The sequence below is a fragment of the Microtus pennsylvanicus genome, chromosome 2 (genome assembly GCF_037038515.1).
Source record: "Microtus pennsylvanicus isolate mMicPen1 chromosome 2, mMicPen1.hap1, whole genome shotgun sequence".
Taxonomy (NCBI): domain Eukaryota; kingdom Metazoa; phylum Chordata; class Mammalia; order Rodentia; family Cricetidae; genus Microtus; species Microtus pennsylvanicus.
In genome coordinates this window covers 36,020,354-36,092,442 of record NC_134580.1, presented here as the reverse complement: position 1 = coordinate 36,092,442, position 72,089 = coordinate 36,020,354, and the positions used below count along the sequence as shown (strand labels likewise).

Below are 72,089 nucleotides of genomic sequence, written 5' to 3'. Positions count from 1 at the left end.
TATCTCTTCTTTATAGCAAGGTGTCTTCAAGTCATCAATAAACAGTATGCTGAAATTTAAAAAAACTAATAAAAAAGTGTTGTGAATTTTTTAAATATTAAAACTTAATTAGAGAAAAATCTGGGACAGGAAGACAGGCTCCTCAAGTGCTATTGAGAAAATATTCCACTTTGTCAGCTATTATTCCATTCTCTTAGGATTTCTCCCAGTTTCTCAACATTGTCCCTGAACCAGCAGGCTTTATCTTTTTTACTGAAAGGGTGAAAGCTCAATTATCTTCATGCCAAGAAATTGAAATGTAGATAACCTGAAAATATTCGAGTGAATTTGATAATAATTAGGAAAATCATTTAAAGAGGAGATTTTATTTTTTACGATAGCAAGTCAAGGCAATCCATCGTCTCAGATGCAAATGACAATTCTGAAAGTTTGTAAGCTAAAACTCTATGCAGGGCAATAATCACTTAATAAACTGAAATTATGCTGTCTGTGAATTAATGCCAAATACTATTATGAAATTAATTCATTGCTTGCTACATTAATCTTTCATATGTTACTGATAAAGCCTCACGTGAAGCTTAGTGGCATACAATGAAGAACATTAAATTAGCTAGTTAGAGCTGTAAGAGGTTTGATAGCCATTTTTCCCAGATGAGAGTGAACTTGAGGCACACTGTTTACTTTATAAAGTCTATGAAGTATTTGTGACATATGTCATAAGTCTTCAAGTGTCTGTGAAGTCTATGTCATAAACAGAAGTAATGGAAGTTGTCAAATGTCACTAACCCTTACAGAGACTCCATCCTTCCCACATTCCACCAGTTAAACTGAGCCCCAGACCAAGGCCAAAGCCAAGAACAGGGATTAAAATAAATGTTTAATGGGAAGATTTGTTGCTCAGTGTGCTCATGGTCAACATCTTATTTCACAACAAAGACTGGGATAGGAATCTGGAACAATTTCTTCATCTGTCAGTATTTTCTTTTGTCTATGCATGCTTTTGAGGATGTGGTAGTTAGAAAGAAGACATTGTATGCTTGACTATGGAATTTATAATTTATCCAAGACTAAGTGAATTGTTCAGATAGTTAAATAAACAATTTCCAAATATGAAATATGCTTTTGATGTCTATGGCAGTGTTAGTATCTTACCAAATTATGAAACAGAAGCTCTATTGTGTTGGTGTGCTGAAGTGCGGGGGATGAGCAAGAAGTACTAAGATTAAGAAGGGAAAGTAGTACAATTTTCAAAAGACAAAAGAAGAAATATTTTGCAGAGAAACATTAATCAGAGGGAATTTAGCTGACCAATTAACTAATCAAATTTAAAAAAGCAATCCAGATATATCTTAAGGATTTCCTCGGACGGCAACCAAGCATATGTAATCCTTGGCTAAAATCAACTGATGAAAAGGGGGCGAGGACGTTGGGTGGAGGATGTCACAAATAACTGTATTGTTCAGTCGTCAGGCTACCATGGACACAGTCACCATAATCAATGTTCAGTGGATGTTTCCAAACTATGTAGGGAGTACAGACTGCATACTGTTCACTTAATTGCATAGCAGACTCAGGGAGCAGTCATGTGCCTTAGCATTCACTTTCACAATGCCCATGCCTGCCAGTCACTGTGGTATCCTTCAATTTATAATGGAGTGTTTCCCAGCAGCTCCGAGTAGCCCACTGTTGCTGAGGAATGACAAGCATCCCGAAGGAGGGCTGTATTATGCAATCTTTTATTTTTAGACATCAAAAAGCATGTTAAATTAACTGGCAACAAAGAAAATTGGTCAAAGAAGATAGACAAATTTTGTCTTATAGGAATGAGAAACCAGGGGCTCCACAATCACTCAGCATCCACCTGATGTTGCATCTATGGTTAGAAATGCACATGATCTGGACTTCAGGGATCTCCTGGATTCTCTCCTTTAAACCATGGTAAGCTGTGGCCACAATGTAACACTGGTGTTGAATTACACTCTGTATCAAGTTGCCATCAGCACTGGTTCCTCTGTGTGCACAGAGCAATCAAATTGTGGATCCTGGGTGATCTTACTGTTCTTGATACTTCTGTCCCAATTTGTTAGTTTCAGCCATTATGAAATCAGTTATGCAAGGGATGCACTTGGCATACAGACAGTCCAACACTGATTGCACCAAGTTCAGTCTGGCTTAAATGGGAAAGTTGATGAAGTTGATTATCAACAAGAATATGGTAAGATTCATCAGTTATATATTATAATAAAAGAATAAGTAGAGAGGATGTTGCCACACTGGTGATAGAGTACTGACTGGAATATTCCATGACACTTGATCATCTCAGCCAGCAGCCCTGACGCTTTTCTGGATGTAGAATTTAGAGAAAGCTCCAACAGAGGTCCTCTGTAATGTTGGATCATCTGGGCCCTCCACTCTTATTAGAGATTTTTCAGGGAGTCTTCCTTAATCAAACCTGCTTTTCTTAACTCAGAATGAAGTAACAGCCTCTCATTTCCTGTGGGAACAAAAGCAAAACCTCTTCCAAAGTAACATATCTTTTGACTTAAATTTGGAAGCCAAAGCATTTTCAAAATATATATGTTTCATTAATATAGCAGCATTTATAATCAAATGTCTTTTAGCAGCTGTTGCTCCTTCCTCAGCTGTCAAATAATTCAAAGACAAAACAATAATATAGAGTATCCAGATTTTCTGTGTATTTTCCTCTTTACTTGGCTCTATTTTAAACTCTATTTTGTTTCTTTTTTTTAATTTTTGGTTTTTAAGACAGGGTTCCTCTGTCTATCTTTGGATGTCCTGGAACTCACTCTGTAGACCAGGCTGTCCATCAACTCACAGAGATCTGCCTGCCTCTGCCTCCCAAGCCCTGGGATTAAAGGTTTGTGCCACTACACCCAACTACTCAATTACTGTCTTTTCTTTTTTTAAGGACTTTATCTTTTTTCTTTTATCTCCCAAGCCTACATAGATTTTTAAACACACTGTAAGCCATTTTTGGTCTGAATCTGTCTTCACTGTATATCTCTCTTTTTCTGAACACATGAGTCTTTAATGTGCTAAGCAATATGGCTAAGATTAAAGTCATGGCTTTGATAACTGGAATCATACAGTTCCTTGACTTTCCAAGAGTCTAGCTTCATGGTAGGTGCCTTGTTTATTGCCACAACTCAATGAAGTTTCAAGGTCCCTGCCACCACCAAACAGCATGCTGTTGACAATTCAGAAACACCAAATAAGTGTTTGGTGGTGGGGTCCCTTAAAAGAACTACCAGGTTTTTGCCATTAAAGGTGTAACTCCAGCTCAAGCACCACACTCAATTGCACACACTCCCACATAGATTCATTGATGTATACATAATTAAAAGAGTTGTCTGTTAAAATGCTCCACATAGCATGATATATAACTCTCTTAATAATTTAAACATCCAGGTCAGGCGGTGGTGGTACATGCCTTTAATCCCAACACTCTGGAGGCAGAGGCAGGCTGATCTCTGTGAGTTTGAGACCAGCCTTGTCTACAAGAGCTAGTTCCAGGACAGGCTCCAAAACCACAGAGAAACCCTGTCTCAAAAAACAAAAAATAATAATAATAATAATTTAAACATCCAGTAAAGAAAAAGAACCAATCAGCATGTGCTCCATCTTACGGCAGGTCTGTAGGTCCTTCTCAACATGTATGATTGGAAATGTCCACCCATTGCAAAATACTCTCCAAGCACCTTCTGCTCAGCCCTTGACAACCATTGCTATCTTTCCCTCTCTGTGAGTTTGAATACTTATGACACCTTGATTCAGCAGATCTGTGGGTTCTAATCTTCTGTTATTGACTTATTTCAGTTGACACAATGCCTTCAAAGGTTATCAACTTTGTGACATAAAGCAAAAGTCAATCCTGTATGAGTCTGAAAAACATCCCTTGTTGGAACATTGGCCGAGTGGCAATATCTTCTGCAGATATTCTCAGGCAGTTTGGAGAAAAACGGTCTTAACTATTGCTTTGTCTTTTTCCTCTGAAATAATGTAAGCTTTTTGAGGACCATGCATGTGGGCCTGTCTTTCTTTTTGCTTTGTCTCTGGGCAGATTATTCTTAATAAGTAACTGGCAGTGTGGACAGGACTTATTGGCTGAGTAGATGAATGCTATCTTAGTTCATTCATATTAACATTTAGGAAATCCATGTTTCTGGAACTTTTGTCTCTGCTTTTGTTGTTCTTTGTTTGTCTGTCTCACTCTTTTGTTGTTGTTGTTTGTTTGTGTGTGTTTCATTAGGATCTCACTATGTAGCCTAGGCTGGCCTTGAACTCACTGCCCTATCCTACTTTAGCTTTTTGAGTGCTGGGATTGTAGGCATTACCACTATACCCAGATCACAGCTGTTCCAAACTAACTGCCTTCCTTACCTGGCCTATTAGCTTACAAACCCTCAAATAACAATCCCTTTAGTGGGTACCAAACTCTGGTATTTATGTTCAGAAGATCTTCTTCCAATCTGAATATGAAGCTGCTACTCTGAAAATTGACAGTTCTTTAAGATTCAATTGCCCTCTACCTGCATACACACACATCCTCTAGTATAGTCAAGCTCTTTGGTCCTTTAGAGCATTACTTGTTTCTATGGAGATAGATGGTTTCAGCTATTACTGTGTAGGGCTAATAAGGATAATAGAAACAGAAGAAGTGGGAATTCACTTGGACACTCGTTGCACAATTAGCATCTAATGAATCCTTCCTCAAAATAGATCAGCTGTAACCCCATTAGTCCAGAGTCATAGCTGCTCAAACTTCAGGTAATAAGATGCAGAAAGACAACTCACAGCAGGGACTCTGAGAAAGACTTCTGATGGGAGAAATGTTTACTGAATAAACAGTCTGGTCCCCAGAGAGAAAAGGGCTCATTTGTGCTTCCAATTTTAATGTGTGAAAGTGAATTTTTCCCTCTTCAGAGGGACTGAATTAAGGAGCTGGAAGACAGATTGCCAGATTCATTTGTGGAGGTGATTAGGACCTAAGACTCTAGAAATCTTTACAGCATGCAGAGGAGACCAGACGGTGTGCACTGCTCCGCTTCAGACCCATAACTCTGTTGTAGACTTAATTCTTACAGTGGCAGAACATTTAAAGTCTTTCTATTTACAATGTAAAGAAAAATGACACTCAGAGAGGACAAGGAGTTAACAAGGTTACCGATCGAATAGTTACAGAGCAAGCAAACGTCTTGGGAGTTTAGATTCCTGGCTCTTCCTGAGTGTTAGTGCAACTGGCCTTGTATACACTGTGTGTCTCTAGCTGGATATGTAACTCCCTGATGCTTGTCTAATATTCTCAGAGTCTTGGGTTTGATCCCCAGAACTGCAAATAAACAAGTAAAAATGCATTGCTTTCTCTTGTGTATCTTACATATGTAGGAAGACTTCAGATATATATAATGGTAGAATGTGGCCAATTCTTGGTAGATACTGAAATGATTTGTATGTGTCCTATGGATGAAAAGTAGAATTAAAATGACCCCATGGAAAAAAAATGACTCCATGAGCAGCAAGCAATACAAATCCCACCACCTCTTACCCTCACTTGAAAAGATACTCCCATTGGCTGTTATTTCTCTACAGTTTCTCTAAATAGAGCTTCAAATTGAAACCACATATTAAAAGGCACTGGTGTTATATTGCATCACACGTCTTTGCACAGAACCTGCAAGTTCTTAATGGAATGTGGTAGGAAAACATCATATCCTGCCTCCATGGGCTCTCTTTCTGAAGGAGTTGTTTTGGTGACAACCCTCTGTGCATGCGCAAAGGCTGATGGCTCCTGGTCTCATCTGTGTCATGCCCACTTTGTTCTAACCATCAAGTACTTACTGTAACACACGAGAGACAGTGAGGAGGATGGGAAACCTGGAGAAGAGGTTAGTAAAAATGGTACAGAATTTCATGGACCAATGCCACCCACCCATGTTGCTCATTCTGAGACAGAATCTCAAGTGTCTTATATAGTCCCAATTCAATTACTGGTGCTCATGCTTTCCTTCTAGCATGCTTTCTAGTTCTCTCAATGTTTTTCACTGTGGCATCATGAATGTATTTGTAAGAACTCTTCATAGAGAACCCAAGTTCAACATAGGAATATAGAAATCCTTCTATATTATATACATATATGTATGCGCATATATGTATATGTGTATATATAATTTAAGTTTCTAGAGAAACAGAACTGACATGATCTATCAATCATCTGCCATCTATCTGTCTTTCTCTCATCTATATTCTATCTATTGATTAATTATAAGAAATTAGTTTATGCTATTGAAGTAGCTGAGCACTCCTTGAATCTAAAGCTGTCAAGCTAGAGGTGCATGAGAACAGATGGCATTAATCTTGAGTGAATTTAAAGTCTCAGAAAGAGGAGAGCAAGTGATTTAGGTTTCCTTCAAAGTCTTAGTTCAAAGATAGAAAGAGAACAACATCTAAAATAGCCAAGTGGAGTCTTCTTTCTCAGCCTGCTTGGTTTAATTAGACTTTCAGGTGATTACAAGGAGATCCAACTTTTCTACTAAGCCTAGGGGTTACCACATCCAAACTACCCTCACATACATGCATTCTGGGTTAATTTTTATTATTAACTTGACACAACTTAGAGTCTTCAGGAAAGAGGGAATGTCTGTTAAAGAATTACCTAGATCAAGTGAGCCTATGGGTGTGTCTATGGGGGCACAGACCGGATTGCTGACTGATGCAGGAGGACCCATCCCACTGTGAGTGGTAACATTATTAGGCAATCAATGTACGAATTATATAAGAAAGCTAGCTGTGCGTTATAAGCCAGTGTGCTAACTAGTAAGCAGCAGTCCTCCGCTGGTTCTAATTCAAGTTCCTGCTTAAGTTTCTGACTTGGCTTCACTCAGTGAGGTATTATGATCTGAAGATATAAGCCAAATAAAACCATCTCCTCCCAGTTGCTCTTGGTTAGAGTGCTTTAGTATAGTAACAAAAACAACACTACAACAGATAACTGGAATTATATTGAACAAAATGTTTGTGTTTCTATGGCCCAGTCATGATAGTCCATAAGATTAAGCATCATAGTGAGGTAGAATGTTATCAAAATACATTGTTAAAGTTAATAAAAATAAATTATTTATGAATACTTATATACATTGCAAAATCTAAATTCTAAAATTCTTTGATTTATTGTCATTTAACATCTAAATATCTTAAAATGTTTTAAAAATCTGTTAGGACCGACACTGATATCTCTCCACCATATGCCTTGGTCTTCAGACACACAACACCCTCACACACGGGCCAACACAGTCACAGATGCCAGAATTAACATTGTATCATTGAAGACTCTTACAGCTGATGAACATATTCTTCTCTTCACACAAAAGGACATGACCTTCGAATTAAGGGATTCTGGCTGAGTGGTGTGTCTCACACACTCACCCTTCTCTCTCCAGAGTTTCACCTGAACAGAATCTGTTGTTCCTTCCCATATGGCTCAATCTTCTCTGTTCTCTTGACATCTGCTAGATATGTTCCCGCTTGGCAGACATCACACCATGCAATTCAACTCATTATTTCCTTATTTCCCACAGACCATATACTTCTCAATAAAAGATGCACTCAGCTCTAATAATTAGGGGCTTCAGAGGTAAAGAAGTAAATAAATCATATCTACTGGAGTTTGGGTTCCAACACCTGTGGTAAATGCTATTTGGCTGTGGGAGCTCAGCTGTGATCCCTGTGTTCCAGATGAAGAGATAGGTGATCTCCAGGGCAAGCAGGCTAGATAAAATATCCACACTATCCACATTGGCCCATTTCTGGTTCAGTGAGAGACCCTGACTCAGTCAATAAAAAGAAACTATAGTTAAACGAATGAGATCTATGTTTTTAATATACTTTGTATAATTCCATCAGAACTCTCCAGTTTGGTCATTTTAAGATATACTGTATTCATGGGGCCTAGTTCGGTCTTATACCAGGTCCCCAGGTGTCAGTCTAAAGTCAGTGATCTCCCACTAGCTTGGGTCAGCTGATTCTGTAGTTTCCCCATCAGTGGTGTGGCTTGGGCAGTATATGGACCCATGGGCAGTGGGACCAGGATCTAATTCTAAAGCATGAACTGACTTTGTAGAACTCACAAAGATACCTTGCTCAACCTAGGCACAGGAGGGGGTGGGGAGACTGGGTCCTGTCTCACTGAGGTGATGGAACAGACTTTGTTGACTTCCCAGAGGACATCTTACCTTTTCTGAGTGGGTGGAAGGGAGATTGGGGAGAGAGGAAGGAAAGAAGGGATGGAAAACTGGGGTGATAGTAAAAAACAAACAAACAAACAAAGGATATTTATAACTACAAAAAGGATATACTAAGGTGCCTTCAAATGTATACCTTCAAAGATTTTAGGACAAGCTTAGGTAATCCTGCTGAAGAGAGAAAAGAAGGATTGTAGGAGGCAAAGAAGTCAAGGAAGTCACAAGAAAACCCACAGAATCAACTAACCTTGGCTCTTAGGAGCACACAGAGACTGAACTGACAGCCAGGGATCATGTATGGGAGTGGTCTAGGCCCTCTGCATATATGTGACAGTTGTGTAGCTTGGTCTTCATGTGAGACTCCTAACAGTGGAAGCAAGAGCTGTCTCTGACTCTTTGTTTTTTTGACTTTGGGGGCCCTGTTCCTCATGCTGGGTTGCCTTGTCCACTCTTAGTACAAGTTGAGGTGCCATCTTGATATGCTGTGCTTCGTCAATATCTAGGGAGGCCTGCCCTTTTTTGAACAGAAACAGGAGGAGTGTATGGGGGGTTCAGAGGGGAGGTGGAGAGAACTGGGAAGAGAGGAGGGAGGAACCTGCATTTGGAATGTAAAATAAATAAAATAAAATAAATATTTTTGGAGGATACCAAATCTGCTTTTGCTTTTAAAGTAATTTGATCTACTAAGCTAAGAATAATAGGTGTTTAATGCAATTTGTGTCTGTGTGAGGGCTGTGTAGTGTTTCTGAATGTCTCCATACATTTGTGTGTCCCCCCCCACACACACACACACAAAGCAGTGTTCTGGTCCACTTGTATAAATTCCTAAGAAAAAAAATGACTATCAATATTTCCTCTCCTATGTTTCTGTTATAGAGATAGCTAATATTTTTCATGGCTGCTTCATCAAGGAAAGCAGACAGTTAAGGAGAACAAGCATATTGAACAGCAAATTCCGCAGGATGAGGGTAGAGGATGGATCATCAAGATAAGGCATAATGCTAAAAAGTGACAATTATACTATGGGTGGGATTTTCAGGATAGGGAGGTTAATAAAAGTGGGCATCAAGACAGGGCTTCACACTACCCCACAATGCAAGCTTAGTCGTCACTTCTGTTCTTGACATTTTTATTTCGGTTAGTGCATCCTTCCATCCTGGTTATAGCCACTTGATCAGGGATAACTGTTTAGTGCTAAATAGTCCAATCAGGCATTGGCTTGGGTTTATGAGAAGGTTTGCCTCTTTGATCTCAGATTAGACTGAGATTAGCATCCTCTCCATCACAGTCTGAAAATGAAGATGAAATCCAGATATACCAGGCTCAAATTTGGAAAAAAGAGGACACATGTACAATCCATGTCTCAGTTACTGTTCAATTGCTGTGAAAAGATCCCATAAAAGGCAGCTTATGGAAGGAGACATGTAATTGGTGTTCTACTTAGAATTTCAGAGGGTTAATCATCATCATGGTGAGGGGTGGGGGTAAGCAGGCAGGCAGGCACGGTGCTGGAGCAGTAGCTGGATGCTTATATACTGATCCACAGTCAAGAGGCAAAGAGAGGGAGCAGAGAAAAGGAGGGAATGAGGGAAGGAAGGAAGAAGAGAGAGAGAAGGAGAAAGAGAAGGGAAAAGGAAAGGGAGAAGGAGAGAAAGACTGGGCCTATTGAGGGCTTTTGAAATTTCAAAATCCACCCCCATTGACATACCTTCTACAACAATAAGGCCATAGGGCCTAATCCTCCATAGACTGTCCAACTGAACCAGACATTCAAGTATATAAGACAATGGGGATCATCCTCATTCAAATTGCCATAGTCTACATGTTTGTAATTATATTTCGGTGAATTACAGTTCTTATGAATTTATAAACCTTTATTTTATTTTTAATCTCTCTTTGTAAAGCAAAACCTATTAGAAGTAGGCTCTGTGTTACCTGTCTCACAAGATGGGATTATCTCACTGATTTGTAAAATTGCTTTTTTCATTATTTTTAATGGATCTTATTTTATGGAGAAAACAAATTAAATAATTTATGGGGCCCACACAATTAATAAGAAACATAAAAGCCAATTTTCACCACTTTTAAGGTCCTTGACTTTAACTGCATTGGAATTCCAACTCTGTAAGCTTAATGCCCACTCAAATTTCAGACTCATGGTGATAAATCTGTATTGAGGTGCAGAGGTGTCATGAGAGTCATACATGTGTGTCAGCACATGTGATTGTGTCTGTGGATGTGTGTTTGTTTATTTGTTGGAATTTTTTTACTTGAAAAATGTGCAATCACATAGGAAGGGGATGTCCTTGAGGAGCTGTCTAGAATACACTAGCCTTTGGAAGATTTTTCTTAATATTGTAAATTTCAGTGAGACTATTCACCCTGAATGTGATCAACATTATCTCACGCACTGGGCCAGGAATGGATAAAGATAGATGATGTGGGATTCCTCTCTGTATGCTGTGAATATGTTTTATTACCATTGGTTAATAAAGAAGCTGTTTTGGCCTATGGCAATGCAGAATAAAGTTAGGGGGGGAATCCAAACAGAGATATAGAGAGAGAGTAGGCAGAGTCAGAGAGATACCATGTAGCTGCTGAAGGAGACAGATGTCTGATGGAACTTACCTGTAGGTTGTGGCCTTGTGGCAATACATAGATTAATAGAAATGGGTTAATTCAAGATGTAAGAGCTATTTAAAATATGCCTAAGTCATTGGCTGAACAGTGTCGTAATTAATATAGTTTCTGTGCAATTATTCTGATCTGAGAAGTTGGGAAACAAAGGAACAGTCTCAGTCTACAAAGAGCAAGCTAAGCATAAACACACATGCTTTCTTTGCTCTGGGTTCTCCACTGGATGTGATATAAAGAGCACCTGCCTCTGTGGCTTCCCCTACTGGGATGGATTGTAGGGGAATCACAATCACTTTGGAATCACATTCACTTGGAATAGTGAGCTAAAATCAAACTTCCTTTAAATTGTTCTTGTTAGAGTATTTCTTTTATTTAAAGGGGAAAAACTTACAGATCATCGTTCCAGACAACAGCCCTCTGCATGATCAGGAAAGGAGTCTAGGAGCCAAGGAGTAAAGCAGAGCTGAAGCAAGAGAGCGAGCAGAGGGCAGTCTCTGCTTTTTTAAAGAGAGAGAGAGAGAGAGAGAGAGAGAGAGAGAGAGAGAGAGAGACCACGCCCCAATGAGCTGGTATCTCAGCAGCTATTGGCTGAAGGAGTGGAAGGAGCTCACGCAACAGTTACATGCATACAATGAGTTACTATATAGTAGTTTAGTTATGGTTCCAGTGGTTCTTTGTATCTATTGACTTTCAGTTCTTATTTGTGTGTGTGATTTGGCGAAACAATGCTAGGCCATTGGGAGAAAGAAACAGGTGGTGTAAGGAAGAGAGCGGCTGGGAGGAGTAGAGGGAGAGGAAACTGTTGTCAGGATATATTGTATGAGAGAAGAAACTATTTTCAATTAAAATATGCTCAGTCATAAGTTCCTAATATACATGTACCAAAAATACTACACAAAATGGAAAGGTGTGTAGCGAGGGGCTATTTCAGGATAATTGCTTGTTACTTTAAAAGCTACAGTATTTTATATTCCCCTAAGGCTGTTATCAACAATGAGAGGAACTTAGGCTAAAACATGATAAATAATTTGACTTCAACTTTTATCTCTGCATTTCCAGCTCCTCCACTGATGTGAGGTGTAAGGTGAAGGGATGGTGTAAAAAAAATTCTAAGCTAACGTTTATTCATGAATCCTTATGATCTCTGTGTTGTATTTGTTTTCTCAGTGGGAGTTACACCATTTCCATGAAAAGCTCATGGGCCAGAAATTGAGAGGTAAACAGAGTCAACTGATGCAGAATCATCCCATTCCAAACTAAATATGTCTTCTGGAAGCATGGAGTCTCATTAAAGGGGATTGAAGATTGCCACACACCATTGACTGAAATAAAACATGTGGCAATTGAAGCTATAAATGCAAGTTCTGTTCACTGAAGAGAAACAGTTTTCGATGAAGTGAACCAGGGAATTTGTGAGAATCATCAAGTCATTGGTTGGGCCAGAAATATTTCATGAAGATAGATATAAAATGGTGAGAGAGTACTCAAGACAACATAGCGATAATGGAGAGTAACAGATGATAGAACCATAATGAATGAGTAGGACTTGAAAAAGAAGGACTTGAAGACCATAGTTGGGTTAGTTGAAAAGTGGTGCAGGGCTGTTTGAAATATTTTGTGCATTAATGTTTAGAGATGCAAGAGTCCTCAAATGGGATGATTCAGGGAGTTCACATTAATTCATCATATGTTTCTCAGAGTATCATAGTTCTTTTTGTTAGGCACCCTGTCCAGTGAGTGTCCAAACTCCCTCCATATGCAAGGCTTTAGATGGTGCAATATCAAATGACACCTCTGAGATATTGACACTGCTACCAGAAAGAAAGGTGTTAGACAGAATGCCAGTTAACAGACAACTTGCAAGGACTGTTGTGGTCCCCGTGGACGACACACACACACACACACACACGTATTTTCTGGGCTATTGTACTGCGAGCCCCTGTCTGCACTCTATGCGCTAGAATCCAGTTAGCGAGCTTCAGGCAAGGGGCTGGAAGTTGAGGAAACACATGCAGAGACAGACCAACACACGGTCCTCCAATCGCTGGTACAAAACCCCTTCTTTAATAGCACCATGGAGGCTTAAATACCCTGCAGTCAATGGCCAACAGGTGAAAATCCCATCCTCTGATCCTCTAGGTAGGCACAGCTTTTAGTAAGTTCAATTAGAAGGCTCTGGACGAGGAAGAGCAGCTAAAGGCCAGGACTCAATTGGTCCCAACACAAAAGATGGGTTTTGACAGTCAATGTCTCTCCACACCCTTGGTTTTGTTTTCCTGTAGTGAGCATATGGCATGCTTGCTATAGCCTCACAGGAAAGCTAACAGCAGATTCTGTATAAAGTCAGGTACTCAAGACCTGCTGTATCCCACTCTGCCTCCACATCCTCAATATTTTTGTGCTTAATTGAAACAAAGATGATGTTTAATCATGCTAATTAAATGGACATAGTTCAGGATTTTATCTCCTCCTTTAATAGATTCTCATACTTAAGACTTGAAAACATGGTTTTCTAAAAGAGTTCTCTATCATGTTATTTCTTAATAGTTTCAAATGACCTAAGCCTCAGACTGCCAGAGCACGCTTCCACTCTCTTCCCACACGGTATTGTTTACCTCAGCACGTAAGTAAAAGCTCCTTAGCTTTACCCTCCTTAGCTTTACCCTGTGATTCTACCTTTGAAATATTATTCATACCTTTATTACTTCTGAAGTGAAAGTTGTGGTTTAAGTCACTTCCAACTTTTAGCACAATATAAGGATTAGGGAAGGCACAGACAGACTTTTTGTTTGAATAAACCTTTGATGATGTCCCTTGCTCCTTCAGGATAGGAAAGAGTTGTAGACTGAACACAAAGGAAATAAACTGCAGTAAGTTTATAGCCTCCAAAGAGAGAAAATCTGATAGAGACACATTTGGAGATAAAGGCCAAGGAAGGAAGCCATTTATTTCACTCCAGGGTGATGCTTACAACGGTCATCATAAACTAGGCAATGTTCCTTCACACCCCCAGTGAATGATTTGAGCAGAGGTAACTTCACAGTGAGCTTTGTTTCTCCCCACAGGGCTTACACAGAAACTGTAATGGACCCTTTAATTCTAATAATTCAAACTTAAGGCAGATATAACTACGTTTCCCTTAACAGCACAATTAGTGCACCAGGAAGTATATTTCCTGGAGTCTCACTAAAAGTTTTACAGTACTGAAAATGGAAAAGAGTAATGAGCAATTTGGAAGGCTCTAGAATGCTTATGATCTTCTGGCTGTCTTTTAGGCACATTTGTTTTAAGGATGACTGTTTTCTGGTTTCCATAGTGACACAGAGAACCAATGTGAGACTTAACTGATACTGTGTCCGCCACTGGGATCTGCTAACTCTAGTATAACCATTGCTTTTTGGATTCTGTAATTTAGGAAATGGGTCATAAAAGCAGAAGTACAAAGCAGGGTCCTTCCTCTTAGCTATCACTGTTAGGAAATCTATGAAGTACCAGGCAGTGTGAGAATGTGAAGTAATGAAAAAGGAGTTAAGAATTCCATGGCCACATTTGAATCAATGGGGAACAGAGAAAAGATCTGACAATGGGCTCATGCTATGTGTCATATGAATGTGGTTCAGGTCCACCTTCCCTCAACACTCCACACTCAGCTCTTTACATCCTCTTTCTGCTGGAGTCTCTTCTCTTCCACAATGACTTTGTTCTGTACCATGATGACATACCCTGGCAGAAACAGCTTAAGGGAGAAAGGGGATCTATAATTCACAATTTGGGGGTAGAGTCCACCATTACTGAAAAGTCAAGGCAATAAAAAAGAACTTGAAGTGGCTAGTCGCTGGTGTGGGATTCCCCTCAGTATGCTGTGAATATGTTTTATTATCATTGTTTAATAACGAAGCTACTGTGATCTATGGCAAGGCAGAATAGAGCTAGACAGGAAACTAAACTGAATGCAGGGAGAAAGAAGGCGGAACCAGGGAGACACCATATAACTGCAAAAGGAGAAGGAAATGCTGGAAACTTACCAGTAGGCCTCATCTTCGTGGTGATACATAGATTAATAGAAATGGGTTAATTTAAGGTGTAAGAGCTAGCTAGGAATATGCCTGAACCATTGGCCAAACAGTGTTGTAATTAATAGGTTTCTGTGTCATTATTCGGGTCTGGATGGCTGAGAAACTGAAGCGCAGTCTCCGTTGATAAGTCACATTATATCCACAGCCAAGGACAATGAATTAGTGTGGACATGGCAGTGCTCAACTCACTTTCTCGAGCTTGTTTCCATTCTAAATCCCTTTTGTAAAGAATGGTCCCAACCACAGTGAGTCTTCCCACATTCCCTAGCATTAGCAATTTTGTCCACACAGATAAGGCCACAGGCGAACATAACCTAGACAATGCCTCGGGGAGTCTCTATTCTCGGGCACTTCTAGGTAGTATCAAGTTGATAACTAAAACAAATCTCACTGATACTGTTGTTCTTCTCCATGATTTAAAAGATCTCCCTGTTTGGGGTTTCTTTCTGAACTTCAAGCTTCCTTACCTCAGTCCATCCTTGATTTTTCTGCTAATCTCACATGTGTACTACATCTGAACTTAGCAAATGCAAAATTGATTCTTATTATCAATTAGAATTTTTTTACATATTTTAATGTGTGTGGAACATTGAAATAGCAAAACTCTTTGGATATTATCTTATGGGGGATGTCATCAGAACTGGTGATGAAGCAACAGTATTTTCTGTTTTTTTAACCCTTATTTTTAATGATTTTTAGGCAAGAAATATATCTCTGAACACAACAATAAAAATTGCCATTAAGACATCCGAAAACCCAAAGAAAGACGGCATAAAGAGATAACAAAAAAATGTATGGGCAGAACCTACCTACAAAACTCAGTGTGTGTCTTTAACAAAGAGATATGACTGGCAAAGCAAGTAATATGTAGAATTAATGGAAGAGAATCGAATTAGAACTACGCTGAAACAGAATAGATATGCACATATTCTATTGAGAAAATTAACGCAGTCTTTGAAATACCTTCCAGATCTGTGGCAGATTTTCCAAAGCGGCTAAAGATTCCACGCTCCCAGATCCTGATTCCTGGGTGGGTTCACAAATGAAGGATGCAGCATACTTATACAGAATACTAAGTTTAGCCGTACCAAATACAAAGGCCCAAGGATAATGATGAGGTTGAGTCCTTAAATTATCCCTTCTCGATGTTGTAAAATTTAAGCCTCAATATCAACCTTTTCTTTTTCCTCATAAAGTTCATCCACTAGCCACCGAAATGTCTCTGTGGCCTCACTCAAACCCACAGAAGTCATCAGCAGCACAGTTAGGTATTCAGGTCAAAGGGCCTCTCAATAATGGTCTCTTCCCCTTCCCTAGCCTCGCTCAGTGAGCGCACAGTCCAGAGCACTGCAGGAGTTACTGGTCAGGGCTATAGCCTTTTCCAAACAAAACACTGCCTGGAGTCCCCGAAGAGAGCAACTGAGCAATAAAAAGGAAAGAAGTCCAACACAACAAACCAATTTTATTTGATGTTGTACTGTTTGTTGATTCTTAAAGGGAGTAAAAGTTTTCTTCCAAATAAAAAGTATCACTTCTATAAAACTACCTTGGTAACTAATTACAGTGTTTGTGGCCCACTGGAGCCCTGGGTACACATGTGAGAGGTAATTCTTTAAAACACTGTGGGGTTTCATCAACACCACAGCTTATACCTTGGTACCTTTGGCAAATATAGCCTAATACAGGCCTTTTTTTATGAACTGGAATAGTAATATGTTTTTAACTCAAAAAAAAAAAACCTTTTGTCATAAGAGTTAGACCCAGAGTTTTAAATTATATCCATTTCTTGGTGGATCACTAATATTTCTATTTTTCATGATTTCTTCTTAGAATATAAAAATAGTCTTTTTTGACATTTCATATGAAGTGATTTTAGCCACTTTTCCTGTACGTGGTTCTTTTCCCGTAAAAATCACCCTGTAAAACTCACTTGCAATTTCTTAAATGAAACTCTTGGGTGTCTGAGAAAATTTCTAATAGAAGAGTCAAACAGGAAGAAATGAATGGAGAATGAGGGGAGTTATATACCTGTAGAAAACACAAAGCTGTTATCAGAAGCTGTCTTTATTTTGTAGCTGCTGATATTAATAGCTAACTAACATCCCTCCAACAAATATCCCTTATTTCCTTACAATTTTATATCCCAACCATTCATAACTTTAATATGAGTCACTTTACCCATAGCTTAACACAATATCTGATTTAATCCACTTATAAAGGTTTCACAGCTTAAATACTTTCAAAGACTTTGATCCATAATTTTATTAAATATGTCTTTTGCTTTTGAGCTGTGATGATGTAGAAAGTCACAATGGGGGGCATGACATAGAGGAAACATCTCAGCTGATGTAGAAAAGTGACAGGAAGTGAGGAAGAAGGACTGGGATCCTGTGATCTCCTTTTTCTTTTTTTAAAACTTATACAAAGCAATTTATTAATAGAAAATAATTTGAGAAGTCCTGTTTACAGACGGTGGCCAGGACAACTACCCTTCCTTCAGAAGCTGTCAGAGGGAAGCGGGTAACATCCTCAATCTGTCTAGTCTTCATCCCTGAGCTAGCAAGAGCTCTGAGGGCTGACTGAGCTCCCGGTCCAGGGGTCGTGGTCCTGTTTCCTCCTGTGGTGCAGAGTTTGATATACAGGGCAGTGATGCCCAGATCTTTGCACCCCTGGGCCACATCCTGGGCAGCCAACATGGCTGCATATGGAGAGGACTCAACTCTGTCAGCGTTTACCTTCATTCCACCGGCAGAAAGTTTCGTTGCCAGAAAGATAGGTAACATGGACAAAGGCTTCATTGAAAGATGCAAAGATGTAGCAGACATCAAATACATTCTCTCCTTCAGCCACTTGAGGCCCAAGGCTGATGACTTGTTATTCCTTTGTTTCCTTTCCCTTACAAAGTGCCCTTTCTGAACTTTGTCTGCATTCGTGATCTCCTTTCTGAAAAACACGCAATACCTGAAAACTTCCCACCTCACCCCACATCTTCAACTTTCAAGCATTTCCAATGACACCAAGCATGAGATTAAGTCTTTGATGGGTGGGCCCCAGCAGGCTGTCAGATCCAAATGATAGCAACTTCCTTGCTGTTATCTTCCATTTAATCTAAGCCATATACTCTGGAAGGATGAAGAAATAAGCTTGCAGGTCAGCCATTCCGCAGTCTTAGCCAAGGTCAGTGACTTGGAGGCATTGTCACACTGCTTCTCCAGGTGCCAGAAGAACTGATCCTATACTGTTCACAGCAAGACTGGCTTTCTCCTCCACCCATCCCCACCCCTGTACTACTCCCCTTTCTCAGGCTATGGGAATCATTTCCAAATAAAGCCATTTGCCTCAGAACTTTGTCTCTAATATAGCGTTTTTTAAACCGGACAAAAACGAGTGAAAAAGTTTAATCCAGTGGTTCTCAACCTGTGGGTTGCATATCAGATATTTGCCTTATGATTCGTAAGAGTAGCAAAATTACAGTTATGAAGGAGCAACAAAATAATTTTGTTTGGCAGTCACCACACATGAGGAACTGTATTAAAAACTGTATTAACTGCAGTAGTAGGAAGGTTGAAAACCACTGGTTTGATCAAAATAGCTGCACCATTTAAAAGTCCCAAATGTTTTGCCTATATCTTGTCCAAATATTTTCAAAATCTTGAAGCTTGATTCATTTAGAGTTGAGTTTTACATTTGATTAGACAATTAGCTTATGTTTATGTTTCTGAATATAAGCATACTTTTACCAACAACACTTACTGTGTGTGTATGACTTTTGTGTGGATTGATGTGTATGTGCACATTCATCCATGAACCACATATAGTATGTGTGTGTGTGTATGTATGCAAGTACAAATACACCACATACGCACAGACATATGTATATTGTGTGTTTTATGTTAGGAACACGTGTGTGGAGATGTATTATGTGGGGTGCGTGCACGTGTGTATGTGAGTGTGTGTGTGTGTGTGTAGGTACATGTTTGCACACATGTGCACGATGTTGTCAAAAGTAGCAGTTCTTACCTTTCACCTTGTTTGAAACAGGGTCTCTCTAGTTCACCACTGTTGCATATACCACACTCTGGTCCTGGAGTTCTCTGTCTCTCATGGGCAAGATGAAATTACAGATACTTGTGCTAATGCACCTGCCTTTACATGGATTCTGGGATCTAAACTAGGTCACCTTTCCCAAGACCCCACTGCCACTTGCATATTTATGATATGTCTCAAATGTTACATTTTAATGTGTGTTGGGGTGTATTATTAAAATGTATGTTCACCTGATTCTACCACTCTAACTTTCAATAATTTCATAGATGAGATCTCCAATCATTCCTTCGAGCTTGAAAATTACAAAATGTCATAATGTGTTTACTTCTACTGGGAGAAGTGCTGTCCGATGAAGCAAATAAACTATAGTGTTTCCAACTAAGTTCGAATTTTAGATAAGCAGGTATTTATTCTGGTGATTTATATATTCAATATCAAAAACCAATTGAACTAAAATATTTATTTGAATACGAAACATTGTTAGATATCCTATGATTTATCTGATGACCATAACGTCAGTGGATTTTAGAAACCACAAAATAAACTGCTTCTAGTATAACTTCATATTGTTCAAAGGGGTCCACTAAGGGCTGCTTGGATTTACTAAGCATATCACCAACCACTTTGTCTCCCATTAGAAAAGTGTAAAGCTCTACCATTTTAATTAAGGCCTCTAGATAAGGAACTTGGCATTTGGTATTAGATGATATGCAGTTCGTGCCCAAGGACATTTTTATATCAAGGATAAGCTTACTACACATCAATGTCTATGAGGGTTTTGGCCACAAACCCCACAATCATCTCCATTAGGAGGTGGATACATAACACTCTGTTCTCCTGTAACAATCAACACCACCATTAGGAGGTGGATACATAACACTCTGTCCCTCCTGTAAAAGCTAAACTCTAGGATTGTATTTTCTAAGCCTCCATTTTTTGGACTCTATGTAACTTACTGCTAGTATTATGAGTAATAAAGCAAAGACCGCTGGTATCCAAGACAGAGTTCATGGCCCCTGTTGGTAGATGTCCTACAGAAAGATTCTTATTGTATTCATGGATGAAGATTATTACTGGACAGATATATCATAAAACATCTTATAGATAAATATTTAAAATCGCACACACACACACACACACACACACACACACACACATATATATATATATACATATATATATATATATAAACAGAAAGTGAAATAGTTTCTCTCTGTCACATGGACAAGTTACAGTTAATATTAAGAATCTCCAAAGATACAAGCTTTGGGAGGTATCTGTGAAGGATTGACAATATTAGCTTAATTGTGGTGAGTAGATTGAACCTCATTGTGGTTTGTACCATTTGATGAGCTGGGATCTCAAGATGAAATAAAAAGGACAGAGCAAGCTAAGTTCAAGGATTAATTGCTCCCTGTTTTCTCTCTATAAATGGAGTGTGAGCAGCTGCCTCCTACTTCTGTTGCCATCCTTCTGCAACATTATAGATTCAGTGAACTGTTATCTGAAATGGAGTCTTCATGCTTGAAGCTGCACTGATTGGGTTTTTGGATCAGCAATGAGAAATATAACGTATTCATACAGCTCGAAAACAAAAAAGGGATGGGCAGATGAGTACTTAAGAACTGGAGCTCAGTGAAAACTGATAAACTTTAAAAGGCCATTGGAGTTTGTATTCCACAGAAGATGTTGCCTCCAAAGTAGAAGGACCCTGAAGCATTGCTCAATAATGGGCCTTAGATTGTAAATCAGGAAGATAGGGTATGTAAAAAATAGCTATCCTCAGGTATTTATAGCAATCCTCAAGCATTTAAGATCAGTTAGGTATAAAAAAAAATTAGTATCATATCAAGATCAAGGTAAGCTAAAATTTGAGAAAGTGACTTATTTGCTTAGTAAATATTGACGTGTGTGTATCACACTGACAAACAGGGGTGGAGTTTCAAATGTTAATAGGGCAAGATATTCTCAATCATGGAAGCTTCAACACAAGGAATGATGCAAGATAGAATTAATTCAGCTGCTGAATCTGAGGAGTTAAAAATAAGACTAGAATCTTGAAGGTCCAATTATTCCACTAATGCCAGAAGTTTGTTCACACGATAAAAATGCAAACTCATGTGTCTTACTCATTGGAAGGTTACATTTTTGTATCTTGATATCATCGAATCCTCTTCATGTGCTAAATATCCTATTCCTGATCCTGTGCTGATATTAAAACCCAGCTTTCAGATTCCGGCCTTCAAGAATGAACACAGTTGGGAAGATGATGCTTACAACCAGGAGCAAGAGCAGATGGAAACACTGAGTGGTTTCTGCTGCGATACATGCTGTTCAAGAAACAACAAAGGAGGGTGTTCACTGAGGCTCAGAAATTCAGAGAAGCTTTGTAGGAGAGTCAGACTTAGGCTTGACCTTAAAGGAGTTGTGAGACTTACCAGATAAGGGTAGAAATGAGAAGATGCTGTGTCCATCAGAGTCTTGACATACGCAACAGAACGGAAATTGTTAGAGAAAAAAAGTTTTAGGAGGAAATTAACAAGCTGTCCCCTGAAAATATCCAAATTTCTCTTTGCCTAGCACCAAAAAAGGCATTTCTGCTTCTTAGGAAAATGACAATTTGGTTTTCTTTTTGTTTATTTTTTTATACAATGAAAATAAAGACCAAAAATAAAAGGGAAATGTTTTTGTTAAAACCATTTACAAGTATTATCATACACTTTGCATAATATTTCAGCATATATCCATTTACCTAATGTACATAATATTCTTTTCCTCAAACAGAGATTAAATCCTGGGATTTAATCTACCATGACTGAAGATCTAGTGGGTGCCAAACCTGATGGAGGAACTGCCTTGGCCCATTTTATTGGTTAGAACATGGGTAGGTGGAGTAAACAGAACAAAATGCTGGGAGGAAGAGGAAGTGAGCTCAGACTCGACAGCTCTCCTCTCGGGGGCAGACGCCTCAGAGAGACGCCATGCTCTTGGCTCCTGGGCAGACACACGTGATGAAGCTGCGACCCAGGATGGACGTAGGCTAGAATCTTCCTGTAAGCGCACCTAGCTGTGCTACATAGAATATTAGAAATGGGCTAGTCCAGGTGCGAGAGTTAGCCTAGAAGAGGCTAGAAAGAAATGGGCAAAGCAGTGTTTAAAAGAATACAGTGTCCGTGTAATTATTTCAGGGTATGAGATAGCCAGGCGGCTGGGGTGTTGGGGATGCAGCCCCGCCGCTGCTCATATTACTACAAATGGCACCCAGACGTGTGGACAACTGAATCCACTAAAAGTCTGAGAAAGCTTGGGAAAGAGTAAAGCATGTTTTCTTGGTAGCGACAATTTCTTGGGTCTGCTCTGCTTGCTAGAGGCAAGCAAGCGCTGTCATCTGGGAGAGGCTTCCTGACTCAGCTTTAGCTGCAAAACCCTGCAGCTCATTAAAAGGTCCTGCCACGAAACACTTAAATGGTGTTGACGAAAAGCTGAACACATGCTTTTCGGTTTTCACCCATAGCAGGAAAAAAGCTGCACCATTTAAAAATGCTGGCTTTCTGGGCCATCCTTCCAGGGCAAACTCTGACTGTTTGAGGCAGGAGGGCTGACTACAGAGAGAGGACTTGTGTGTTGTCTGTGGACATAATGCTGCAACTTACTTGCTGGCAGGAACCTTGAAATGCCATAGAGTTGTGGTAGTAAACATGGCTACAGCCAGTACCTCAACCATGAGGCTGGAAAGCTAAGGAATGGACTGGATCTAGCTGGCAAAGCCACGGCTTTAGTCCTACTGATATTGCTTGGGACATTAAAGACTCATGTGGTCAGAAAAACAGAGATACAGTAAAGAGAGCGTCAAAGACAAAGAAAAATTTTAAATGATTTACAGTGTTAAAATATATGCAGACTAAAAGTTAAAATTCTTAAAGTAAAAAACAAAAATAAGGAAGAAAGAGAGTTGTTGTGTGTGGTAGTACACACCTTTAATCCCAACAATTGGAAGGCAGAGGGAGATTGACCTCTGTGACTTCAAGGTGTGGTAGCACATGCCTTTAATCCCAGTGCCTAGAAGGCAGGGACAGACAGATCTCTGTGAGTTCAAGGTGTAGTAGGGTACACCTTTAATCCCAATGCCTAGGAGGTGGAAACAGGCAGATCTCTGAGAGTTCAAGGACAGCCTGGTCTACCGATTTATTCTAGGTCAAAGATACAGAGAACCTGTCTCAAAAAGCAAAAAGTTAAAAGTAAAAATAAACGAAATAGAGGTTAAAACAAAGCTGTACAAAGATGGAAAATAGACAGAGAATTTTGATACTGTATGCTATTATGCTCTCTTTGAATTGTTTGAATGCTGAAGAAGGAGCAACAGATGCCAAAAGATATTTGTTTATAAATGCTGCTGAACTAATCCAACATAGATATTTTGATGCCTTGACTTTGAAATTTGGATCTAAGGACATGATGCTTTGGAAAGGAGTTTCTTATTTTGTTTTCACAGAGGATGAGACCCTGTTCATTTCTTCTATTCCGATTTGGTATGATGGACCACATCCTCCTGAAGGGTTGGTGTGAACACCTTCAGAAAATTGCTTCTCTCAACTGCCAACTGAGATGAAACTAGCACACAGGTTATACCATAAAAGACCTAATTAATGACGCACCCATTCAGCAGGAAGCAGTTTGGAGAGAAAAAACTGTGCCTATGTTCCCAAATATGGTTTATAAACGTTCTTTTGCATTTAAAGGGGGATATGATATAGATATGAATAATTTATATTAGTATAGATTTTGCTTTATTGATAGAGATTTAAGGTCAATTTTGTTATATGTATATGTATTTCTGATATTAAGGTATTGTGATTGTGTAGTTCATTATTAAAATGTAATGTATAATTAGGAAATATAGGTTGTTGATGGATAATTATAAATAATAGTCAAGTTTGTAGTCATGTTAGTTAATATTTTCTAGATGTGCTTAGATATATTTTAGATAGGCATTCTTCATATTTTTCAAAGATTATAGAATATGGCACTTTAAATGTTTTAATAACTTAGGGTTTTTCATGACAATGAGACACTCTGCTCCTGGTAGCACCAATCTACTTCAGGAAGAAGATGGGCATTGAAGAGGATCTTTATGGAGTTTGATAGCCATTTGGGCAAGAAACTGCTCTTGCCTGGACTATTGCATAAACTGGACACAGAGAACCCACAGAGAGAGGACTACTGAACTTGCCTAAAGGTGAGATGATCTTTCCGGGTTCCTGATTCATGAAAGAGTCTGCAAGACATTCTTCAGGACAAGCAGATAGTGACTGCCTTTGAAATTTCCTGCTTTGTGGAAATGTCTGCTGGAAACTATGGGCCTGTAGGCCGAAGATGGATGCCCCAACGGTACAGAGAAACTTTGGGTGACTGTACAGGCAGTGAGATGTCTCTGTCATTTCTAGAGTTTTAAAAGTTACTTTTTTCTTGTTTGCTTAGGTAGTATTGTATCTTTCTGGAGTCTTTGATGGAGTTAAGAATAGTTAGTTATAGTTATAGTTTTCCTTATAAAGATTATTGTAACTTTTACTTGATAACTGTTTTGTTATATGTAATTTTGCTATGTTAAAGTTAAAGCCTTCCTTTTTTTGTTTAAACAGAAAAAGGGGAAATGATGGAGGAAGGTCATTGGCTAATAAAGGAACTGCCTTGGCCCATTTTATTGGTTAGAACATAGGTAGGTGGAGTAAACAGAACAAAACGCTGGGAGGAAGAGAAAGTGAGCTCAGACTCCACAGCTCTCCTCTCCGGAGCGGACGCCTCAGCGAGATGCCATGCTCCCAGCTCCCGGGAAGATGTACGCGATGGACTTAGGCTAGAATCTTCCCGGTAAGACCGGTGCTACATAGAATATTGGAAATGGGGTAGTCCAGGTGCGAGAGTTAGCCTAGAAGAGACTAGATAGAAATGGGCCAAGCAGTGATTAAATGAATACAGTTTGTGCGTAATTATTTTGGGGCAAAAGCTAGCCGTGGGGGTGGCCGGGTGCCGGGGACGCAGCCCCGCCACTTCCCTATTACTACAGAAACCAAAAAGAAAAATAAATAAAAAGCATATCCTCCTTGTAAAATCAGCTAAGACAGGAAGATCCTGGATCTAAGCCAGTCTGGACTCTCTAGGAAAACCCTGACAAAGAAAGGGTGCGGTGCGTACCTGTGTGTGTGTTCATGTGTGTGTGTGTGTGTGTCTTTGTAGGGAGACAGGTAAGAAGGAAAAGATGGGAGAGAAGAATGTGGGATGTATGCCTGTGTGTGTGTGTGTGTGTGTGTGTGTGTGTGTGTGTGTGTGTGTGTTGGCGGGAGCAGTGGGGACAGGTAAGGAGGAGGAGGTGGGAGAAAAGAATGTGGGGTGTGTGTGTGTGTGTGTGTTTGGGGGGCAGGGAGAGACAGGTAAGGAGGAGGAGGTGGGAGAGAAGAATGTGGGAGAGAGAGAGGCAGGTAAAATCCCAGATCCTATAAAGGAGTGTAGTTCCCCTCTGCTGGAATGGGGCTGCTCTAATGAGAGCCAATTCTGGCAGCCAGCCCATCAGAGTGGGGAGGCAGGACTTTCCTATTGGTGACTCCACTATGCCCTTGTGTGGTAATCTGATAACCTTTCTCCAAGTGAAAAGAGCTGCAAGGCACAAAGGATCAGATAGTGGGAATGGATTTTGACAAGGCATTTTCAGGTTTTCAAAAGGCAAGCCTTCACCCCAGCCCAGTGTTTCATCTGGATTTCTAATCTTCCCATTAAAAGGAAATCAAAGAAGGCCATTTGGGGAAGTTTTATCTTCTTCTTCTGTGGAGTCCTTATGAAACATTTATGAGTTTTCTGACACTATCAAGCCAAGTCTCCTTTATTGTCCCTCCTTTTCAGCTTTGCCCTCCAGAGGAGCCTGGCTCCCTTGGGCTAATAATGAACATGACTTCCAGTCTCTCGAGACTCAGTCCTTAACAGTGGGGTCTTGCATTTCAACAAATTTCCTAATATTCTGAAATAGCCAGAGCTGAATTTGCCAAGTGCAATGTTTTGCTTTGTTTTTGGCTTCTTTTTTAAATTTTGGGTGCTATTTTTTCCATAGCAATTATCTATTTTGCAATTGTCTCTAAATAGAAGGGAGCATGCAAGTTCTGGGATGCACACTGGGTTTGTATTAGATCGGACTCTCTGCAGGTTTTGGAAGAGGATCCAATATTTCTAAGCCTTAGTTTCTTCATGTACTTTTTTCAAGGAAAATGCAAAGCTCTCTGGCCTATGATGCAATATAGAAACATAAAGTTTGCAAGTTTCCCACCGCCACGGAGCTACTTAAATATCAAAAGCTCATTATCAACATTTGTAACGTAATTTTCAAACTTGTAGCTCACTCTGTGTCAGGCAATTACATCTTTAGTCCTTTGTTGCAGAGATGATGCTTATGACAAATACTTGGATTCTCAATATGGAAATGCAGGAATAAGATATAGTGAAATTGATCAGAATGAAATATCAATAGAAATTTGAAACTCATAGAACAGGAAAGAAAAATTATTCAGAAATTAATTGTGCCTCTGCTGTGCAGCAGAAAATTTAAACAATCATTTCATATAATCATTCAGTTTAGTACATTGCTGTGCTTGGGTTTTATTGACAAAAATAATCTAATTAAACAACTTGCCAGCCTGCCTGAAGAGTAGGAAAAGAAATTAACTTATATCAACATTCATCTATATTCTTTTGCTACCTCAGTTCCTGTTTATGTGCTCTATTTAATTTTAATATGATACCATAAGGTCTCTCTCTCTCTCTCTTCCATGCACATGCACCCTCAACCTCAGGTAAGCATACTTGTAGGTGGTTTCTGCCTGTGTCAAAATTCATGGTTTTTGTTTGTTCGGTTTTTATTTTGTTTTGTTTCTCTTTAATCCAAAAAGAAAGAATCCCAGCATGCTAGACAGATGTGGACTGACAGCATCTGAAATGTCAAACATCCTCCAGTGAGTTCAGCTTGATGCTGAGGTGGCAGTGCCTATACCATCAAAACAATGAAAAGCAAAGCCAACAAGCAAAGCAGAACAGAGAGGGGTCTGGAACTCTAGCAATAAATGCAGTGAGCCTTGGCCTGGGGGAAACAAACACTGACCTCCATTTAAGTCCTCCCAGGTTACTGGAGCCAGTAGTAGACAAGATGGATATGTTATCAAAAGGCAGATCTTAAAGATACTTAAGACACAATGTCCTTCCTTTGCTAGACTCAACTCTCTTCTCTCCGATATGCTCTGATACCTGTTAATATAGGCAGCAATCAACACGTTTTAGTGTTTGTCAGTCTCAGGAATCCAGAGCCTACATCTACCTGATATATATATACCCACTTGTAAGCATCAGAGGCTGCTTCTCAAATACCTGCCTCAGTCAAGTAAATGAGCTGAGTGCACCAATATCTGACTTTCCCTCAGTCACCATCAGCTATAAAATGCAGTCGATTCAAAGATCAGTTGCACAAGATTCAGGCCCACTGAGTGTGCACCAGGCTTTCAGCTTTAGAGCTTCGTGCATAGCACACCTCCTGTACTTTATCTTCCTGCCAGAGTGTTCTGCATCTTTAACAACAATGGCATGTTTCCTTTTCCTTCATCTTGTGTTACTGCTACAGCAGAAGACACACACTGCTGATATTTGTTGACTGCAAACAAAAGGAAGAACCCAACTGTTATCTTGAATAATCCTATCCAGTTCTTGTCCAAAGGATAGAATAAATATAGCATTTTCGAAAATTTCACACAAATGTTGAGTCTACACAGTCCAAAGAGAGTTTTATTTATACACTCTCAAGTCAAAAGACTTGGTTTATAGCCACTTTTGAAAAAGCTGACTATAGATTATAGGTATTCTGTTTTATGTGTGCAAAGCAAAAGGGATTTTCCTTTCATGCATGCAAGTACTACTGAGGAAACAATATATTTATATAAAAGCAATATCCATAGTTCTATTATAATTAATATCATAAACCATATAGTACAATACACCACACAGTACTTTAAAACAGCCAACCTACAGGGTGACCCTAATATTTTCATACAACTGAAATGAAGCCCAAACATGCATATTCTAGTAATCTCCAGGCAAGATGGCATAAGAGTAGAAGAGAAAAAGTACATTAGGAAAAAATTACTAACTCTGAGGGAAAAAATAAAACTCAGTTAATAATAATACATCGTTCCTGGGTCATTAATTGTGACAAATGTACCATACCAAGAGTTAATGGCAGGGGAAATGGAGTGGGTAGCACCTGGGAGTTCTCCAGCCATCCTTACAACACTTCAATAATTTTGAAACTTCTCTTCAATAATAACTGCATTTAAATTAAAATGAGGGAAAGAACAATGATAAGAATAAGTTACCAAATAAATATAGTGGATATTACATACATATGTGATCGTGTGATTATATATGTGTGTGTTTATATGTACATGTGCAAGTATGTGTAAGATCCATACGTTTATAAACATATACGCTTATGAAATTAAGAATTAACAGTGTGTTACTATTTTATTCTTTAAGAATTTCATACATGTGTACAATAATATATGATCATATATGCTCTCTTCTGTTCTTCCCTTCAGCTTCCCCAGTGTCCTCTCAATACGTGATACTTTAATTTCACATTGATGTTTAGTCAATTCAAGTAAATAACAAATAAATATAGGTAAGTCACACTTAAAATGAGCAGAAAGATAGGGTGACCTGTGATGTGGGAGTGTCATATATTAATCTGTTGATTCCATTGGTTAAGCAATAAAGAAACTGCTAGGCCCATTTGATAGGCCCACCCTTAGGTAGGTGGAGTAAACAGAACAGAATGCCGGGAGGAAAAGGAAGTGAGGTCAGACTCCACAGCTCTCCTCTCCGGAGCAGACGCAAGAGAGACGCCATGCTACCTGCTCCAGGGAAGACGCACGCTATGAAGCTCTGACCCAGGATGGACTTAGGCTAGAATCTTCCCGGTAAGACCGGTGCTATATAGATGATAAGAAATGGGCTAGTCCAGGTGCGAGAGTTAGCCTAGAAGAGGCTGGGTAGAAATGAGCCAAGCGGTGTTTAAATGAATACAGTGTCTGTGTAATTATTTCGGGTAAAGCTAGCCGGGCAGGTGGCTGGGGTTTTGGGGACACAGCCCCGCTGCCGTCCCTATTACTACAGAACTGACTGCTTCAGATGCCGAGGAGAAATCATGGCCCTGCCATCACCCATCACTACTGAGCAGGACAAGGAGAGAGACCCACATGCACGCTCTGGACAGCCTGTCTCGGACACAGAAGAAGCATGGGCCCACTGGTGCTGCAAGATGCCCAGCGGTTGTTAATTATTATGGTGAGCAAATAGATGGTGTGGTATGGGAGAGAGAGAGAGAGAGAGAGAGAGAGAGACCAGCTCATATCCTGTGGGGAGAGGAAGATCTGAAGAGGTAAAGCTATCAGTACTATACCCAACTTCTCAATGGAAACCACGAAAGTCAGAAGGTCCTGGGAAGATCTGTTGCAGATACTAAGAGACCACGGATGCAAGCCCAGACTACTATACTGAGCAAAGCTTTCAATCACCATTTATGGATAAAACAAAATATTCCATGACCAAACCAGATTTAAACTGTGACTATTCATAAACCCAGCCCTACAGAAAGTACTAGAAGGAAAACCCTAACCCAAGGAATCTAACTACACCACAAAACACAGGCAACAGATAACCTCACATCAGCAAAACCTAAAAAATGGAAACACAAGCCAGGCAGTGGTGGCGCACGCCTTTAATCCCAGCACTCGGGAGGCAGAGGCAGGTGGATCTCTGTGAGTTCGAGGCCAGCCTGGTCTACAAGAGCTAGTTCCAGGACAGGAACCAAAAGCTAAGGAGAAACCCTGTCTCGAAAAATAAAAAAAATTTAAAAAAAAGGAAACACACACACAATACCACCAAAAAAAAAATAGGAATTAACAATCACTAGTCATTAATATCTCTGAATACCAATGGACTCAATTCTCCTAGAAAAAGACACAGGCTAAGAGAATGGATATGGATCCAGCTTTTTGCTGTATACAAGAAATACACATTAACCTCAAAGATAGACATTGCCTCGAAGTAAAGGGTTGGGAAAATATTTTCTAATCAAATGGACCTAAGAAACAAGTAGGTGTGGCTATCCTAATATCTAACAAAATAGACTTAAAACTTAAAGATGGGGAATGACATTTTATACTCATAATGGGAACAATCCATCAAATTGAAGAATATACCAGAAAATGAGAAGCTCTCCCTTGCTCTTGGATAGGTAGGATCAACATAATAAACATGCAATCCTATCAAAAGCAATGGACAGATTCAATGCAATTCCCATCAAAATCCCAACACAATTTTTCACAGACCTTGAAAGAATAATAATCAACTTCAAATGGAAAAACAAAACAATAAAAACAGGATAACAAAAACTATCTTGTACAATTAAAAGAACTTCTGGAGTCATCACCAACCCTGACCTCAAGCTCCATTATAAAGCTACAGTAATAAAAACAACTTGGTATTGGCATAAAAACAGACAGGTTGACCAATGGAATAAAATCAAGACCCAGATATTAATCCACACACCTATGAATACCTGATTTTTGTCAAAGAAGCTAAAGTTATACAGAGGAAAAACGAAAGTATCTTCAACAAGTGGTGCTGGCCTAACTGGATGTCAACATGTAGAAGAATGAAAATAGATCCATATCTATCCCTATGCACAAAACTCAAGTCCAAATGGATTAAAGACTTTAATATAAATCAGACCAGACTTAACCTGAAATAAGAGAAAGTGGGAAGTAGCCTTCAATGCATGAGCACAGGAGACTACTTCCTAAATATAACACCAGTAACACAGACAATTAATAAATGGGACCTCCTGAAACTGAAATGTTTTTGTAAAGCAAAGGATAGAGTCAATAAGACAAAAAGACAGCCTATTGAATGGAAAAAGTTCTTCATCAATCCCACATCAGACAGAGGACTAATCTCCAAAATATATAAAGAACCCATGAAACTAGGCATCAAAATTCCAAATAACCCAATTAAAATTGGGGTTCAGAACTAAATAGAGAATTTTCAATAGAAGAATTTCAAATGCCTGAAAGACACTTTAAGGAAATGTTAAACATCTTTAGCCATCAGTGAAATGCAAATCAAAAATACTAACTCTGAGGTACCATCTTCCACCAGTCAGAATGGCTAAAATCAAAACCACCAATGATAACTTATGCTGGAGAGGATGTGGTGTAGGGTACACTCCTCCATTGTTAATGAGAATGCGAACTTGTACAACAATTTTGGAAATAAGTATGACTGTTTTCCAGAAAATTTGGAATCAACCTATCTCAGGACCCAGCAATACCACTCTTGGGCATATACCCCAAAGATGCTCAATCATACTACAAGGACATTTGTTCAATTCTGTTCATAGCAGCATTATTTGTAATAGCCAGAACCTGGAAACAACCTAGATGCCCCTCAACTTAAGAATGGATAAAGAAAGTGTGAAACATCTACACATTAGAGTACTACTACCAATACCAATGATATCTTGAAATGTTGTACAAATGGAAGGAACTAGAAAAAAAACATCCTGAGTGAGGTAACTCAGACCCAGTAAGATGAACATGGTATGTACTGACTCTTAAGTGGATACTGGCTATAAAGCAAAGGATATTGAGCCTATAGTTCATGATCCTAGAGAAGCTAAGCAACAAGGTGAACCCTAAGGAAAACATGCATACATCCACCTAGAAAAGGGAAATAGACAAGATTGCCTGACAAAATTGGGAGCATGTGGTTGGGGGTGAGAAAAGAGGGCAAAAGAGAAAATGTAGGGGAAAAGAAGAAGGAAGAATAGAACTTGAGGGAATGGGATAGTCAAGATGGAGGGAGGACAGAGATGAGAGCAAGGAAAGAGATATTTTGATTAAGGGAGCCATTATGGGGCTAGCAAGAAACCTGGCACTTGAGATATTCTTAGTACTCTACAAGGATCACCCCAGCTAAGATTCTAAGCCATAGAGAAGATAGAGAAGAGAGGGCCAAACTGCCCTTGCCCTGTAGTCAGCCTGATGAATATCTTAAATATCACCATAGAACCTTCATCCAGCAGCTGATGGAAACAGAGGCAGAGACCCTCAGTGGAGCACTAGATTGATCTCCTAAAGTCCAGTTGAAGAGTAGGAGGAGTGAGAATATGCACAAGGAGGTCAAGACAATGAAATAGTCCAACTCCAGTTGGACAGGGAAGGAAACAACATAGGTCCAACCTACTCCCTCTGAATGTGGGTGACAGTTGTATAACTGGGGTAGACTGAAGACAGTGGCACCAGAATTTATCCCTACTGCTTGTACTGGCTTTTTGGGAACCTATTCTCTTTAGATTTGTACGTTGCTCAGCCTAGATATAGTTAGGAGGGCCTTGAACCTTCCCTAAAGCAGTGTGCCTTTCCCTTTCTGAGGAGTGGTTGGGGGGATGTGAAAGGGGGGGTAGGTAGAGGGAATATGAGGAAGGGAGGGTGTGGAAACTGGGATTTGTATGTAAAATATAAAAAAGTTTGTTTTCTTTTAAAAAATAAATTAAATTATAAAATAAGAAACTGAAAAAAAAAGAAGAAAGAAAGTGGCATCATTGTTTTATGCTAAAAGCTTCCAAATGTTATGGGTGAATGTTCAGCCTTGTCTTCTAGCCATCGACTTCCATCCATTAATTCTCCATTTATTCAAGTTTCCTCCTATCGTTTATACTCAAAAAGTACATTTGCTCTGATGAACTCTTGGTATGAGCTGGGAAAGACAGCAAGAGTGAAGCCAAGAATCTTCAGTGAGTGCAAAGAGTACTGAGCATGGGCCAAATGCAAAAGTTCTTTCCAGTGAGTCCCTTTCCCCGTGTCTTCAATTCTATCTGAGCTGTTCCTATAATAACTGGCATCTAAGCAATGCGAAGAGTTTTCAATTCTCTCCTTGGGATTACAAATTCATGAATTATGCATGCACATGCAGATTTCTCACCTGTGACAGGTGTAGGATGGGCAATTTCCCTAATATATTAAGAAAACCAGCCATAATACCAGTGATAGATGTAAATGAGATATTCCCATCAGTTTATTTAACACTTCCCTGTCACCAGGTGGTGAGGAGATGCTGCATACGGAAATCTGTAATTGGCGGGGATCTTACAGGCAGAGCTCCCTGGTGATGGAGCTCTCCGAAAGGAAGGACAGGCTGCTCCCTCTCCCCTGCTCCCTGTCTTTCCCTTTCTCTGCCCTCACACCTGAGTCATGCCACATCCCACCTGAGCAAACAGCTGGCCAGCTCTGCAAGTATTTATCTTAGAGATCACACAGATGTCAGACAGAGGGTGGTGGTGGATGGAATTTTTCTAACCAGATGCCCTTTGAACGAAACTGAAGATGCTACAGCTTGACAGGCTTTGAATTTCTGGCCTCTGGGTCCCCAGGGCCCCACACTGAGGTTCTATTTTTTTTTTATATGTAATCCCTTAGACCTGGCAAAAAAACCTGAGTAAATTATATTTAGGGAGAGCAGAGACTGCTTTTGGTACCACACGCGAATTGTGCATGTTAAATATTAAGAAAACCTTTACACAGTGACAAAACTCTAGGCAGGGAAATGAGAAATCCCAGTTCTTGCCATGACTGAACTGAATACCCATTTGTTTCCCTGGTGAACTTGACTCTTTTGATCCTGCCCGAGTGTTTTTCCAAATGGAGTAACAGGTCTCTGGGCTATCACATCTTCAGTTCCTAGCCATACAGGAAGTGGTAGACATGGACTCCCTCTTGGAATTCTATTGGGTTCTGAAGTCATCTTTCAGGCATAGTTGTAGAGCCAACATTTTCTTTCTAAGACTGGACCATATGGCAAAGCTGCCATGCTTTCTCTGTTCTCCTCCTGCGATAACGATCTAGAGGTATTACATAAATTTTACCTCAACTCTTGCTTCTCACTGCTGTTAAATCAACCTCCTCCGATACCATGAGCACATTACTCTGACACTAGGAGGATATTTTCAAACACAGAAGCACCACCTCAGTACCTTATTTATGAACTCATTCACTGCCTTTGGATGAGATTCCAAGAGTTCTCTACAGGTGTACACAAGCCCACAAGGGTCCATCTCTATGTTCTCTAACCATTTGCGAAATCTACATCAATGCCTACAGCTTCAGAAAGTTGAGAATAAATGTTTTCCTCCAAACAGTAGTCTCTGAGAAACTTATAATCTACCAATAGCATGAGTCTATCAGCTATTTGTTCAATTATAATAAAACGTGACTGCGGTTCCATTAATCATATTCTATTAGCCATTGTTAGTACTAGTTCTGATATTAAACCTCTCTTTGCTCTATGGCATGTTACCTCAGTAGATTCTGAGTGTCTTTATTTTAATTTTATCTTACTCTTAATGTCCCTAAGGCTGGAGTATCTTAAGCATCACCTTTGTTATGTAATGTGCCTTTTTGCTGAACTCAAGGACACCTGGATGGTTTTATCCCTCTCTGCTCTAAGGATTTTTTTTAACATATTCTACTTAACACATTTCACAGGGAAATTGTAACCTTATTGAATACCCATTAAAGCCATTTTTTTCTGTTAACTCTGTTTTTCAAGGTCTCTTTGCATGTGTTATGCAAATTTAAGCCCATGGCTCTGACATATTTTCCTCAAAGTGAAAAAAAATTAAATCAAATAACAGAACGAAATGTCAAATAACCAATTTTGCACTTTTATAAAGTGTTTTTTTATTTAATGTTTTTGCAAGTGACATTAGCCATTCCTGAAGTCTTTCTTATGGAATTAACCAGACCTTTTAGAGTGAATTCTCTACGTCAAAAATAGAAAGACAAGCCTGCCAAAATTTATTGAGTAACAGTAAACTCAGAAGCTGTGTTAGATTCATTGTCTGGTTTACCAAGTCATCCTGATTTTCCCTTATCCTCATCTTACTTGCTAATATCAACTCTCAGGTCATAAGTTATACACCACAAAATAAAACATGCACACACACACACACACACGCTTGCTTAAGTATAGTTTTGTATGTACATATTTACTTGCTTAAGTATGGCAATACATATATTTCCTTAAGTATAGCAGACACCAAATGTCTAAATTGTAAAAGAAGGGAAAGGAACTGGAGAGGAGGATGGTTCAGGGCTCCCAACTTAGACATAGGGAGATGTCTGAGCAGGTAAGAACATTTATGCTCTTGCAGAGGATCATGCTCAGTTCTGAGCACCCACATGGCAGCTCACAAACGTCTGCAATTCCAGTTCCAGAGGATTCAATGCCTTCTTCTGGCCTCTTCAAGCACCAGGCATGCATGCAGTCCTCATATGTACATGTAGGCAAAATGCTCAGAAACATAAAATAAAATAAATCTTAAAACAAAAGAGAAGGCCAAGTGTGGGGCATGATGTGTGTGTGTGTGTGTGTATGTGTGTGTGTGTGTGATCATAATTGTAGAATAGCACAAAGAGGTAAAAGGGGCTGAAGCAGAATTCAACAACTTGCAATGAGATCTAGATGAAAGCAAGTTAGATATATAAAGCTAGGTTCTTCAGGGGGAAGGAATAGATAAGGAAGACTGCTGAAAGTGTTTTGGGGGTGCCACTAGGGTCCCAGGTTTGAGTTAGCCTCAGGTTTGAGTCCAGATGCAGAAGCAAGGTTCTGGGTCATGGAGGCTACAGAGGTCAAGAGATAAAGCAGTTTGAGAGAAATGAGTGGACAGATCCATGGCAGAATCAGATGGGCAGATGCAAAGGATGGACGGCAATTCCAGAAAGCATAGCCCACAAATGATGGGTATGATTCTCAGCTGAAGCCCCGGGGATAATCAGTTATAAAGCAAATCACCCAAATGATAGGTGTGATACTCAGCTGAAGCCCTGGGGATAATCAAGTGCTAATAATATTGAAGAAGAAAATAATATGCATGGATATATAAAGAAAGATTTTTAAGATGAGTTATAACTTGAGCATTTTATAGGCCAGAGTCGGTGTTGTGCACTGTCCATACATTGATTCTAATTCTCTCTACAACCGTAAAAAGAGTTCCAAGGCTCTCAGATCTAGCTCACTGTCTGGCTTCAGGTAGCATCCTCTGTCTACTATATATTCTTAAGTACAAGTAGATACTCAGTTTACCCACTGAAACTGCCGAGAACGGAATAAATGCAAAGAAAGCCATGGGTGAACTGATGAAGAAACCTCTGGAACCTGACAGGAGGTGGATTGTTGCTTTATATGACTTACTTAGGTGCTTCAGTGACAGTGAGAAATAATTATGTTTACTTCCTAAAGATCATGGAGTGATTGTAGTAGGAATTTAGGAACATTCACTAATGTTAGTACGGCTCCTTAGTCTTTAAAATGTCCTTCCCTCATTTACATTTATGGGCAGAAATAAAGTAGTTTGTTAGCACTTTATCTAACTGGCAACTCCCTGAAACATAAGGAGAAATTATGTGCAGAATGATGCAAAACCAGAAATAGTACACCCAGCATGATTGTTCTTATAACTTCTGGGAATTCATGAAAGGAACATGGATATGGGTACTGCAGAGATGTTAGCACTTACTGTATTTCATAGGTGCTGGATTCTACTATGGAGCAATATTGGGTATTTGATAATTTATACTGACTTTGAATTGAGTCTCAATACATCCATGGTGCTGTAGAAGTAAGTAAGTTTTATTGTTTTAAGGGGACTGAAAGCTATGTCCTCAAGGAGTGTGACCAACAAGAACCTGATGGTATGTGTCAGATTTCTCTTTACTACTTTTGTGTCTTTGATCAAGTAATTACATTTGCTTGAATATTGACTTCTCATCGCAACAAATATTAGATCTCTGTGAGACAGTTAAACACACTCTCACTTTATAAACAAGGAAGTTTAAAGACATAACCCAGCTTAGTTAATATTTGCTAAGCCTTAGTAAGTACTGACAATGTGACTGCTTATAAAATGGTACTTTCTGGTCTTAAAAGTTCAATCCTAATATACATAAATATTCCAGGATCAACAATGACATTAATCTTACTTTCCATTACAGATGGAACTGAACCTCATAAAAAATTAAGCAATTTGGCAGAATCATGCAAACTGTGAGTAACCGCACAGAGTAACCATCTATCATCCATATACTGTTAGAGTCTAGAGCATCATTCCCCTCAGCCTGGCCCCCAATCTAATCACGATTCTCTCCATCTGAGTATTTCTGTCATTAAAGCAGGGCTGCAGGACTTCAATTGGCTCTAGAATGCAAAGAATTCTCTGCAACTAACTGCCATTTTAAATCATCTTCGAAATTCAACTCCTGTACTTCTATAGTCTTACGGTAGAGATGATAGGTGTCTGGCTAAAAATGATCAAATCAGACAGCTGCAAGGCCACATCATAAACCCTTTATCTTATTTTCCAGAGTATCTATGGATTTCACCTAAAAATATGACAGAAATTCTCTGCAACACTTGATTCTGATGGTTACAGGCTCTCCGTATATCCTAATTTGGTGCCTTGCTGAGCTGAAATTTGATGCGCTGGTGCTGAACCATTGAAATCATTCATTCTATACTCTTCTGATGTAGTCCTTATGACTACAGGTCATGACGTCACCCTCAGCATGCCTCAGGCACAATGAGTGTGTTGGAGAGTAAAAATATTCAGTGGAGAAGGAAAGTATGTTCTCCGTCCTTGGCGTCTTGAAGTCCAAGTCTTTTTATGCAAAGTAGAGGCAACATACTGACACACAGTAGGTGCTCATGCATTAGCTAAAATTTCCTTTGGCCTTCTCAGCTGTGGATAGTGAAGCAGGAGCAGAAAGAGCCACCATTACACTGTGATCTAGGCTAAAGCAATCATATGCAAGTTTCTTTGGCAAAAGCTCTACTGTCTCATCAGCTGTGTTTTTATCCAATTCTTTAATTTTTTTTTCAAATTTCAGGCAAGAATCAATGTTTAAATATCTCTTACTGTCTTAACTGGGAATATTTTAACTCTATTCCACTCAAAATTTATTTCTTTAGATGTTAATCCTGTTAAAACATCACTTTATAACAATATGTAGAACAGTATTTAACCAGACAGTGATAACCAATAACCACATTGACATATAGAACTGGTCACTAAAATGGACAAAAATTTCTTAATGTAATATCTAAAACATTTTGGAAAGACAGTAAAGGGTCTCAAAGAAACTAAGCTATATACAAAGTTCATTACTAAATTTATTTTTATGTTTCATTCATAAGTTTACCATAAAACTTATCAGGAAATGTGTGTGTGTGTGTTCGTATATATTTATGGGAATATAGAAGTAACAAAATCACCAAGTGGTTATCACAACTTTAAAAGGTCAAAATTCAAGTTATATTTAATTTATCCTAAAAATATAAAATCATAAAATTACAATAATTTAAAAATATAGAAATAGTCTATGATGAACTACGTATATGGTATATATATAGTCACCGTTCTTCTGACAAGGTATTAGTGTGGTGCTTTGGTAAAATAATGGCCTTTTCTTAATGCATTTAATAAGATTAGAATTATATCAGTTCCACCATCCATTACCTTCCCTTGACCCTCCCAGCCAGCCTCCCATCTCTCCCATTTTTAATTTGATAGCCTTTTTTCTTTCATTGTTGTTACATACTCATATTTATACACATATGTATGTGTATACACAATGTGTGTGTGTCTGTGTGTGCTTCTCTATTTATCTTGCTGCATCCATTCTTGTTTGTGTGCAAGTAGTTTCAAAGCTAACCACAGTCATCTCTTCATTAAATTATACCAACTCAATTTTAGAAATCCATATTTGAAGTTATAGATGTTTATTTTGCCTCTCTGTTCAGTATTCTCTTTCCCCATCTCCTCTCATTCATGCATGCATGCTTGCTTACACATACACCACCACCACCACCAATACAAGAAAAACAATCAATGTAGCAGCTGATCTGAGATCAGTAGAGGAAGGTCGTGATCAATAAATGATGTCTTCCAGGTGCATGAAGAAAGAGGCATGATGAAGAAGGCACATGGCTGCTCCAGGTCTACTTATCTGTTATCCTTGAACAAAGCAATTACTCCATAATGTCCCTTGGCATCAGTGGACTCATCAGTCTAATGGGTATAGTCATCTCTACCATATGTGCCTCTTACGATGATGGTGGGCTCAGCTGGGTTGATGCCGGTGGAAACTCACAGAAGAGGAAGAAATTAAAATCAAGGAGACATGAGTAATGATCATTGTGTGGCTTAATTATTGTGGAGTCATAGAGTGGCTTGTAAATGCTATTGACTCACAAAACCTAAGTTTAGAGATGCCAAGTAATAACGATCATCCGTGGAAATCAAGCAGATGCCTCGATGCGGAGTGTGCTCTGTGTTGCTGTAGGTGATGTACATCCATGTTTACACAGAAAGAGATTGCAGGTCTCACATGCTCGTGGCTATTTTGTTCACTTTACTTATCAGAGGCATTAGCTATAAAATCGGGACACCTCAACTTGGCTGCCACATCTGTTACTTTATACAGTTAAACTTCCTTATCATCCATAAAGTTACAATAATCAGAACTTCTACCTCAGGGAACCATAAGAGAATTAAAATTTACATTTGTAAATTAGAGTTGAGCCTAACAGATATAGTACATGGAGCCACTCAATAATATGAGCACGTTAGGGAAAAGAATGTCTCCCAATTTCCCAGCAATAGACCTTACAAGGTGCTCCAAATCTTGCCAAGATATTAAGTTTCTTCATGATGAATTAAGAGGTATACTGTATGTCTTCATGAGACAGAATTTAATTATTAATAAGCACACTGCAAATATTAGTCAGCTCAGTCACTGCAGATTTTTTTAATAAATGTTTCAGTTGTGATGTATACATAAAATACCACAGATATTTGGATCTAATTTTCAGCTCAATACAAACCTGCCTTGTGTAGTAATAGGAGCGGCGGGGCTGCTTTCCCAGCACCCCAGCTGCCTGCTCGGCTAGCTTTTGGCCCGAAATAATTACACGGAAACTGTATTCTTTTAATCACTGCTTGACCCATTTCTATCTAGCCTCTTCTAGGCTAGCTCTCGCACCTGGACTAGCCCATTTCTAATAATCTGCTGTAGCCCACCAGCTGGCTTACCAGGAATGATCTTAACCTCTGTCTGTCTGGAGTGGGAGAATCATGGTGACTCTCTGACTCAGCTTCTTTCTCCCAGCCTTCCATTCTGTTTACTCCGCCTACCTAAGGGTGGGCCTATCAAATGGGCCTAGCAGTTTCTTTATTGCTTAACCAATGAAATCAACAGATTGATATATGACACTCCCCCATCACTTCCCCTTTTTCTGTTTAAACAAAAAAGAAAGGCTTTAACTTTAACATAGTAAAATTACATATAGCAAAACAGTTAATAAGCAAGAATCACAGTTACAATATTTATATCTATTTTATATCTATCATAAAAATGGAAAACTATAACTACCTATCCATTCTTCAACTCCATCAAAGACTCCAGAAGGATATAATACTACCTAAGTAAACAAGAAATCCAAAGCTCTAGAAATGACAGAGACATCTCGCTGCCTGTACAGTCACCCAAAGTTCCTCTGTACCATTGGGGCATCCATCTTCAGCCTTCAGGCCCATAGTATCCAGCAGACATTTCCATGAAGCAGGAAATTTCAAAGACAGTTCAGTCACTATCTGTTGTGTCCTACAGAATGCGTCACAGACTCTTTCATGAATCAGGAACCCTGAAAGATCATCTCACCTTTAGGCAAGTTCAGCAGTCCTCTCTCTGCGGGTTCTCTGTGTCCAGTTTATGCAATTGTCCAGGCAAGAGCAGTTTCTTGCCCAAATGGCTATCAAACTCCATAACGAGCCTCTTCAATGCCCATCTTCCTCTTGAAGTAGATTGGTGCCACCAGGAGCAGATATGTCTCATTGTCATGAAAAGTCCTAAGTTATTAAAATATTTTTATTTTAAATGCCATATTCTGCAGCCTTTGAGAGAAATGAAGAATGCCTATCTGAAATATATCTCTATATATCTAGAAAATCTAAGTAACATGACTACAAACTTGACTATTATTTATGATTATCCATCAACAACCTATATTTCCTAATTATACATTACATTTTAAAAATGAACTACACAATCACAATACCTTATTCAAGATCAGAAATACATATACATATAACAAAATTGGCCTTAAAGTCCACACCAATGCAAATTATTCATACCTATATCATTTCCCCTTTAAATGTAAAAGAACATTTATAAACAATATTTTGGGAACATGGGCGCAGTTTTTTCTCTCCAAACTGCTTCCTGCTGAATGGGGGCGTCGTTAATTAGGTCTTTCATGTGTGCTAGTTTCATCTCAGTTGGCAGTTGAGTGAACCAATTTTCTGAAGATGTTCACAACAACCTTTCAGGAGGGCATGGTCTATCATACCAAATTGGAATAGAAGAAATCCACAGGGTCTAGTCCTCTGTGAAAACAAAAGAAGACCCTCTCCAAAGCATCATATTCTTAGACCCAAATTTTTAAATTGTAATACCCTTATATCCATTCTGGTTTAGCTTGGCAGCCCATGTAATGAAATGTCTCTCTGTACTTAGCTCCTTTACAGTCAAAAATTTTAAAGAAAGCACAATGTACATAATCCAGACTCTCTGTGAATTTTCCATTTTTATGTGGCTTATTTTTCTTTATTTCTTTTAATCTCTTAACTATCTGTACTCTGTCTCTTTAAAGACTTTACCTTTTTTTTAAACCATTAGCTTTATTCTCTATATTCTTTTTCTTCTCTCTCTCAAGCCTACGTACATTCATCCAACAGTGTGACTTATTTAGTGGTCTGAATCTGTCCTATTGTGAATCTGCAATTTTTTACTATCCAGGAGCACTTTTGATTTGTGCCTTTAAATCACTAGGCGCTTAAGAATCTAAGCTGTGACATTCCTAGGTTAACTTTTTGCTTTTTGAGCATATATCTGTAGACCAGGCTGTCTTTGAACTCTCAGAGATCCACCTGTCTCTGCCTCCCAGGCAATGGGATTAAAGGCGTGTGCTACCACACCTTGAAGTCACAGAGGTCAATCTCCCTCTGCCTCCCAAGTGTTGGAATTAAAGGTGTGTACTACCACACACAACAACTCTCTTCGTTTTTTTTTTACTTTAAGAACTTCAACTTTCAGCTTGCATATATTTTTAACACACAGTAAACCATTTAGAAATTTTCTCTGTCTTTGAATCTCTCTTTACTGTATATCTCTCTTTTTCTGACCACATGAGTCTTTAATTTACCAAGCAATCTCAGTAGGACTAAAGGCGTGGCTTTGACGGCTAGATCCAGTCCTTTCCTTAGCTTTCCAGCCTCATGGCTGAGGTCCTGGCTGTAGCCATGTTTACTGCCACAACTCTATGGCATTTCAAGGTCCCTGCCAGCAAGCGAACTTCAGCAGCCTGTGCTTGCAAACCACACGAACCGCCTGTATAAAAGAGTCAGAGTTTGCCCTGGCAGGACAGCCCAGAAAGCCGGCATTTTTAAACGGCGCAGCTTTTTTCCTGCTATGGCTGAAAACCGAAAAGCATGCGTTCAGCTTTTCATCAACACCATTTAAGTGTTTCGTGGCAGAACCTCTTAATGAACTGCAGGGTTTTGCAGCTAAAGCTGAATAAGGAAGCTTCTTTTAGATGAGAGTGCTTGCTTGCCTCTAGCAAGCAGAGTGCCACAAATGCTTTAAAGCCAGAGTTCACGCTGGCAGCACAGCCCCAAGAAGCTGTGCTTTAAAATGACACAGCGTTTTTTCTGCTGCTGTTGCCGAATCAGGAAATCTCTCTACAGCGTGCCACCAATAAACAGCAAAAATCTGTGTTAAACTCTCTCTCCCTTATTTTTAAGCCTTCTCAGGTTTCTTAAGTGGGTTTAGTCCATCACGTCGGGCGCCATTTTGTAGTAGTAAAAGTGGCGGGGCTGCGTTCCCAGCACCCTGGCTGCCTGCTCGGCTAGCTTTTGGCCCGAAATAATTACACGGAAACTGTATTCTTTTAATCACTGCTTGACCCATTTCTATCTAGCCTCTTCTAGGCTAGCTCTCGCACCTGGACTAGCCCATTTCTAATAATCTGCTGTAGCCCACCAGCTGGCTTACCAGGAATGATCTTAACCTCTGTCTGTCTGGAGTGGGAGAATCATGGTGACTCTCTGACTCAGCTTCTTTCTCCCAGCCTTCCATTCTGTTTACTCCGCCTACCTAAGGGTGGGCCTATCAAATGGGCCTAGCAGTTTCTTTATTGCTTAACCAATGAAATCAACAGATTGATATATGACACTCCCCCATCAGCCTTGTGAATTTTATACCTCTATATAAGCTCCATAAGGTAGACAGAAATCACGAGGACCACAAAAATGTGATGGGTGCCTTTCAACCTGATGTAACCAAATATCAACTCCTTGGCATCATTGTGATAGAATCTCTTGATATCTCCTCTGACAACACATAAACTTAACTCATAATGAGTAAGAAAAAAAAAGCCCTTCCTAGAGCCAAAATGAAATTAGTGAGACCATAGCAGAAGGTACAGGACAGAGGACTCTGTAAATAAATTCCATTTTCTTGCAAATCCAATGTGAAGAGAAAAATGGGAAAAATCATTTTGGGGAGACCTTACCTGGGAAGAAAAAAAGGGAGGGTGATACACATGAGGGTAGGGATAAATAGCAATTAGAAAGTCCATAGGAAGTCATATTATTTTATGTTTACTTAAAATTACACACACACACATAAACACACAAATATATGGGAATGAGTACATGCGTGCGCATGTGTGTGTGTGTGGTTTAAAAATAATATGTCACTTAGGGTGACAACTTTTCTTCAAACCAGTAGGTTAAACCAGCACTCCTAGATGTGGGATTCTCTTCCACGTTTATTGGTCTGGGTGGGTGTTCAGGAGACCCCAAAAGAGTATAGGCCATTGCCATCGCTCTGGGCTTTCTCCCAGAACTTGGAGGTGAGTCCTTATTGCTGAAGACACCACACAGGACCTGGAGGAATCAAGCCGAATTTGGCCTGTAAGCCTCCTCCCTGAGGACTACCTTTCCTAGGGCTGCAAGGAGCTGTGCATGATGCCAAGGAAGGAAATCTGTCATTAGTCTTACCCAGCTGTGACACCTATGAATCAAAGTGATGGCTGGAATGGCAAGATCTCTTGAAAGTTGAAGTAGTAGACTTCTCTCTTGAGGGCAGCCAGGAGCCATCTACTCAGACTTAAGGCCTACTCAAGAGCAAGGAATTCACTCCTGATATGGTAAACCTAGCCCACCACCTCTGGCTGATGAGGCCGTAGAAACTAGTGAAGATTTTAAAACTCACTAATTTTCTCAATCTATATAACTTCTAAATAATTATTCTTATACCTATAGTTTAGCCTTTATTCTTTTTCAAAAGACCTTGTTTTTCAAAGGAGACCAGTAAAAAAAAAATCCACAGCTGGTAAAAATGCAGAGAACAACTGTCTGTGTATTTCCTAGTCTCTGCTTGCACACTTAATACAATTACTACATCAAAGGTTTGGAGAGCACCAGGGAAGAGGGGATAGAAAGATTGTGAGAGACAGGGAACCAAGGCATCTGCTGTCAGGAAGTGTCCCTATAAATGACAGGGAACCTGCATCAATATAATCTCAACAGTTTGGCTCACCAAACAAGCCCCAAGATATAGCAATAGTATTCATATAAGAAATGCTTAAAACTGGAAAATTTGAGAAAATCTAGAACACAAAGAGAGGAGGACATTGAATACATTTTGTGGGCAGAAAAGAACATCGTTTTGCCTACCACCGTTTCTTAAAGCATCCAGAGGGGTCTTCCTTGCCCTCGGGAGAGATTCTGGACCCAGTCATGCTGCCTTTCCTGTGTGCATTGGATAGACTATCCTGTCACTTGCAGAAAGCAGCTCCTTTCTAGGATACTTGGTCTGTCAACCTAAGCTGGCCCAAGTTCAAGGTGGGTCCTCTGACTTAAGCAGTCACTCCCTGAGCCTGATGGCCTCAGTGGCTTCAGAAAAAAAATCTCAGCAATGTCTTTTGCAATGACAACTTGTTTCTCATTGTTACTATCCAATGTATCTCTACAGAGGTAGAAAAATTCAATATGTTCCAAAAATATGGTGTCATTTCTGTCTTTGACACAGCAGTGGTGCAAGCCCTTCAATATCATCTAGATGGAAGTTGAAGCAAATACCCAGACACTGTCCCTCTTGGGTGTGTGCATGGCTACACATCAAGGGCCTTGAGTGCCAGCCTCAGTGCCCCTCAAGGCTCAGAATAGGATGTCTATGGCAAACAAAGAAATGAGGGTAAAAATTAACTCAAGCATGCTACCTCTACATGCATGTTCTTTGTTTTTCAGGTTAGGGCAAAAGGTGAAGTGAAGGAGCGTGGAGAAGAAGAATAAGGGGAAGTATGTAGAGGCGTAAACGAATGCAGACAGTTTGTAAAAATATATATATAGTTTTAATGCAGAAATAGACTTACAGAACCACCGTTCCCGCGGAGACCAGGAAAGTAGAAGAGGAAGCTCGGAGCACGCTCGCCAAATTTATAGGCAGACATTAGCCCGAGGCGAACACGCCCCCTAAGGGGCGGGACTTATCCCTACATCTCCCCTTTTTGTCTAAATAAGACAGAACTAAACCAAATACAACTACATACAATAACAACAAATACTAAATATAACAAACAATATTGAGAACAAAAGCTTTGCTAAACATTCTATCTCAAGGAGTCCAAATAATGTAAAGAGTAACTACAATTATATAATCTTCAACTCAGTCAAAGATCTGAGAAGGGAATAAACACTACTCAACAAACGAGATATATCCAAAATGTGCAACAATTGACAGACAACTGACTACCTGGGCAATCACCCAAAGTCTCGTTTGCAATGTTGAGTCAACCAATTTTGGCTAAAGCCTAACATAACTGACATACCATTATTAAAGGCAAGGAACTTTTCAAAACTATCTTACCCTGTCTTGGCAGGATATGACAGTCCTGTTTTATCTTTTGATGCACGCTCTGTATCTGTGTCAGTGGTTGAGGTATAGGCATTTCTTTGCCCAAAGGCCAGTTCTGCCAAATAGAAAGGCTCCAGGTGGAGTGTCTTTGGTGCTCAACATTCTCTCGGGAATGGAGTGGTGTTGCCAGGAGCAATTGTGTCTCACTATCACGAAACTCTGAGTTAGATTAAAGGCCATTTTCTACAGCTCTTTGAAGAGGTTGAAGATTATCTATCTATACTGAGTATAATCTCTATATATCTAAAGAACCTGATTAGTCTGATTATAAATGACAAACTTAGATGACTATTTATCTATATAATTCTCAATATCTATCTAACTTAAAGACAAAGACAATAAACAACTGTGTAACAAATGAGGATAATGACCTCCAAATATAAACACTGTACAAATATACATTGCAATATGGTAAATATATATCAATGCACAAACATTATATAAGTATCTTAATCAGAGGTAGAAATGTACATCGCAATATGGTAAATGTATACAATATATATATCAATACAATATATGTCAATATATAAAAATGTTTTAAACAGACATAGAAACATGCATGCATACAATAGTCAATATAATTTAACTTTGTTTCAATATACAAGAATTGATACCAATATATTTGTCTAAAAGCAGTAACTCACAATTATAAATCTATAATCCCATCATTCCCTCTTTTTTTTTTTCAAAATGATCCCTGAGCTTATAAAATTCCTCCCCCAACCTCCCAACCCCTAAATGATGTCCCTAAACCCAGGGGTAAACTTTACTGGGAGAGGGGACGTCGTCCTCTAGAATTACTTCCAGCTGTCATGGGGGCGACGTTCTTTCTGGGGGATCCTGTGAAAGTAAAATGATGGTTAAATTTCAAGATCAATGTCTTTTAAAATTGCAAATAGTCTCTGAGTATTTTGTGGAGGTCTGGCCAGAATGTTGTACAAGATGTGCACCATTTCAGCTAACCAAGTTGGGATCGTCTTGTGCAGCTGGTATCCAAAACAGGTCTTGTAGTAGCGCTATCAGTATCATGACGTCATCTCAACCAGGTAGAGTTGTTGTTGTGGGGCCCCATCTTCTTCCTGGAAACTTCAAATGTCACTTCGGGAAAAACTCATTGTTCATTGTGAAAAACTTAAACATTAATCATATAGACATATATATACATACATATATATATTCAATAAAAGGCATGATATATATATTCAATGAAAAGTATGATAGATATGAAGAAAAGCAAGGATGTTTTCTAAACTCATATTTCTTTCTGTCCCATATCATGGCTCTTGACATGAGACAGAAACTCCAGAAACTCTGGGTTTTTCTCTTACTAACAGGCTTGGAATTGGAGAAGGACTGAGCCAGAGTCCAACTTCAAAACCAGCTCTATATATTTATAAAGAAATGTTTAATAAGATATATAAATAAAAATTAATACTTACAAAATGTGTCCATCCATCAGTAATTAAATATTCAGGGTTCCTTAATTTCTTTGAAGATGAGTGTTTTCCTGTGGAGATAAGAAAAGAACCCCGCCTCCAAACCTATCTGTATTTCTTACCATCAGTATGTTCGCCATCCTTATGAAAGAATTGTTATTTATCTTTTCCAAGTGGCTTCTCTTCTTCAAACCAAACCTTTATTAATTTTGATGGTATCCACAATTTTTCCTCACCTGTGGAGATAAGAGCAAAACCCCTTCCCCAACGTAGCACATATCCTGGCTTCCATTGTGAGGTCAGCACATCCTTGAAATAAACTGGTTGATTTAGTTCAGTAGACTTTTCCATTATCCAATGTCTTTCTGCAGCCGTTGTTCCCTTCTCATTAGCGTTGAGAAAATTCAAGGTTAACAAAGCATTATGTAGCCTATTTCTGGGGGTGTTTTCCACCCCTTTCTGTTTGTTCAACATATCTTTTATAGTTCGATTTGATCTTTCTATGACTGCTTGACCTGTAGGATTGTATGGTATACCTGTAACATGCTTGATATTGTAATAATCAAAAAACCGTTTCATTTTCCTAGAAACATAAGCAGGACCATTGTCCGTTTTTATTTGTGTAGGTATACCCATGATAGCCATGACTTCTAATAAATGAGTGATTACTGAATCAGCTTTTTCTGAACTTAAAGCAGTTGCCCACTGAAAGCCTGAATAAGTGTCAATGGTGTGATGAACATATTTTAATTTGCCAAATTCTGCAAAGTGGAACACATCCATCTGCCAGATTTCATTCCTTTGGGTGCCCTTTGGATTAGCCCCTGCAGGCAGTGGCGTTTGGTTATAGAAAGAGCAAGTAGGGCATTTCTTTACAATCTCCTTAGCTTGTTGCCATGTAATTGAAAACTCTTTCTTCAAACCTTTGCTATTAACATGATGTTTTTTATGAAATTCAGAGGCTTGTAGCACACTACCAATCAGTAATTGATCAATTTCTGCATTACCTTGTGCTAGAGGACCTGGCAGACCCGTATGGGATCGGATGTGTGTTATGTACATAGGGCAAAGCCTGTTTCTGATCAAATCTTGAACCTGGAGAAACAATGAGGTTAGTTCAGTATCATCAGGTATAAATTCAGCAGTTTCAATATGTAAAATAACTCTTTCTGTGTATTGTGAATCTGTAACTATATTAATAGGTTCTTTAAAATCCCTTAGCACCATAAGAATGGCATATAATTCTGCCTTCTGGACAGAATTATACGGACTTTGTTCCACCTTATCCAAGTCTTCTGATTTGTAACCTGCCTTCCCTGATTTATTGGCATCAGTATAGAATGTACGGGCTCCATTTATTGGAGCATCACGGACAATTCGAGGAAGAATCCAAGAAGTTCTCTTTATGAAGTTAAGCCGCTTGCTTTTTGGATAGTTGTTATTAATGTCTCCCAAAAAATTAGCACAAGCTCTTTGCCATGGTTCATTATCTTCCCATAATTTCTTTAGTTCATCAGCAGTGAAGGGCACTATAATTTCTGCTGGGTCTATGCCTGCTAGTTGACGAAGTCTCAGCTTGCCTTTTATAATTAACTCAGAGACTTTTTCCACATAAGTTTTCAGTTTCTTACTTGGTTTATGTGGTAAAAAGATCCATTCCAAAATAATATCATCTCTCTGCATTAAAATTCCTGTAGGAGAAATTTTTGATGGTAGTATGACAAGAATACAATCGAGCTCTGGATTCACCCTGTCCACATGTGCCTGTTGTAATTTTTCCTCAATCATTGTCAGTTCCTTTTCTGCTTCAGCTGTTAATTCTCTGGGACTGTTTAAATCTTTATCACCATCCAAGGTTTTGTTCAAATGAATTATTAGATCAGGTGTTATTCCAATAGCTGGTCGTAGACTGGAAATGTCTCCTAACAGTCTTTGAAAGTCATTAAGAGTGCGTAGGCGATCTCTCCTAATTTGTGCTTTTTGTGTCTTAATTTTTTGCAAACCTATTTTATAACCTAAATAATTAACAGAATCTCCCTTCTGAATCTTTTCAGGAGCGATTTGCAATCCCCATTTAGGTAAAAGTATCTTTATTTCTTCAAACAGTCTGTTCAAGGTATCCATGTTTGAATCGGATAACAAGATGTCGTCCATGTAATGGTATACTATAGATTTGGGAAATTTCTTGCGTATTATTTGCAATGGTTGGTTCACAAAATATTGGCACAGGGAGGGGCTATTTAACATACCCTGGGGGAGAACGGTCCAGTGGTACCTCCTCGAAGGTTGAGAATTGTTATAAGTAGGCACTGTGAAGGCAAATTTTTCTCTATCTTCTTTTTGCAAAGGTATAGTGAAAAAACAATCCTTTAAATCAATAACTATGAGAGGCCATCCTTTTGGTAATAAAGAGGGCAAAGGAATTCCAGATTGCAGAGGGCCCATAGGTTGAATAACCTTGTTGATGGCCCTGAGATCTGTCACCATTCTCCATTTACCTGATTTTTTCTTAACCACAAATACAGGAGAATTCCAAGGGCTGGTAGATTCTTCTATATGTCCAGCATCTAATTGTTCTTGTACCAGCTGTTCTAAAGCCTGTAACTTTTCCTCAGCTAAAGGCCATTGCTTTGTCCATATTGGTTTCTCAGTCAACCATTTTAGAGGCAAGGCTGTTGGTATCTCTGAAGGGACATCAATTGCTTGTTCTTGTACAGCCCGAATGGCCGGTTTTCTCCGTTTGTAATATCTTTTAATATTATTCTCAGAACTATAGGCTCTAGAAGTAGCAGGAATGTTAATTTCGGTATTCCATTGTTGTAATAGGTCACGACCCCATAAATTCATTGCGATATTGGCTACATATGGCTTTAATTTTCCTATTTGTCCCTCTGGCCCTATACATTCAACCCATCTCGTGCTCTGCCTTACTCGAGATAGGGTTCCAATTCCCAGGAGCTGAACATTTACATTCTGAAGAGGCCAATACGGATGCCAAGATTCTGGGGTAATGATACTTACATCAGCACCTGTGTCCAGCAGGCCAGTAATAAAAATGCCATTTACACACACTCTCAGTTTAGGTCTTTGATCATTTATAGAAGTTTGCCAAAACACACGTAACTTATCTTTCTGATCATTATTGCTTGTAACAGTAGGCATGGGGCTTCCTAATTGTCCTGATGAGGCACGTTCTCTGCAGAAACTGGATATGACTGAACCATGTTTGCCATGGGGGCCTGTGAGGCCCCCCCTCTCACGTTTCCCGACTGTATCAGGTTGCCTTGTCTATCTCTTGTAGACCTGCATTCATTCGTCCAATGTCTGCCTTTTCCACATCTTCTACATAAACCTGAAGGCTGAGTCCTCCTATTTCTGTTATTTCTAGAAGATGCATTATTATTATTATTGTTTCTGAAAGATGCATTATTATTATTATTATTTCTGAAAATCCGTTGTCTACAATTCCTTTTCATATGACCCATTTTGCCACAATTAAAACATTTGGTATTCTGGTGTCTCCTTTTACCATTGGAAATTGCTTCTTCTACCCATGCTTCAGTGCCATAATCAAATGTATCAACATTGAGTGTATGCAAGACCCATTCTTCCAAAGGCGCTGATCTGAGCTTTAAAGGCCCCAAAATCCTTTTGCATTCCACATTTGCATTTTCATAAGCCAAAGACTCAATCATTATACGTCTTGCTTCTGGGTCAGATATCCCTATTTGTACAGCCTTAGTTAATCTTTGTAAAAAGTCACTAAAGGGTTCTCTCTGACCCTGTTTAACTCTGACAAATGATTCTATTCTCTGTCCTGGGTCTTGTACCCTGTCCCAAGCCCTTAAGGCTGCTGTAGTACACATGGAGAGTGTGTTTTCATCCAAATTAGCTTGTTCCTGAGGGTCGGAAAAGAGCCCTTCACCTATAATTTTATCTAGGGAAATGTCAATTCCCTTTGCTTTTTCCTGCTGTTCTAAGAGTTTAGCCTCTTGCCTGAATAAGCATTGCCATTTCAATTGTGGTCCACTCTCAAGTACTGCAGAGCTCAGCTGGAGCCAGTCCAAGGGGGTTGCTTTGTTTGTCGTGGCCCAAGATCTTAGCATCTCTTTAACAAAAGAGGCTTGCATCCCAAAAGTCATGACAGCCTGTTTAATTTCCTTGAGGTCATTCATACGGACAGGCTCCCATGTATCCTCCTTGATGACCCTAGGGTTTCTGGAACCAACCACCTTCTCTGTTGTTATTACTGGAAAGGCAGGTAGAGCTGTCGGTAGAGCTTTGTGGAAATTGTCCCGGAGAGATTTACCCACAGATGTAGTTAAAATTTGCCCTTCTACCCTTTGCTCTTCTTCATCAGAATTTAGAAATTCCTCAATCTTTTCAATTCTATTCACTATTGCCTTCTGCAATGTCTGAATCTCCCGTCCAGAATTATGTTCCAAAGCCTTCATTGAGGATTCTAAAGTATGAAGTTTGTCCGTTAGAGATAACATCTTATCTTTGGACATAATTTTTATGGCATAAACTGTGCCTTCTTGTATTGACACTCTTTCCATCAATTTGTCATAAGCTTTAGACAAAATCCAATTGTCACATTCAGCAGTTTTGATTCTCTCAGTTAATGTTTCATTTCCTACAGAAAGGGACTGAATCTTATTGTCCAAATCAGCTGTTCCCTCTTCCATAGTAATGAATTTCTCCTTAATATCAGCCACTAATGTTTCAGTTCCTACAGAGAGGGACTGAACCTTACGATCCAGATCAGCTGTTCCCTCTTCCATAGTAATGAATTTCTCCTTAACATCAGCCTGGAGAGCCTCAAACTGATTCTTGAGAAGATTGTTATCAGCCTGGAGAACTTCAAACCGATTCTCGAGAAGATTGTTATCAGTCTGGAGAACTCCAAACTGATTCTTGAGAAGATTGTTATCAGTCTGGAGAACTTCAAACTGATTCTTGAGAAGATTGTTATCAGTCTGGAGAACTTCAAACCGATTCTTGAGAAGATTGTTATCAGTCTGGAGAACTTCAAACTGATTCTTGAGAAGATTGTTATCATTCTCAATTGTTTTTAAGCGTTCTATTTCTGCCTTAAGAATCCTGGATTCATCTCGTAAAGACTTTATCATATTTCTATTATCAAACCATTTGGTGCCAATGAAAACTACGAATCCCAGAAGGATCCATAGAGGTGGCGTGATAGACACCTCTTGTAAAATCTCCCACATGGTACAATTAAAAAAACTGTTAAATTCTTGAACAGTAATGTGTTCAGACATTTTATTTATAAAAGAAAAAAAAATTTTTACCTGCAATGATCGGTTCCTGCCAGTTGTTGGTCTCTGTGTTTTTGGAGCCTGTCCTAGAACTAGCTCTTGTAGACCAGGCTGGCCTCGAACTCACAGAGATCCACCTGTTTCTGCCTCCCAAGTGCTGGGATTAAAGGCGTGCACTACCACGGCCCGGCAGGCCTCAAACTCACAGAGATCCGTCTGCCTCTGCTTCCCAAGTGCTGGGATTAAAGGCGTGTGCTACCACTGCCTGGCAGGCCTCAAACTCACAGAGATCCGTCTGCCTCTGCTTCCCAAGTGCTGGGATTAAAGGCGTGTGCTACCACTGCCTGGCAGGCCTCAAACTCACAGAGATCCACCTGCCCTTGCCTCCCAAGTGCTGGCATCAAAAGCGTGCGCCACCACTGCCCTGCCAAGTCACTTTGTGTCAGACCAAATCTGCCGCTGTGGCAGCTTTTGTTGCAAAACCGCAGGTACTTAAGCTTCTGCTAATTCAGGCAGTGGGGTTCCGCTGTAAAACTTAGCCAAGGCAGGCAGAATGGGCCTGTGTGGCCGAGTATGTCTCGGACTCGGCACTGGGGCCGGAGTCACGAACTGAAAAACAGCACCCAGGAGGGTGCTGTGTTAGCTAGCGGGCTACCCGCTTGAGTCGAGGGTAAAATAGCCCGACGTTGGACGCCAAAATGTAGAGGCGTAAACGAATGCAGACAGTTTGTAAAAATATATATATAGTTTTAATGCAGAAATAGACTTACAGAACCACCGTTCCCGCGGAGACCAGGAAAGTAGAAGAGGAAGCTCGGAGCACGCTCGCCAAATTTATAGGCAGACATTAGCCCGAGGCGAACACGCCCCCTAAGGGGCGGGACTTATCCCTACAGAAGTAGAGTAAGGGGTGATCTCCGTGAGGTTTCCAGGTTTTACAGACATAGTTGGAAAATTCCACAGGCTAGGACAATGATAATATGCATATCAAAATTACATAAAGGGCAGATAGAACCTGACAAAGCAGTACTCCAGAACACATGACATGACCCAGGAAAGAGCCAGCATCCAAGGGGAAATATCTGATATTCCAAACCATTACTAAATGTCTCTGAATTCTGGATTCACCCATTCTCCTCATCCAATCTCTTTTGTGATAACCATTTTGGGGACACCCAGATTTGTTTGTCAGCAAAGGTGGGGCACACTACTTTCCTACTCAATGTCTATCTTCTTTTGACATTTCTTTGTAGTCTGTTAGCAGGTAAGTTTGTGATATTGACTCTATGTAAATTTGACTGTTAGAACAAAATAAGAGAATCTTGTTGTTCTAAGGACTCCTGGTGTGGGGGAAAGGAAAGATCACGTCATTGCCCCTGCAGGAAAAGTAATATTGCTGGAGTGTATTGGGAATGAATCCAATTTTGAAGGGAGAATCATCGCCTCACAAAATTTTTACAGATATGACGACTTTCCAAAAGACAATTGTTCCCATAGCTCTGCAAAACAAGTTATCCCATGTGGACGTGTATATACACACTTCTGGTGAATCTGCCTATTGATCTGTCAGATGTACATTTATTGTATATTCCTTTGGGCTCCAACATCACCCCTTCTTTTGTTTAGTAAATGCAGCATGTGTATATCTCGCTGGGCAATGAATAATGATTTGTTTTTAATTAATAGCCAATAATCTATTGATGGCAAGCAGGAAACTACGCTGGTCATCTTGTAGAGGAATTGTATATGATTTTAAATATCTCTCATCTACAGTAAAAATAAAAATCTATAATAGTATGACATGATGTGGTTAAGTGTGTCTAAAAGTCATAAGTTTGAGTTATAGAAGGAAAAGAGTATTAGTGTAAAATATTAATATTATCTATTAGCCTTTGATTAATAGATTCTATATTGATGAAACATTGTTAGATAAAGTTTTCCTGATTAGTGGTGTGCATCTGTAGGACCAGGACTACAGTGGAAAGTATACCTGATAAGTTAAATTTGTAATTAAGGCAATAATAAATCATTATAACTATGAGAAGGCAGTTACAAACTGTCTCAAAACATACATAGCAAGATTTTTATAGCAGAAGAATACCCAGAAATACATAAGGAGATTGTTTGATAATGTATACATTACAGGATCATGGGCAAAATCTATACAATTAGTAATAAAGCATTTTTAAAGGCAGTCCAGTCCCTGGACTATAGAGTCCAGTATGTTAAAAAAGAAAAAGTAACGTAGGGTATAGGATTCTCTCATGATTGCTTTCTGCTAAGGGATAAATTTCGAGGTCCTGTCTTGAAGGCTGGAACTCTGGGACTTAGTAGAAGAACAGCCTGTCTCAGATTTCATGAGACCTGTGAGCAGCTTTGGAGAGCTGTTGTTTGTTTGTTTGTTTGTTTTGAATGAACCTTGACTCATTTTATTAAATCTAAATACTTAATTGTATGCCATTTTTATGATAAAATAGAAAACATGTTTGGTATGATAGCCATCTTAAGAAAAACACATCTGCCATTTTAAAAAAAATGGCATCACTAAAAGCTGAGGCAGCCATTTGTTTTCACAGAACATCAGTACAATGTGAAAAACAACTGGCAGACAAATGTAAGGCATTGGACTTTGACATTTTGCAAATGCTTTCTGAATTTTTTTAATTTTTTTATTAAATTTTATTGAGCTCTACACTTTTCTCTGCTTCCCTCCCTGCCTCTCCCCTCCCCTTCAACCCCCTCCCAAGGTTCCCATGCTCCCAATTTACTCAGGAGATCTTGTCTATCTGTGTTGATTAGATCTATGTATGTCTAATTAGGGTCCTCATTGTTGTCTAGGTTCTCTGGGACTGTGATTTGTGAGTGGAGCACTGTTTTTGGAGAGTGCAATAGGGCCTCCTGGAGTGAGAGCTGGGAGTGGGGGGTGGGGTGGGAGGAGGAGCTGAAGCCAGGCAGTTGCCATGGCCAGAGGAAGTTGTAACACTTTAAATGATTATAAATTTGGGGGAACAAAAATATGTTAATAGAAAGACATGAAGTTAAGGAATCTTAGAGAAGAAACTTTACCTTTTAAGTGCACACTTGGAAATTTTTAGGTGTTCAGTTTTGGCAGGTAAGAGAAAGGCCTTTTAGGCCAGGGAAGAAGTGGATCCTTGTGAAAGAAGGGCCTCTGGGCAGCTGGAGTCATCTTTACCAAATGAAAATCACATCACCTCCCTGCCCTGGAAAGACTACAGGTGGGGCCAAAGAGATGGCCCAGCAGTTAAGAGCACTGCTGCTCTCCCAGAGGACCCAGGTTAAACTACCAGCACCCAAAGGATGGCGCAGAACTGTCCATAATGCCAGTTGTTGGAGATGGAGCAGCATTTGCTGGTGCCTGAATGAGTAAGATAGGGAAGTTGTGCTATGGGGTAGGGAGGAAAAAATACTTTAACCTAAGATCGCTCCTCTTTCTAAATAAGAGAGAGATTCTGGTAATGGCAATTTTTAACTAAGTTATAAGACTTCCCCAGTTTACATGTAAAACTCAAGATTACATTTGATTTCCTCCACCACATACACAGAAAACATTCATCTAATTATCAATTGGATAATCTAATGTTTAACAGTCCCCACATACAAGCCTGTAATAATTTCATATCTGGAATGGAAATCTACTTTTCTTTTTAATTCATCTCTCTCTCTCTCTCTCTCTCTCTCTCTCTGTGTGTGTGTGTGTGTGTGTGTGTGTGTGTGTGTGTGTGTGTGTGTAGGCTATGTATATGTCCTTTCTTTGAACTAGAAGAAGACAATGATGCAAAATGCTTTTGACCTTCTACTCTCTGTCCCACCCATACACGTATGTTTACAGAGTCCGACATCTTGAGTTACCTCAAATAATGGATCTGATTTGTTTCCATAAAAGGAGTTAGCACTTTTCGATGGGAAATGGAGTTTGGTTGCAGCTGATCTCTGGCACCATTGAAGTTAAGATAAGAATTTATATAAGATTTGGGGCTGTGACCTTTGGCGATAAAAAATGTGCCTTTTAGCAACCCAGCTTTTTTATTTAGCCTTGGGAGGAAGACTAATAGGGAGATAACTGCTCGAAGATTGAAGAGTTACTGCCACAAGCCGCACAATTTTATCTCCTCCCTTCAGTGACTCAGATGACTAAAGTGTGGACATTGACAGTTACAGGGAGTGTATGTAGCTAGATTCAGGCAGTTCCAAGTTAGGCACTGGGGTTTGCCCTTCTCTTTGCCTGACAGCCTCTTTCCTTCTCATTCAGCTGCCCTCCCATTTAATCTTATTTTGTCATTTAAGTGCTAACCACTCCAAACGTCTCATCTTAACACTTACCTTGCACAAGTCCTGTATTAAAATTCACCATTTGCTCCATTTCTATAAATAAAACAATTTATTATTTTAGATGTATTGCATTGTTCATATTTTGTCACTTTTACTAGACTGAATACTTAAAAACAAAAAAGTCCCCACTTTTATGTTTATCTTGATACAATTATACAGACTAGAATTTTGTTTTAATCTCAATTGAAATTAGTTTGTAAAAATCTGCCAATAGTGGAAAGCAGGGTAAAAGGAATTAAAAGAAGAAGGGAGGGAAGAAGGAGGAGTAAAGGGAAAAAGGGATGGAGAGATGAAGATAGGATGGAGGAAAGGAGAAACCAATTTAGTGTCAGATCTTAAAATCTCATTGGCATGCAGATATCATCTTTGCTAACTTCTCTCATACTTCAGTATCAAAGTAAAATATGGCATCTCTGTAAAACTCTCCCCAATGCCCATAACTGCCACTCTGTCCTCCCATTTCCCTGTTTCCATCACACCTATCTTGAATTTCTGGAAAGAATGAGAGGGCCAAGAAATATAATAGACAGCAATGTCACACTAATACAAACTCCAAAGTATCAGAGATGTTCCCTAATGTATCTCTGCATCCTCACCACAGTTTATGTGGGTGGAACATGCTAATTGCATAGTATAATTAATTATAGTTCTTTTCTTAATCCTAGCAGCTTAAGTGGTATTATCCTAAATTCAGTACTTTTCTTTTGATGAACCTAAGCTAAATCTTGGTATCTATATTTCTCTGTCTGCTGGAAGCCCGACTTGCTAACTTAGGGTATGAGGCCTGCTGAGTTGAACCTATGTGACATTAACACACACACACACACACACACACACACCGTCAGCAAGCAGAGTCTGGAACACCTCACATTCTCTATACAACAGTGCTTCTCAAATTAAAAGCACATAAGAACACCTACTGATCTTACTAGAGCAAAAACTCTAATTCAGTATACCAGGGGAGGGTGGGGTGTGCAATTCTGCAATTCTAATAAGCTCCCGGGAAATGCTGATGCTTGTGATTCTCGCAACACTGAGTCTCAATGTTCTATAGCACATAAGTCAAGTGAGCCAACATGAGCACACTTCATCAAACTCTGGAGGGATTCCATTTCTGCTGGCAGAAATCCCCCCATCAGCTGAAAGCCATAATTCAGTGTCAAAACTAATTTCAGCTAAATTGAAAGTTAACAGCAATCATATAAACCAGTGGTTATTGATTGGCCATGCATAACACAGAATTAGCATCCTATTGTAGGGACTTCTACTCAAGCTCCCTGAGTCTTACTTTGCAAGGCCACTGACTCACTCTAAGACTCTCGTTACTTACACTCACTCTCAACATCACCAACCTTATCTGTAAAGTAGCGATAGGGGTGACATAGTTACTATCGCTATTAGAGTCCATTCAGGGAAGAGGAAACATGAATTGCTCTTAGCACAAGACTGATAAGCACAGTGTAGAACATATTTTATCTGCTGCGTGTATTCTATTTTATTTTCTGAGTAGCCATTCCCAATTCCTTCCAGGAAGAATTACACACCTCAGTGTAGTCGTAATGACAGCGGTTGCTACTGGCCTTCTCTTGTATGTTTTCTTAGCTAGACATCAACTAGCCAGCATCATGAAGAGGCTGGGCTTCTGAGAGGGGAGTTTTACATCCTTGGTGACTTAGTGAATTTTGATTTTAACTAGTTATCTTTTATAAAGCACAATTTCTTTCTACTTTTGTATCTGATGTTAGACATTTTTGAATCTTTTGTAATAAAGGTTCTTTATAGTACATTCTTACTGGTAAGGCCAAGTTAAAATGAACACTTTTAGGGAGATATCTCCAATGTTAGTGACACCTTTGGCATCTCCTCGGAGTACAGGTGAGGTTAGCTTCGTATGGGGCAATTTTTACATCACTTGTTAAAATTCTTGGGTTGTTTGTTTGTTTGTTTGAATTTCCTTAATAGTTGATTACATAGACCATAGACCTTATGAGAGATCACAAATATTTTTCTGCTAAATAAATACAATATTAAACTGAGTCTTAGTGACTTACCATCATACCCTGTTCTTGGCTGTCAATTTGACTACATCTGGAATCAACTAAAACACAAGCAGCTGAATATACCTGTGAGGGACTATTTTCTTAATTAAATTATTTAAATTGGGAAGTCCCCCTTTTAATCTGAACCTTTTGAAGTGGGGAAATTTATCTTTGACAATTGGCCATACCTTCTGGTGGCAGTGTATATAAAGGACATGGAAAAAGGAAGCTTTCACTCTTTGCTTGCTTGCTCTAGATCTTGCTGGCAAATCCATTCCTTCACTGGCATTAGAGTTTACTTCTTTGGAATTCTGACATATACTGAAGACCAGCTGAAACATTCAGCCTCATGGACTAAACAAATACTGGATTCTTGAACTGTCCATTGGGAAACAGACATTGTTAGACTAGCTGGATCATAGCCTGTAGGCCATTCTAATAAATGCCCTTTGTGTGTTTATGTGTATATGTGTGTTTGTGTGTACATGTATATGTGTATATATACATATGTATTCATTTTATGACTTCCTCTAGAGAACCCTGACTATTCCACTTATAGATCAAGTTATTTCTCCGTTGTTATCAAAGGAACTTCTTTTTGCCATACATGATAAGCAACACAGAGACCCACAACTGGTCAAGGTACAGAGAATAAAGGAGACTGCAAAATATCCATTACTAAAAGAAGCATATATACCTCCTGCCCTTCACCCCAAGGCTCAGGGATCATTGCAGAAGAGAGGGCCAGAAAGAATGGAAGAGCCAGAGGAATACTGGCAGGAAAACAGTGTCTGGACATTTCTGAGCAGCCACAACTATGAATTGGCAGCAATGTGACAATATACACACAATCTCTGCAAGCTTAAACCAGAACAAATCCAAATCTGAAAAGAGAAACCAATTGCAAAGTCCCAAGGAGCCCTTGGCAATCATTAGCTGCTTGCAAGAGGAGGGGTCAGATTTCTCTTAACATATTCCTAAATAAGCAAACCACAGCCTAGTGAAAGGCCAGTCATCTGAGACTATTTCGGCAACACAATTGTCTGTATTGAATCTTTGTATCAAAGATCACAAAGTGGGGAGGGAAGGGATGAAGTGGAATCTTGGAGGAATTGTGGGAGGAGGTGAATATGCCCAAAGAACATTGTATGAAATTTTAAAGGAACACACACACATATTTATTAAAACCGTCTTGAATAAAACATATGGCTGTCTAACTTTAACACTCTTCTTCCTCTTGACAAGTAAGATCTCACCATGACAAATGGAGTTTTCATTACACTGTAGAAGACCAATTAAAGCCTGATATAAACTAATAGAAGAGTTCATGGGTAAATAAAACGGTGAAGGGAAACCACTACTGAGAAACGTGCTGCGTTCCTGAGATGATCCCAGCAATTAGTTAGCTAGTGATCATTTTACAGAAACAGAGACACTATCTGCAGACCATGCTTGTGGATATTATGGAAACATGATCCAAGTCTAAGCAGACACTCTGTTTACAGATAAAATTCAGAACTTCTCATTTCCAGTTTCATGGTGGAGAAAACTGAGCACATGGGTTTAGCTTGTCAGACTTTGAGGATTCAGCCAAGGAGAATGAGTGGATGCTAAATTTGAGTAATGGCTTGAGAAAAGTGCCTGTTGCGCTGAAATGGGGAAGAAAAGGGAGTGGAGAACTCACCCAATGTAGTATCTCCTGAAAGGCTGAAATGGTAAATGCAGGGAAGACAATATTAAGTAAGTGTTGAGATTTGTGGATATAAGTTAAAATTAGCACAGTTCTATGTCCTTCTTTAATGAAGCTTACCTACTTGAGGGGACACAAAAATGTCCACCACTCATTGGAATTTCAACATGTGACAACAGCAAGTGGATCCAAGACTTCCTATTTCTTTTTGGAAGAAGAAGAAGGAGCAGGAGGAGAAAGGCAGCTTCCTATAGCGAGCTTAACTGAAAACCCAGTAAGCTAAAACCAAAGTACAGTGGTAAGTTCTAGAGCATTTTTAATAATTTAAGCTGAGGAAAGCTGGACACAGCTAACATAGGGGTAGTGTATTCCCAACATTTAATAGTGCATATCTCTTAAGATAGACAAAGCTATGCTTTTCCCTGAAGGTTACATGAAAATAGAAACTATACACCCCAGCACCAGCACAGGACATCTGTATACTCAGTGTTAACATGCTGAACGTGTGGATATGATTGCTGTATTCTACTAGAGGATAGGTAACTGGAATATCCACCCGATGACTATTGAATGTCCAAATACGATTATAGCATCTTTCTGGACTTTGACTTACCTTGAACAGCCAGAAAAGTTTGAGCTCAGGACAATTCCATATACTTAATCTTTTATTCTATTTGTGAAGACATAAACAATAAATGTAATCACTTTGCATTCACATCCCTGTTATAGCTATTTCCTACGCAGAGACTGTAACTATCTCAATTATCTGAAATGGCTTAATACCACAGTCAGAAAAAGGCTGGAGTTGGCAATAACAATAAAGTTAAAAAGGGTCCTGGCTACTTTATGAATCCATGGAACCATTATGGTCCTCAGGATTGGAGTGAGACAGATTAAGAGAGGACATTAAATTTTTAGCATCCTCAAACAGCAGTATGGTTATTGCTTATTAATTATACTAAAGGAGCACAACTAATTAGTTTAATAGGCAGCATTATGTATGCCAGCGACAGATCGGAGGAAGGCAGTGTGCCATATAAAATTCTTTAGAGGAGTAACTGACAGCATCTATTAGCAGAGGCTCAGCACACCTAAGACAAATTGAAATAAACACAAAAGACCCAGAGAGCTTGATTCACCGCCCTTTGAGTGCAAATTACAGTTTGTGCATCATAATGATAATTTTCCCAGGGATGAGGTTTTCCCCTTCAAAGACAACTAGAAATAATTTTCAATCATTTCTTAGCTCTCCTCCTCTCTTAATGAGAAAAAGGGGGAGTGGAAATGGAAAATGGGAGAGAGATGCCTGGATGTTCGTCAAGTACAGCAATTATGAGAAAGGCTGTAGATTAAAAGACAAGCATGTTTTGAATTTAAAAGATGTTTCCATTATTTTTAAAGACACATATGAGGCTTACATATTTTAGTGAGCCTGTTTCTCTACTAAATGCTAGTGATTTAATTTTTCCCATTTCACCTATGAATTGGAAAGTGTATCTGACAGATGCTGTAATTTGCACAATCTTGGTTTCTAGTGTGTCTCTATCATGTCAAGTGTCTTACATATATACTTCTGTAAATCACTTACTGCCCATTATATCAATTATTTTATTAATTTTCTCTGCCCTTTAGTGAAGAAAATACACATTCTGTGGATTATTGAAGATCTAGTTTCCTCAGATATTTCAGTCTTTTAAAACCATGCTAAAATCCTGATTTAAAAACATTGTTAATATGAGAGAAGAAGGGGAGGGAGGGTAAATTGGGATTAGTATGCAAAAAATAAAATTAATAGAAATATTGTTAAGGATACACTGTCCTGATAGCTCAAGAAATAGGAAATTTTAAAAGGAAATTTTGTAAAAGAGAGGAAAATTTTTGTAAAAGAGAAGGAAGAAAACAAACTTTCAGATCCGTAATATTAGGTACAATGTCTGGAAAAAAAGAAATAAAGGGAATAAAACTAAGACAGTAAGTTACAAACTAGAGCAGTAAAAATTGTGATCTTAGCCAAAAATATTAAATGAAAATATAATGTGTATGGGTGTATAAATGTGTATATGTGTATAAATATAGCATATTTATACACATATATCTATGTATGCAGATAGACATTTGAGTTTTATTTTTATTCATTTATATATCTTATTATCACAGAGTCAGCATCTACTCCACAATCTTTTTTAACCTCTTATTTTAACTCTACTAACTCCATGGAGTCTGTGTCTTGAAATGAAAAGGCAAGTATGAGATCTGATGAGACACCAATATATTTTACTATTTCTCCTTTCCTTCTGTTTGAATGGCCCCCTATCTGTTGTTTGAACAATCCATCTTGCTAACAAATCCTTCCTTGGTCCATGTGTCCCTAGCTCATGTGGCACTGCTGACCGGAGAACAGACATTCTTATGCCCGTACTCAAGTAGGTATCTCATTCGAGAAAGGTGCAGAGCTGTGTCAGTTAATCATGCCTGAAATTACTCTGTGAATTCCAACGCCTGTTTGATATTTTCTTTCATGGGTTCCTCTTCACAGCCACTCAGGAGATAGTACATGGCATGTGTTCTCTGCTCCATCTGCAGCATCCCTCAGCTCTCCGTTTCACCATGGCAGATACTGTCCTCCAACCATGCCTCAAATATAAGAGCCACTGGGAACTGTCCACCCACCTTGCTTTGCTGTATCTACAAGCATTGGGACATCTCAATCCATGTGCTCAGTCTCATCCAGTGCTCCAGTGCTGACTGGAAACATAGAGAGAAGCTGTAAAATTTTATCCATAGCCATAGAGTCAGCGTACACTCGAGTCTCAAGTTCATCCTCCCTGGTGACTCACAATGACTTCAGAAAGCTGTTCTCTTTCTGTAGAATGATCATTGTTTAATTGCTGGGATCTTCTAAATAATAAGGCACAATTTATAAAAGGGTTATTTCTAATCAGCTCCTACTTTCCTCGGTTTTATTCAACTCGCTCAAATCTCACTTTCATTTCACTTATCCATTGTAACTAAAACATTTTCTTAAAATGTCTATCATCCCTGTTACTTACCCCTATAACTATCAATCATACTAAATGACTCAATTTTCTGTCAGTCTCTTCAGTAGGAACTAGGAATCTACTCAATGCTTCCATGATGGCATTCTATGTTGGCATCCACCCCATTACTTTTGCTCTAGTCAAAATTACCATTTTCATATGCTTAGCACCATTGGTCTAATGCCTTCCTCTCCCAGTACCAACACCTGCAATTTATTAGCATGTAAAGGACAATTTTCTTTAATAAACAAAATGTGTAACTTGCCTCTTATCCACTTACAATTTCCTGATGGGATAACTAGAAAGATGGCTCAGTCAATAAATTGTTTTGTGTTGGATGCTTAGTCATATAAATGTAAAAAACAACAGACGTGGAAGTGAAGACCTGCATCTCCAGTGCTGAAGAGGCTGAGATGGGGGGGATTACTGAGGTTTGCTCGCCAGTCTGCCTAGACAAATCGCTGCACTTCAGATTCAGTGAGAGACAATAAGTGGAAGAGCGAATGAGGAAGATATCCAATGTGAACTGCTGGTCTCCATACTCAGACAGACAGGCATGTACATATGCACTCAAGGGTGTACACATAACAACAAACACAAGTCACAGTCAAGTCCCAGCTCTTTATCCCCATCCAGGCCTGAACTGGCAAGACACCAAATATATCCTACCATACTTTTTGGTGGTGAGTGGACAACATAAGCAGGAGACAGGGTATCATCATACAAGTGTTGACCGAGGTTTCCAGTCCTGGGCACGGGAGAAAGGAAAGGCAACAGCTCCATAGTGACTGTGGCAGTTCTCAACCAAGTGCCACCTATGATCCAACCAAGAGCTCTAGTGCTGGGCTTCAGGGTACCACTGTGGTGAGAGCATAGAGGGTGGGAAAATGACACAGAGGGAGAGGCAGAATGGTTCATGGACTGGAGAGGGAGGTGGATCTGGAGAAGAGAACACAGTGAGAAATGGGCTGATGAGAATGGCCAGATGGCCATCCAAGTTCAGGGAGATGTCTGGGCCTGGGCTATGACCAGGGGCCAAGTCATCCTCAGGAGCTCTGGAGCAGCCACAGGAGCTTGTGTTGATGTCTGAAGATGTGGAGGGGTCTGTGGTTTGGGCTGCCACCTGGGGGTCCACCTTGGTGTTTGAGAGTGGCACTGCCACTGGGGCATTCCAATCAGTTAGGGCTGCACAGTCATCTAGTGCCATGGTGACATCCTGGCCAGTGATGCTCCTGAGAACCATGTCTGGGTCCTGCCACAGGGTGGTCTGTGGTCCCTGGCAATTTTGCTACTAGGAGCCACAAATACTTGGGGTCTGGAGCACAACTTCTCACCCGGTTGGTGTCCAAGGGCAATGCTGCCACAGGGGTCATGCCCGTTCAGGTGGCCTGCACTGCCACCTTGGATAATGGAGACATCTGGGTCTCAGTTGCTGCCTAGGACCATCTCTGGATTTATAGCCCTATCATAGTCAAGGGTCTGTATTGATGTCTATGTCCCATGTTGCATCCGAAGGCCTCTTAGATTCCCAGGGTCTAGGTCACAACCAGTAGCCATGAAGGTAACTTGAAGGCTGTGCTGCTACCAGGGATATCAACTAGATAGGTAGGTGGAGTGATGGATAGATGGATGGATGGATGGATGGATAGATAGATAGACAGACAGACATACAGATACAGGGGGAAAGGGGTAGGGAGGGAGAAAGGGAGAGAGGGAGGAAAGGAAGGAGGGTATAAACAAACTTTCTAGTGCTTCAAAAAGTATAAACTCTCCCACTTGGAAAGCCTCACATGTATATACAGTTCTCACCGAGACTCTCAAGATTCTCCCACATTTTCTGAATAATCTTAACTGACTAGTTTTCTTTTCTTCTCTTGAATATGGGAAGGGATTCCTTCTGTGTTACAGACAGCACAATGAAAACTGTCTTTGTGTTTCCTTCATTCTTTCAATGACTTTCTGATTTTTCAAGTTCCAATTTTTACATATATGCTTCCTTTTATATTTTGTTGCTTCCTCTATGACATACATACTTTTCATGAGAATAGCAAGCCTATCTAACTTGTAAACTTGGCTCAAGACATTTTTCTATAAGATAAGTCATCTACTAAATGTATGTTTTTCTGTTGTCTGATTGCAATATTTCAGAAGAAAGCCAAGGAGAGACACATTGGTATGTACAGAAGCTAAACATTGGAATCTGCAAATATTTCACCATAGAATACGAAGAACAATTCATGTATACACTATGTGTATGCTGTCTCTATTGGGGAAATAGAATTCTCGGCCTGGTGATTTGTTAGCTATGAGTCATGGGATGTCATTTCTTTTCTCATGTAAACAGCTATTTGTTCTCTAAATGGAGAACGCTAATTCTCAGCTTTGATGGAGAGGGTTTTAGACATAAGCTACATGCAAAAGTCCCAACAAATGCTCAAACTCTCTGTAAATTAAAGCTTTACAGAGAGAGATGAGAAGAAAACATGGTTTACTTAGTACAACTCAAAATGTGATTAATTTATGTTTCAGAAAATAGAAAACTTTTAATTATTGGCCCTGTACAAATCACTGAGCTGAACAATGTGTACTGTTTTAAAAATCACCTCAAATATCAAGAAAATGTTAATATATGACAGATGCAGAAACTGAGGTCCACAGTGAGGAGGGAACTTTCCCAGTGGCTTGAGTGTCTGGTGATGGTAGAGGGTAAACGTGCATCTTTGTACAACATCGTCACTGTGACAAATGCCCCAAACCTAAGAAAAACAGTGGACAAGCAGAAAGGCTCGTTTTCCTCAGACAGTTGGGCCCATTATTGTGGACCACGGGTGAGGCAAAGCAACGTGGCAGAAGGGTAAAAAAAGGACAGGGATGTTCATCTCACTGTGGCTGAGGGAAAGAGAAACAGGGGGACAAAGAAATAAAGAAAGGGAGAGCAAGAGGCAGGAGAAAAGGAGAGATGGAGGAGAGAGAGAGAGACAGAGAGAGACAGAGGGAGAGAGAAAGAGTTTGGGGGTAAGGAAAAGAGAATGCATTGGGACAAGAACCCTTCAATAGCATGTCCACAGTCCACTTTCTTCAGTTAGGACTCAACTGCTAAAGCTTTCAGCGTTTATCTATAAGAGCATATCCATCTGGAACCAAGCCGTTAATATCTGAGCCTGTGAGGAACATCTCAGATTCATATGTTAAATACCCCAACACACAGCAGAATATTAAGAAGAGACAGCAGGCAATGTGTTTGTAGTATTTGTTTCCCTTCATTCTTTTCGTATTTTAGGTTTGCTACTGTCACCTTTACCTAGGCTTTTACATGACCATAGGCTTTTGCTCACAGTACACGGTATCCTAACTTCAAAATTTCAGTTACCATGCAAAGTCACACATACCTTGTTAATTATATCTCCTTCACTACTCCTGTGATTAATAAATATATATATATATACATATATATATACATATATATATACATATATATTCAAACTATATTTATAGCAATAGAGCAAGCACATTCAGTAGTATTTGTATATGTTGCTGGGCATGTTGCCTGCATCCATACATTGCCCTTCTATATTATTTTAAATAACGGCAAACAGGAGGCCAGATATGCATTCATGAGTTGTTGATGTGTCTCCCACAGACATGGACCCTGCAGATAATTTCCAACTGCTGTCATTATCTTTCTTTTTATTTATTCCTATCAATTCAGATAATCTTTGAGATAATGTCCCACTTCCCTCACTTGCTCAGCTTCCCCCTTCTTTGTCCTTCTAATACAAATTATTAGACATATTAAGCTAGTTATCTCAACCAGGAATCCCAAATGACATCAAAACTTTTATTCTAATACATTTAAAATATATTTATTACCCCAGTAAAAAGCTTAAGTTTGTATCAGGTTTGAAAGTCAAGCTCATTGCTACACTACCTTGCTATTGTCTGTTTTTTGTACATACTATAATGGAAAGAAAAGTCGGTATGAAGCCAACTTTAAAATATATGTGGAAAGGTTCAGGAATACAAAACTATGGCTAATTGCACCTGTCTAAAACAGTGTGAGTTGTCTAAACATATCTATTATTGACTCTATATGAAGAATGCTTCGTCTTTGTACTATTTTGGTTTCTATTGCTGTGATAAAGACAATATTTTATTTTCCCTTACAGTTGCAGTCCACCACTGAGGAAAGCCATAGGCAGGAACTCATGACCAGAGCAGAAGTGGAGCCCATAGAGGAATGCCATTGACTAGGTTGGTCCCCTGGCTTTCTCAAACTGCCATTTTATACAGCCCAGTAGTGACACCACCTGCAGTGAGCTCTAACATCATAACTCGGTCACCAGTCAAGAAAATTCTGCACAGACTTGCTTACAGATCAATGAGATGGAGTAGGTTCTTTAGTTGACCATCCCTCTTCCCAGATGATAAGCAGACAAAATATAATATATAAATAAACTAAACCACACACATTTTATTGTGATAGTTTAACAATTATTCTCTAAAAGTCTTCTCTTGTGTTTTTAAGCTGTAGCTGCATAGAAATAATCACTTAGCATGCACAAAATACATTTTGAAACAGGTTTTCACTATATAGCTTTAAGCTGGTCTTGAACTCATGGAAGAATTCTCTTACCTTAACTTTCTGAATGTTGTAAAACAGCCATGTGCCACGACACCCACTCATGCAGTATATTTTGCTTTGCCAATAGCCCAAGAAACACATTTTTTTAAATTCTTCTGTCTTCTCTGGGTGGTTCTGGGGAATTTCCCATGGAGTCTCACATGCTACAGACAGGTACTACTTCTGAATAACACCCACAGTCCTAGATATTTTAAATTGCCAAAGATTGTACTCAAATCTTTTACCAAACACAATGTTTGTAATATGTACACATGGCATTAGGACTTGTCTCAGCTCATTAATTATTTTAGTCTCTTTTGTTAGTACAGCAAAATTCCTGATAAACACTGCTCAAGGAAGGAAAAGTTTGTGTTTGTTCACATTTAAGGACATAGCCCATCATGGCAGGGGCGGGGGGGCCTAACCACAAGAGCCCAGAGGCAGATGGTCACACTACATCTACGATCAGGAAGCAGAATGTATGCCAGTGCTTAGTTTGCTTTCTTATTTTCTTTTTCTAAAATTATTTCTTTTACTTTTGAGAGAGTATAATTACATTTTCCCCACCCCTCTCTTCTCTGACCCCTCCCTGTACTTTTCTTTATTCTTTCTCAAAGAAAATCTTAATAAAAAAATACAGCAATTTATGTCCTATTTCCAGTAGAGAAATGAGATGAAGTCAGCAGAAACTATCATCAATGGGACAAATTCAGTAGGAAGCTCATCTAATAATGTTCCTCAAGGGGAACATTGGGGATCTCAAGAACATTAGAGACAGATCCCACAGCAACCTTTGGACTGATAATCTTAGCCACAGTATGGTGGAAAGAATTGGGTTCTCCGGCTCTGAAGCTGTAGTTCTCCCAAGACCTGGCTCCAAATCAATCATTGCTCTGCCAAGCATATTCTTGGTTTTAGAGAAGGAACTAAATTTCTCTCCCATTCATCAGGGCCACAGGGAAAGCCTTGGATCAGCTCAGACCTCAACACTTCTTTAACTAAGACTACACCTTTTGAACTCAAGTCAATACCAGAAAACACAAAGCCAATGAACTTCCAGTCCCTGAAAAGTTGAGTTGCTAACTTTTAACAAAAGTGGCATATGGAGTGTCACAGTGGGTAGGATAATGGCTTATCCCTAATTTTGTTGAACTCTCGGATGTCCATCCAACACTGTATCAATATTTAGTAGAGTTCACAAAATCTTGGCTCTCTGAGTCCCATAGGAAGTATACTGAAATAAGTTCTTTTAGACGGGACTGAGGAATCTGTGTTTACTGCGACATTCACAAGTTATTCAAATTCAAAAGTCCGAGGACAATCTGTCCCCAGAGTCACTGCTGCAGCTGAATACATTTTGCAGAATTCACGTTTGCCACAGTGCTGAGGTGGAGCCTAGGGAACTATGTTTGGAACATGTAGAGTCTGCATTTGTGAATGGATTGACACCATCTCTCCAATATGAACCCTCACTCAGATGGAAGTGAATCACTGCTTAACCCAGGAGGTGACTGTCAGAAAGTGAGGCTATCTGTTCTGATTTGATTCTTCCTGTGTCTGCCCTGTTGCTCTTCTACCATGTTATGATATTATCCAAAGCATGATGTCCTTCTAAGAAGCTGAGGAATGCCAGCACCGTGACCTGGAACTTCACAACCTCCAGAACTGTGTGAAAAAACATCCCCCTGTCCATTACACATGACCAAGTCTTGAGTATTCTGTCGTAACGAAAGCAAACAAAATAAGACCATCTTTATGATCATCATTCTTTGGATCTGAGGCATATAAGAAAAACAACTGAATTTTTCAGAAGAAGCAAGCCAATAAGCAGTGTTTCTTCATGGACTGTGTCTCAACTTCAGCCTTAGTTCCCATGAATAAGTTACTATAAAGTATAAGTTGAGATAAAGTCTTCCCCACCTCCAGATTTCTTTTGGTCCGTGTTTTTCACAGCAACAGAGAAACAAACTAGAACAAATGGGTGCTATGAAAGAACAGAGCTGAATCTGCAAGATTATTGCCAAAAGCCTCTTTGGTGTGGAGGAAGGACTTCTGAATAATTGTAGTTTAGAGAACTCTGATCATCTTCTGGATAGTATAGTAAACTCTTATCATGTGGATTCCTAAGCAGAGATGATACATCTACTAATGTTATTTTACTACAAATACCTACAGACACATGTTTTATTCATCTCTCTTCATTTCTCTTCAAAGATATTCATTTCCGACAGCATCACCTCTTCTTGTTTACCCAATATCATGCTCATTCACAAGGCAAAAAGAATCATTCATATTCCCCATGTGTTCAAAAGGAGGAGAGAGTGAAAACAATAATGAAGTAAAATATATTTTAATATACTTTAGAAAAACAAGGACATGAAATTGGCTTCTATTTCGTAAAGTAAAATGATTAAAAAGAGCCACTGCAGTAGAATAGTTAACTACCACATATAAGGGTGTTAAGATGTATGCACCATAGATAATGTTGAAAGTGTCATATGTCTTAGAAAATACAAGTATTTGAAAGTTAAGCATGAATAACACTATTATGTCAATTAATAATCCCAGAAAAGATGACTCCCAGGAGTATCACAGCCATGTTTGTTCCTGGAGAGCCAACCTCTGTAGCTTGTTCTCAGAGGTTGAATTGTTAAAAATCCCTTGAGTTGTTAAAAATGTAAATAAATACTGATGATATGCCATTTGTTATATAAACCCCAGGTAGGGGAAGGCTTTCAGTCTTCTTCCAACTGGATTATTTTATGATAGTCTTCCCAGTCACTTTTTTCTTTCTACTCTACCTTTCTGACACAACTTATTCTTGATAGCTTTGGCCCACATACGTGGGAGAGCAGAAAAGTGTTGAGTAATCTATCTTCTATTTCTCCTCTATGCTGATGAGTAGTATAATCTCTACCTAATAGGGGCAAATGACTCTCCTTACTGTTGTATCTATTTATTGGAGAGGTGGTTTGTATTCCTATCCCATTTGGAATCAGGGAAGGATAATGAGCTACTCTATTTTCTTTTTCTAGCATTATCCATTGGTTCTATGGTTTTCCATAATCTAACCATCAGTTTGTAAATAGCCTCTCCATATATCTCTTTTCAGTTACGTTTTACGAATTGTCTATGTCATGATTTCCTGAGTAGCCCCCACTTGGACTTTGAGCAAATATCACTTCAAGGTCTAGAGAGAGTCAAGAAGGTCTGAGAAACTAGAGAGGCTTAATGGCTGGTCCATATGAAGAGAGGTGAATAATGAAGGGACTGTATGAAACAGTATGCCAGGTAATTGAGGTGTCTTTTCTAAGGTGTCAGGATTCCAGCCTTAGTAATAACGTGAAACCAGATTTCCTCACCAAGCCTTAGCATAATCACACACAGAGCACCAAGCCTTAGCATAATCATACACAGAACAAATAAAAAGGCCCGGGGA

General features: G+C 39.3%; 1 pseudogene; it reads right to left on the bottom strand.

Moving 5' to 3' along the window:
* Positions 1–17,434: 17,434 nt before the first annotated feature.
* LOC142844189 (small ribosomal subunit protein uS11-like) lies at positions 17,435–65,272 on the bottom strand (annotated as a pseudogene).
* Positions 65,273–72,089: the final 6,817 nt, after the last annotated feature.